Below are 72,089 nucleotides of genomic sequence, written 5' to 3'. Positions count from 1 at the left end.
GCGAGCCGTATCGACCCACTGCTGCGTCCTACTCTAGCAACCACAAATCAAAGTTGCTTCAAACCGCTCTTTTTTTTTTAGGGAATCATCTTCATCCTGGGCACACACTGAGATGGGAAATTACAGTCTCTATTTAGTTAGAATTGGGCCTCTCGGTAATCCAGGAAACTAAGTGGAGCTCTAATCCATCACCTACCACCTAATCTAAGAGGATGCTGTTTTACAAACCTATCAAATGATCGGGCCAGGATCTCAGTGAGAGAGCTATATTTCTATAGTATTTTTGTTGGTAGCCTTAGTTAGCCAAGAGCTGTCTAACAGAAAGGCGTGGCATGTGAACTAATCAATACTGCTGTTTTTAAAGTTTCAATCATTAATCACTAGCTTCTTGAGTAACTGACAGAAAAACAACCAGGAGGTGCTGTCCAACACTAATGGAGTAGAATTAAATTACTAGTCATCCTATGACCCCAGCGCACTCCTGTAAATTTTGAATGAAATAGACTGCAGGTATTTCTGTGTTTCATTTGGTTGCCAATTAGAGTTTCTATTTTCCCTAACAGTTGGGTGGGGAGCAGACTATGTTTGTTTGTTTGTTTGTTTGTTTAGTCTATAAGGGAAAAAAGGTGAGAATGGAGGGACTAGGGACCAAAGCTAACTTTCAAGCCAGCTGTGTTTCTTCTTCAAGAGGAATCACTGAGGAGGTGATGGCTTGTTTAATCTCAGAAATGTAAACAGAGGGAAGTCTGTCACAATTAAGTTAGAAATTAAGCACTAATTAAGTCTGATGCAGCATAACGGAGAATTTAGATTTAGTAAATATTGGTCCCAAATGGCTCTCTTTTCTTTAGATGTCTAAAATTAATCTTAATGTAAATCAAAGTGCATGTGTTCTTTTCAAAGTAAAATTCACTTGTATCTGTATTCTAAGAGAAATGAGATTGGAAACCACAGGATTACATTTCCCAGGAATATGGATGAGAGAGCACAGCCTTGGAGTGGGGCTGTCTGTTTCTCCACTATTGCTTGGGGCCCTTCAGTTCACACAGACCAGCCATAGATCACAAAGGAATCCTGGGTGAGATTAAACACACACACACACACACACACACACACACACACACACACACTCTTATATAAACTGACCCAAAGTGTTATAGACTCCCAAGATTTTAAGATCTACTTTTTAAAGTTGGTTGCATAACTGGAAGAGTGTGTTAAAAATATTTGAAAAAAATATTCTAATTAATCTACCAGCAACTACAGCTCCCCTTTCCGTCTACCTCTGTGGATGGCTAACTGAAAATCCAGATTGCCTTTGAGGGCATGGAGAAATAAACAGTTCCTGACACTTCACAGAAGAGGAATTTATTTAATGCTGCTAAGGGAGTTTGTGATTGCCCAGTTTACTTTAAGACCATCTTTGTCATTAAAAAATACATTCTTGTTGAGTAAGTTAACCTTTAACTTTTGTTTTTATGTAAAGATGATATACCCATATTATCTTCTTAAGGTTTTGTTATTATTTTTAAACAGCTGGCATCCAAAAGGAAGAAAAAAAAGGTCAACCCTCACTTAAAATAGGTAAATGATTTTCCCAAGAGAAGAATTTTGTCATATGAATTGGTGAATAGACCAGGAAATATTTTGGTAATGGAATGTATGGCATCTTAAATTTTCTATCAGCATCACAGACCTGGAAAGGACAATCCCCCTCTACTGAGCAGGGCTATCCCTGAAAAACATTAGCATTTTTCTTAACAATTTAATAACTAAAGTAGAAATTTAAAAATTAAAATATCTGGGCTACCCATTTTTGTAGGTGAGAGGACTGACACTTCCTCTGTGAACCTACAAAGCTGATGACAGCTGAGATGAGATCCGGGAGGGATGCTGGAGGAAGAATCAGCAAGAACCAGCAATGGGTGGGGTTCGGAGGAGCAATCAGGGATGACTTCTAAGCTTTTGATCTGAGCAGTTGGGTGGGAGGTGATGTCACATCCTGAGATGGTGAACACTAGGAGAAGAACAGGTATGGAAGGTGGTGGGATACAGGGTTCTGCTGTGGAGGACGTCTCAGATGCCCGTGAGCCATCAAAGTAGAGATGTCAAAGAAGCAGTTGAATATGTGAATCTGGAAGCTCAAGGGAGGTTGGGACTGGAAATTGAAAGTGGACAGGATTAGGATGGGGAGGAGAAGCAGGCTCAGGGCTGATGTCTGTGTAGGGAGAACTTCTAGAAGGAAAATCAGAGTTGGAAAACCCATCCTTACAAGCTCCCTTATTGAGTGTCTTTATCATTTTGTTTAGAGTTATAATTTCCTGGAAGAGCAAACGTGCTCATGTTCAAACATATGGCTCAACTATGTGGACAAAAGTATATTCTTGAGCCAAATGGTGATGAATTTTGGATTAACTGCTCTAGGATTACTTTTAATCATTGCAAATCAGGAGCTGACTGTATTCACATCTTCAATCCAGTAGGAACTAGTTCAGTGAATTTGGCAAACATTTAGTAAATGGCTTTAGAATCAGATGTCCTGGACGTGGTGCTGGTTATACCACTGAATGAGCTGTGCTTTCCTAGGCAAATAAAGTCTGGTCTGAGCCTTTAGTTCCTGAGGTACAAAATGGTATGGTGGGGGGGAGTGGGGGAGAAATGAAGTAAGACAATTAAAGATAAAATGCCTGGAGCAATTCCTAGCACACAGTAAGAGTTCTATGAGAGGAAACTATTATTATTAGATAAGGCGTGTTCTTCCAAGGACCTTCCAATCTGGTGAGAGGACCCAAGTACACCCCAGAAATGCCAGCAAGAAGCTTCCAAAGTGAAAAGATTTGATACAAACAGGGATCTCCTTAGAATACTTTCATTTTCATTCCCTTTCTGACAACAGGAGTCAGAAAGTTGGTTCCAGCCTCCTCTGCTCTCCTGGATGTCTTGAAGCCAGATGGCAGTCCAGCACGAGACCTTGGAGAACTGTTTCTGGCCACTGAAGACACACTGAGTTCTCAGGACCTGGTGCCAAGGGCAGCTGGCAGGCCCTCTCTCAGTCTCTGGTCCCTTCCTTCCCCTGGGTGCTTCTGCCCTCCCCTTGCCTGCCTGAGTCTCCTCCCCATTGGAACCTTTCTGTACTCCTCCCAGAGTCATACATGGTTTCCTGACATGACACTCTGTCCCTAAGTGGCTGTTTCATTTCCCCTTCTGGCCTGGGGTTTCCAATAACAAAGGCCATGGCATCCAGAGGACGTGTCCTTACTGCTGTGTTGGGGTCCTTCCAGCTGAGCCTAATGTACCCCCCACCTGGCCTGGAGATGCTGAGCTCAAATGACGGTTGCTCGCAGATGTGGCCTGAAAGTCCCGTGGCTTGGTTTACTCTGGTCTAAGGCATCACTATACTTTCGCAGGAGTAGATTTCAACCCTTATGGTGGCAGGGGCTATTTGTCCTTGCTGAGTCTGCCTACTTGGTTCATTGGTCTAATTCATTATGGATCTGGAAATGCTTCCTTCTTCTGTTCATATCACAGCAGCTTCAGTAGCCAAGGGATCAAATCTAAGCAGGAGATGAGATATACTTCCTGCCTTAACCTTGCCCTATTGGCAGCCAAGACAGCTATACAGGCAAAAGGCAGAATTTAGTATGTTGTTTGGTATACAGCTCAGTCACAGCTCAGTATCCGGGCTGTTGTGTCCCAAAGCGGTGGGTGATCAGTTTCTCCAGGGAGTTATGGAATTGAAGAATAACGGCAATGGCAACAGAAATGTATAAATGTAAAATGTTGCATGCTGGTAATGAACATCTCATAAGTTTATTTAAGCCAATAAATATTGGGGCATTTGGGTTGCTTAGTGGGTTAAGTGTCTGCCTTCGGCTCAGGTCATGATCCTGGGGTCCCGAGATGGGGTCCTGCTCAGCAGGGAGTCTGCTTCTCCCTCTACCTCTGACCCTCCCCCTGCTTGTGCTCGCTTTTGCTCTCTCATTTGCTCTATCTCAAATAAATAAATAAAATCTTAAAAAAAACCCCAGTAATTATACTGTATAAATTTCTAAAATGATATTTTAAAATGATTATTTTTTTAATTGATTAACCCAGTGCTTCAGTCCATTAATAGTCCTCAGCTCTGCTGGCTTCTTTTTGCCTCTTACTCTGATCTTTGTAATTTCTACCCTGAGCTTAAAAACCAGCAGCTAGGCATCTCTGTGTGCCCGGGAAATGAGTTCAAGCCTTGCTTCCTACTGCCAGGCAGGAACAATCAAAGATTTCAGGTGGTCAGAGTTCAGGGAGGGGCAGAAGTGGGTCTACTGAAAAGGTAGATTTTAGCATGGGAACTTGGGATTCTTTTAAGGCCCTGTACCCGATTTTGTATTTGTAATTTTGCCATGTTTTTATTTTAGAGGGACAGAAATTATATGAGTTTGAGGTCTCATCAAACCTGAATCTATCTTTGGGAAAAGTAAACTCACTCTAGGGCCAGGCAAGGGACTTCTCTGGCTTCCTCAGGGCAGCCTGCCCCAAGGGGCCAGGGGAATGAGCTATGAAACCATGATGGGTATAGCGTCCATATCAACAGGACCCAGGGCGCTGACCTAGGTCAGTGTTGGGTGTAGAATACTGCTGGAGAAATTTGCATGACACGAGGCAATGAAAATTGACATCCATCTCTGAATACCAAAAGGGGGTGTTCTTGGGGGCACCTGGCTGCCTCCGTCAGTAGAACATGTGACTCTTGATCTTGGGGTCGAGCCCCATATTGGGTATAAAGATTACTTAAAAAAACAAAAACATTCCCCCCCCCAAAAAAAAACCCAAAAGGGGATGTTTTTGATGAGGGTGCTGAAAGAACAAATTCACATAAAACGTAGGCTGTGAGGTAGGGCTGAATATCCATCCAGTCTCCTAAGGGAGCCTCTCAAGTCCTCTTGTCTTCCTGACCTTGCCCCCATGTGACCCGGATCCTCTTCATCTGGGGGACTTCTGTTTGGGGTTCCCTGTTCTTTGCATGTCCCATTTGGGGTTCTTGTTATTGCTGTACATTTTGGGGTTTCTATTCAATCCTAGCTGTTTTCTGTGGGACTCTAGCCAAGTTCCTAGATCCATCCTACCTGGATGGAGGGAAGGGAATGTAAATAGTAATAGATTTCGAACAACATTATAAATGCTTTATGGACTGTGTGTTACAGGGAGTAACTGAGCTGTAAAATTGGAATTAAATCTATGTGTTTACAGAAATGTGCTAATTGTAAAACCTCTCTACTTTCTAAATAGAGCCTTTGTGATGCAGAGCTTTGGGTACACAGAAGGTGGTTCAGACCTGGGGACTCTGGGACCTCTCAGGCAGCCTCCTGTGAGTGTCTGAGACTACATCTTGTTCCTATTTTCCCCATGGCCTTTTGGAGTAACTCTTCTTGTTGGGGCATGTGACTTCTTCATCAAATCTGTGATGCATTCTTTGTTAAATATCCTCACATGTGCTCTTCCATGTGAGCAGGAAATGCCCCTCCTCTGAGATGAGAATGGTGCTGTCAACACCCCTCTTCAGAGGACATAAGCTTTATGAGTGATAGTGATGAGCTGCACAAGCTGCCACGGCCTCCGCCCCCTTCACTGATGTGCCCCCTGGGAATAGCTCTCTGAGTCCCTGTGACCAAGGCAGGAGAGAGCAGCTTCCTTCCTTCCTCCCTCCATCCTTCTTTCCTCCTTCCTTCTTTTCCTTCCTCTCTCCTTCCTTCCTTTCTTGCCCTTCTTCCTTCCTTTCTTCGTGTGGCTCTTCCTTCTGAATGTCTGCTCCCAGACTCTTGACTTGGCTCATTTAGTCACTAATTGGCTCCATAAACAGTATGTAAAGTAAAAAAGGATTTTGTCGGGTGGTCTTTCTGGGCTCAGAGGACACCCCCCCAAACACACACACACACACACACACACACACACAAAGGAGTAATAGAGAAAGTTAGCTTAGAATCATAGAAAAGCAGTCAGATAGTCCTAGCTTTGAATTCCGGCCTAGACACTTACTGGGTGAAGGACCTTGGGGAACTCACTTAACTCCTCTGAGCTTCTGCTCCTTCCTCAGATGCATGATGGGTATAAGAACTTTTCAAGGGCAATGGAAGAATTCAGAACCATATAATAGGTGCCCACTAAGTGGTACACATTATGATCTATATGATTTGGACAACCGTACACAATATTTCCTATAGTCTTTAAGAAGGAAATAACCCAGAAATCAGTTTTATCATTTGGGTTTCCGATGGATACAGGTTGGTAGGAAATAAGTAAATCAATATTTCAGAAATTGGCATAAAGCAATGAGAGATTCAATTCAGAGACCATTTTGGACTGGTCTTGGCTCACAACCCAGTTAAGACCAACCCACCAAAGTTCATTCACTGGGAGCCAAATTAATGAACTAGAATTGAAATAGGAAATACTTGGGCAGTCAGGTAGATAAGTGTCATTCTACTGCTGGTGCTAAGCATTCTGGAGCAGGGTTCCAAGATGTCAGTCAGTGGACTATGCACTATATGACCTGGGGGACTCTAAAAATTCTGCCCACCTCCGAGAGTGTTTCTCTGGCAGTTGGTACCTACTTTACTATCATAGCACCCTGTGTTTGGAAAGGCCGAAGCAGCAAACTTCCAGGCACCCTCTTAGCACATCTGAAGTTTTTTAATTGAGATATAATTGCCATATAACATTATATTTGTTTCTGGTATACAACATAATGATTCAATACTTGTAAATGTTGTAAAACGATCACCCCCTAAGTTTTGACACCCGCCACCCTGGAGTCCAGGCCCCAGACACTTGTGCTGAGCATCTTTCTCCAGCCTCTTCTCCCATCAGATGTTCATCTCTGCATTCCATTTGCTCTCAGCTGACCATAAATAACAGCGAGAAGCCACCAGCAAACCACTCCCTGTAGAGGGATTAGTGGTTGCAACAAGAATAAGGGCACTAAAAGGCACTTACTTTGTACCAGCAACTTTACAGAGCCCATTATCTCTCATCTGTATGAGAATTCTGCAAGGTGGTTTTTTTCTTTACAGTTACAGAGAAGAAGAAACTGAAGCTCAAAGAGGTTACTAATTTGGGCAAAGTTGCTCATCCAGTGCTCGGTGAAACGGAGATCTGAACTCAGATTTGTCAGTGAATGTTTTGGACTATTCACTTATGTATTGCCTAAAATTGAGGCTGTGTGAGGGGTGGTGTAGATACTTGGATAACAACCGGTGTAGTTACTGTGAGAGGAGGAGCGTGTGTTGGGAAGGTAGGCATAATGGCCATTGCAACTCTGTACCCAGCCTTTATGCCCTGCTCTTGAAAGGAAAAATTGTATCCCTTCTGGGTAGATTTCCCCCTTCTCTATGTTGAAGCCATAGGGTGACTAGTGCTCCACCAAGAAGCAGCCAACATGATGATAAGCCAAGGGATGTGAGCACTGGAGATTATTAACAGGGTCTACAGTTGTTTTGGAAAGGATATTGTCAACGTGGGTTACAGGCAAGCCATCTGGTCCTCAGAAAATGGAAGGGCACAGAGTGAAGACACGTGGCAGTAGGGAGGGCTCTCAGAGCTGTGCTGGGCAACGTGTGAGCCATCCTAGGGGATTTTGGTGTCTGATTCCCACCAGCTGAGTTGGGACTGCTGGTAGGGGCTTCTGGCTTGGTGGTGCCAACAAATTGTTTGGTTTTCCCAACTGGGCGAGAGTCGTCGGGACTCTAGGGCATTTGGGTACCATAGTTGGGGGACAAGTTGGAGGGGAGGTACCATTGTTGGAGGGCTTGGGTCAGATCTTGAACTGGCCATTCATGAGGATTGGGTATGTGGATGTACCCTTCTCACCCCTAGTTTCTTCATCTGTCAAACGTGACTAATCCTTATACCTATACCTCACTAGGATCTTATGAGGGTGAACTGGGTGAATGTGTGAACGTAGGTAATACTTAATAGCCTTGCACATAATAAATACCCAATAAATGTAAACTTTTAGGATGATTTTGGTTTCTTCATGCAGTATAGTTCTTAACTGGGGGCAACTCCTCCCAACCACCCCCAGGACGTTTGGAAATATCCGGAGACAATTTTGGGGCATCACAACTAGGACTGAGGGCTACTGACGGCTGGTTAGAGGCCTGGGACACTGCTAGACATCCCACAAGGCACAGGACAGGTCCCTATGAAGAAAGGATTACTAAGCTTAACATGTTGATAGTGCCGAGGTTCATAAGAACCAAACCAAGAGAATCTCCCACTATTTACCGGGAAGTTGGTGAGAGAGTTGATCCCACATGAGACTGGAAAGATCTGGATTCAGGAGGTTAGCAAACAGCGTCTTCCGTGTGGGTAAATGGAGCCGTGCTGTGCACCATTCTGACTCAGCCCTCCCGTTCGCTGGGGCATGCTTCATTGGCCGCCTGTATTAGCAAGCCACATGGGATTACCATGACCCCGTGCTTGTATCTTTCTTGGCAGAGAAGATCGCCAGCCTTCTGAAAGACTGGTGAGTAGCAGCTGGTGAGTGGGAGATAAGACAGGCCGTGGTTGTTGTAGAGGTTCGACAGCACTCCTGGCATTCACAGAGGTTCCTGCCCACTAGTGGTTTTACCTGTTATACTTGCAGAGGGTTTTATAAAATCCTATTTATGTTACTTTGTTCGAGACCACCCCTCCACTGGGAATTCTGCTCTGTTCTTCTTGCGTCCCATCTCCCTCCCAGCCTCTTGGCTGTTAAAACTGGACATCTTATTCACCTTGTAGGGTCTGCTCCGCTCTTCGCCACCCACAACATCAACAATATAGTTGGAAATTGTCTCTCCCTCAGTCATGGTCTGATCACAACCTCACCTGAACGGGCTTGCCTGATAGCTAGCTTTTCAGGGCAAAGACTGTCTTTTTCTTGCATCCATCTCCTCAGGTTTCTAATGCTCAGGCTCAGTAAGCACTTGAATGAGGGGACAGCCATACAGGGCCCCATAGGAATGCTCTGTCACCACAAGCCAAACGCGAGTCCAATAAGAGCCCAGGGAGACCTGTGCCCACTCCTCTGCTGGGCACTTCCGTGGGACCGCGTGACTCTCTGAGGAGGCCATTTTCCCTTGGATTTCTTGGGAAAATGTCCCCTGCATGTACAATAAAGGTCACTGCTCCAGGCAGGGGACTGTTCCACTGAATTTATGTTTCTACCCTCAAGGGTCTGGGGATAAACTGCACATAGGGTGGGACCCAGAAATAAGAGAAGATTGTGGTGTGAATGTCAGCAATTTAGAGCACTGGGCCCTCTGCCCCTGACGCAGCCAAAGGGCACTGCCCACTCTCTATAGGACTGTTGTTAACAGCCAAAGGGTGTCCGGCGGGTGTCAAAGGAAAGTTCACATTTCCATGGAAGGCCCAGAGGCCAAGGGAGAGGTCAGATGCGTCTGTGGGGCTTTTGTCTGGTGGTTCTTTGTTAAAATCCACATGTGGGCCTCTTTTGCTCTCGCGCAGATCTGCATGTGTTTCTGGGTGGACGGGAACGCTGTGCAGCTGGACCCTGCCTCCGGGTTCCGGCCCACGACAAGATCGGGGAGGGGCCGTGTAGACAGGGATGCATTCTGCTCTCAGTTTCCAACTTGGCAAAAGAAACTGCATATTCATCTCATCAAGTAAGAGGAGAGTTAAGGGCGTTGCCACCAGATTCTTCTCCCATCCCACATGTGCGAGTCAGGAAGGAAAACTCTGACTATGTTTTTCTGGAATGCCAACCCATGGCTTGGGTGTGGCACGTCCAGCCCAGGCCCTGGTACGTAGTAGGTATCCTTTCCCAAGCTTGTCTTATAGGAAATTCAAGCTTGTGTAAAGCTGGAATGTACAAAGTTTCAGGCATCCAAAGAGGCACTCATCACTCAGCCTCAACTTCTGTGAACTCATGGCCAGTATTGTTTCATATACAGCCCACTCACCCCATCTACATTATTTTGAAGCAAATTCCAGACATCATTGAGTTTCTTTCTATAAACAGCTCGGTAGGAATCTCTGAAAGAGAAGGACTCTTCAGGGAAAACAAAACAAAAAACCCCCACGTAGCTACAATTCCATTATCACATCTAAAAAAATAGCAGTAAGTCCTCCATTGCATCGAATATTTCGTCAGTGTTCAGATTTTAAGTTGTCTCCTGAACATCATCGTTTTTTAAGAAGTTTTTTTAGTTGATTATGTTCCTTATTTTATGTTTCTTTGTCTTCTGCTTTTCCTATAAACTGGTGGTTGGATCTTAGGCTTCATCAGCTTCAGCTGTGATTGTTACTGTTTGGAAGGACTGCTTTATAGATGTGATTTTCTCCCATCAGGAAGTACGCGGTATCTGGCTTCTTTCTTTTTGTGATAGTGGCAGCTACTGAAAATCAGTTCCGAGATCCCTTAATTTATTAGAAGTTGCAAAATGCCATTACTTCTTTGTTTATTATCTTTAATACTTTTATAAAGAGAATAGAAAGTTCTTACCTTCTGCTTCGTTAGCCAGTAAAATTGTCAATGTAGGAAAGACAAAATAAATGCTTTTCTCCCCCCTCATATTTTCCACTGATTAAAAAAGAAAGAAAGAAAAAGTGGGTTCACCAACCTCCTTCAAGTGTGACCACACCACTGGTTATCTCTTAGAATCAACATGAACTCATGAATTTAAACACATCTGATGTGTGTTAGTCTATTGCAGTTACTGTTACTGTTCATTTTCAGACTACCCCATTTTTGGCCTGTGGGACCCCCTTAAAGTTGACTTTTTTCTTTTCTTTCTTTCTTTTTTTTTTCTTTTTTAATTTGAACACAGTCGACACACAGCGTTGCATTAGTTTCAGGTATACGACATAGTGATTCAACTTCTCTACCTGTTATCGGTGTGCTCACCACGAGTGTAGCTGCCATCTGTCACCAGACAACACTATTCCTTTTTTTTTTCCTTGAAGATTTCATTTATTTATTTGATAGAGACACAATGAGAGAGAGGGAACACAAGCAGGGAGAGTGGGAGAGGGAGAAGTAAGCTTCCCGCTGAGCAGGGAGCCCAATGCGGGCCTCAATCCCAGGACCCTGGGATCATGACCTGAGCCAAAGGCAGATGCTTAACCAACTGATCCACCCAGACATCCCAAGACAACACTATTCCAGTAACTCAGACTCTATTCCCTATGCTGTGCCTTTTACTGCTATGACTTCTTCTTTCCCTAACTCGAAGCTTGTATGTTCCACTCCCCTTTACCCATTTCGTCGAACCCACACCCCCTACCCTCTGGCGACCGTCAGTTTTTCTCTGTATTTATGGATCAATTCTGCTTTTGTTTGTTTCTTCATTTGTCTTGTTTTTTTTTTTAGATTCCACATGTGCATGAAATCATATGGTATTTGTCTTTCCCAGTCTGACTTACTTCATTTCGCATAAGACCCTATAGAACTATCCATAAAGTGGACTTTTTAGTTCCTTCATGCAATCCTAGTAGTTTTCTATAACTTTCTATCTGGGGTGACAAGATGTTCCAGGCATATCTTGTGCGTTTCCTGCTTTAAATCTGAAATCAACTGTTTCTTCAAAGAGCCATATGCCTTTTAGTGGGAAATGGTGTTGCTGGAGCTCACTCTGGGCATCAGGGTGCTCTGTGCTGACTGGTCACTCATTGCTTCTAGGCCTCTCTAGTAGAATGAACCAGGAAATATAGTCATTTCTTAAAATAAAAATATCATGAGTTCATACTGATACTTCCAATTTTAAATCAGGATCACAGGGATTCTGCTTAACATCTTCACTCGCACATCTTTCTCCTAAAGTTGAGAATCTTCGTTTTCAAAGACAATCCTTGTTTTCAAAAATCACGTAATTATGCATTTGTCCTATCATAAAACATACAACACACATGCACAGGAGCACACACACACACACGCGCGCGCACACACACCCATCAGAAAAATAACCAACATTGCCACCAATGATAGGATTCCTGAAAAGAGTTTTAAGCGGGTTCTCTTCTTGCTCTTGTAGTTCTCACTGTTCCTAAAGCATGCCCCCCCCAGGGATCTGGAGGCAAACTGAAGTTTTGAAATCCCATGGAATAATTCCTCGGTGAGAGGTTATGCAAACCGTATTCACATTTAGGAATGTTTGTTTCATTTTCCTTTCCAGGATTACCATTTTAATAATGTAATTTAATAAAACATGTACATCGTTCCAAAGTCAAATCTATAAAACACAGTATATTTAAAGTAGTCAAACTTTTATTCCCTATTTCCTTTACCCAGTTTTCTCCTATATCTTAAAGGCAATCATTTATTTTTAAAAATTTGTGATTTATTCTTCTATTTTTTTAAGATTTTATTTATTTATTTGACAGAGATCACAAGTAGGCAGAGAGGCAGGCAGAAAGAGGAAGGGAGGCAGGCTCCCTGCTGAGCAGAGAGCCTGATGTGGGGCTCGATCCCAGGATCCTGGGATCATGACCTGAGCCGAATGCAGAGGCTTTAACACACTGAGCCACCCAGGCGCCCCTTATTCTTCTATTATTTTTTAAGTGTTATGCATACATACACACGCCCAGATACACAGATCCTCAGATACAGAAAGCTCTGCTTTTTTTGTTGACTGTAGCTCAAAGACCCCTCTATAGGGGCATATAGAGACGTTTCTCACTCCTTCCTTCTTTTAGTAATGGGTATTTGAGTTGTTTCATCTTCAGTGGCAAAACTAATAATAATCTTGTGCTCTTTCTTCTTTCTTTCACTTTCCTTCTGTATCTTCAACAGTATATCTTTGGAACAGATTCCTAAAAATGGGATTGTTGGATACAAAGTAGTTTAAACAACGTTGTTTAACAATCTCAAACTTAAAGAAAATTTGCAAATAGAATACAAAGAACATTTTTTCACTGTACTATTTGAGGGTAAGTGGCCCATTTCCCATTTGCCCACGTAACAATAATACAATGATCAAAATCAGGAAATTGACATTAGCCTAATACTACCATCTAATCCTTGGATCCATTCAATCTTTGGCAATTACACTTTTTTTAAAGCACAAGGATCTATTGTGGAATCACACATTGCATGCAGGTGTCCCAACTCTCTGTGTCTCATCTGGGGACACTTCTCTCTTTCCTTACCTTTCGTGACCTCACTATGTTTGATGATGACAAGTCAGTTATTCTGTTGTGTGTTTCCCAATTTGGGCTCATAGTATTGTGAGGTTTTTAAAAAAGATGGATTGAATTAATGATTGTGTTCTTAGGTAGCATCAGGACCTGGGGGAGATGGTAGAGAAAGATGAAGGGAGAGAAATATCTCTGGAATATCCCTTTGGAAAATGTGCTTATCTCACTGTACACAAAGGATGAAGGCCTCTTTTAGTGAAGGGTGCGCGTAGGGGAAAGGGAACTGATTCCCCAGGAAGCTCTGCCGGATAAGAAATCTGTGACTCTGAACTCGTCTGCTTCTGTGTTTTTGTATTGTCCCTCCTTAGCTTCCTCCTTAGTTCCAGTAAAATTATTTGTGGGTGGAAAAAAAATCCCAGCTTTGTTTCAGCTGAACTAAGGGGGAAAGGATTGGTCAAAAGAGCTGGTCAAGAAGGAGAGCTGGATAAGATGGATTTACCTTCTTCAGGAGTCAGACTCAGCAGCTGGCTCTTAAATACAGATAGAATGAAATCATGTATGAGAGATGCCTGAACACAGGATGTGTTTAGATGCCTGAAGCACTGGATGGAGAGCTGCGAGGTAGACAGGAGCTCCTCCTTCCTTCTGCCTGGGCTCTGTTCATCCCTGCTCTATAGGCCCTACCCTTTTGGAACTGTCAGCGCTCCTTCTCCATGGGCCTGGAGATATCTCCTGGATGGGGCCTGTGAAGTCTTATCAGAGCTGAGCAAGGGGAAGGGCCAGTGCTGAATGGCTTCCTATTAATGCGACTCTCTGCCACTCAACCTGTTAGTAACCCTACTCAGGAGGGCTTCCTTCAGATAGCAGGAATTGTTCCCAGAAAGAAGCTGGGTAAGGGCACAAATTAATATGGGAGAAGAAAGAAGGACCGAGTAACCATCTACTTGACAATCCTTTTGGGTCCATCAGGCAGAGTAATTTCATTTAAATTGAACTTAAGATGAGAAGGAAGAGAGGGGAAATTGGAAGGTTAAATAATTTGTGATTGGTTTTTTTTCATATCCAGGATGTGGGAACCGTCAGAAAGGGCCCAGGTTGGCGAATGCTCCCAGGAGCCCCTGCAGCTGGAATCCAGCCGGGCCCAGCCCTGAGACTCCACATCCTGAGCCCTCCTGAGAGGAGGGCCAGGAAGGGAGCAACTTGCTGTAATACCATGTGTAAAGCCATGGTTTTTTTGTTTGTTTGTTTTTGTTGTTGTTTTTTTAGGTAACAAACAAAAAACCAAAAAAGGAAACAATAAAAGGGAAAACCTTAGTGCAGCCCAAGTGTTTGCCCTGCTTGCCAAAGTTAGAACAGACACAATTTCCCCTTCGGAGGGATGGTGGGAATTTGGGGGATGGTGTCTGTGTGAGCATTTAATCGGGTAGATTCCCCCAAATTGAATAGAGCCCCTCAAGACTGAGTCCTTTTGTTACTTGAAACTCCAACCCATTCATCAAGGGAAATCAAAGAACACCTTTAAACAGCTTTGGGATAAACTCAGAGACTTAAAAGCCAATATCTGCTTATAGAGACTCTGTGTATATTCCACACATTTCATACACTGGTCTTTTAAAATTCCCTGTTTTTGATGAAGCATAGTTTGCAGATCACCACTCCTCAGAAGGTCTCCATTTCCCTCTCCTCCCCCACTTTTTCACGACGAAGCATTGTTTTTAAACTCTCTAGTGATTGGTATTTGGCAATAGTAGGAGTTCTCAGTAAGAGGAGTTTTGGCATGTTTTTGTCTATGTGTATATCATTTTATGAATTGGGGAGAGACAACACAATTTGACAGTGGAGCTTCTAGAGAGAAAAGATTTTGTTAAAACACTTGGAATTTAAAAGCTCTTTTTACCTTGTAATGAGTCCTTTGAAATATAATCTCTTTGAGGCCCTATGGGGTTTCGGAGGAAACATGCAGCTTTGAGGGGAAATGCTCTCTCTCTCCCCCCTTGGTCCCACAAGTGCACATTTCTCAACCCGGCACTCTGGCTGGATCGCTCTGCTTCCTGATGCAGTAATCAGATATTTTGCTGAAGGAAATTTTAAAGCCTAAACATGCTGTAGTGAAGAAGGTGGGATTTCTTTCTTTGCATGTAACTCAAGGGCACATTTTTCTCAAAAACCAGGTATTACCTTTTGGCTTCTCACGAGATGTCCAACCCATTACTGTGAAAGAGCCCACAGTCTCTACCCTTGGGAGAGGTTACCATCCAGAGTGAAGGAGAGGCAGTCAGCCAAATAATTTACACATGTGGTAATTACAGTAAACTTTTATTACTGTTGTCAGTACATTCAACACATTTATTTCATTTACTGAGCCCAGTGCCTGGGGACACAAAGGCAAATACTAAAATTTATCAAATCTATGCCATATAAATACAGTCACACCATTACTCTCCCCTACATAGGGACTCACCAAGAAAGAACAAAACACTGCCAATTGTAATATAAATGCATCTTGATTCCAGAGATGCTAAGAAGTTGAAAATCTACATTTCAGAATGAATGAGATGCAAGAATCCCTTCCAGATTCACTCAGTAGACAGCTTGGGAAACAATCTCAAAGCAAGGAAAGAAGTACCATCAGGTTGGAACAATGTGCTAAGTTAGTCCAGAGCCAGGAACTGAGAGGCAAGGTAGGTAGGCTTCACAGAGGAGGTGACATTTGAACAAAGTCTTAATGAAAGAGTAAGGATTTGCAAGTATAGAAGACAGGACTTTTTAGACTGAGGAAACTGTGTGTAGATTGCAAATGTATGTCTCAATTTAAGGCTCACAGGAATATATTAGGTTTTATTATTACTTTTATGGAGGTGGAAACAGACACAGGTTTAGTAATTTGCCCATTTCTCAGCTGGTGGTCAAGAAATGCCAGTTATTGCTCTTATTTTTTTGTTTATTTGACAGAGCAAACGAGACAGAGAGAAAGCACAAGCAGGAGAGCAGGAGTCAGAGGGAGAGGTAGGCTCCCTGCTGAGCAAGGAGCCTGATGCAGGACTCAATCCCAGGACCCTGAGGTCATGACCTGAGCTGAAGGGAGACGTTTAACTGACTGAGCCACTCAGGTTCCGCACTAGCTGTTGCTCTTATTTCGTTCCGGTCATGTGGGGATAGCTGTGCTATCCAATATGGTACCAACAAGCCATATGGTCTATTGAGCCACATGTGGTCCCATGAATTGTGGCTGGTCCACATCGAGATGCACTATAAATATAAAAAACATGCCGGATTTTAAAGACATATACCAAAAAAGATGTAAAATATCTCAGTAATATTTTTATATTAATTACATGTTAAAAATGACAACATTTTGGGATATTTGGTTAGTGAATATTAGTGTCAACTGTTTTCACTTTTTTTTTTTAAGATTTTATTTATTTATTTGACAGAGAGAGATCACAAGTAGGCAGAAAGGCAGGCAGAGAGAGAAGGGGAAGCAGGCTCCCCACTGAGCAGAGAGCCTGATCGGGGCTCAATCCCAGGACCCTGAGATCATGACCTGAGCCGAAGGTGAAGGCTTAACCCACTGAGCCACCCAGGTGCCCCATATTTTCACTTTCTTGAAATCAGTTTCTCAGAAAAAATTTTGAAATTCTATGTGTAGATCATATTACAGTTCTGTCAGTCAACACTGTTCTAGAGCAGTCTGCTCGAAGCGGTGTGGTGAGCAAAGGAACACAGCTGTGTCATGTTCACGATCCCCCCACTGCCGGATTCTGCTCCGCATGCCTCACATACTGGTCAGGCAACCGGCCCCAGGCTCCACAGCTGTAATGGCCGACCTGGGCTTTGAATCCAAACAGCCATGCCCAGAGCCTGCTTTTGAGCTTCAGAAATGTGAGCTGTTGGTGACTCTGAGTGCAAGGGGGCGGGGTGGGATTGTTACCGTGTGAGTGTGACTCTCTTGGGGGAGCAGGTACATGCATGTTTCTAGAAGGACTCTGAGGATCAGGAGGAATTTTTGGCACTAGCCACAAGGTCTCCAGGAAACAGCTTCAGGTCTCCAGGAAACAGGCCTGACCCAGGATCCTGGAAGAGCTGGACACCTGGGGTCTTACCTGGAGGGCAACCAGGCTTTGGCCAGTACTTGTGAGCCTCTGCCTGAAGCCTGAGTCCTGAACAAGGATCCCAGCTCCACACCCAGGACCCTCACATCTCCATAGCCGTGGCCCTGCTTGGCCATCTCCCCACCTGGCAATGGCAGCATCCTACTTGTCCTGTCTGCCCACCCACCCCCACCCGGCCAGGGCCAAGGCAGTGTTGCACACATGCTCAGTGCCTTCTTGGAATGGAACAGAATCAGATCACGTTCAGCCAACAGAAGGAGACCGTTGACGACCTCCTCACAGTCAAACTCTCCTCTGCGGGTCCCCAGGGAGGCTGGCGGCTGCTGCTCTTGGCCTGTCTGTTAAAAGGCAGGACTACAAGAGGAAACGGGCAGCAGTTACTGTTTAAACTCTGAAGTGATTGTTAAAGAAGCAAATCATGCAAGGAAAAACAACAACAACAACAAAAACCTCAGCAGCATGATTCAGTGACGGGGCACATTCCAAGGGACACACACACACCGATTTTACTCACAGGCTCTTAATCCCTGAAACCCAATCCCTCTCCCTCACAGGTGTCACAGGCTCTGATGTCCTGGGGTCAGAGGCCCCATCAGGGGCCCGTTTCTGTGACACCGGGAGGCTTCTCTGCTTGATTTCTCCACCTGATTCATGGGCTTCTTATAATAGCCTCCTAGAGTGAAGCAAGTGTGGGGATATTTTCACTGGTCCTAAAGTCTTGTCTCATGGACTAACCACGTGTGACAACTTTTCCCACCTCCACGTGGTTTGATGTTTTCCCTTCAGACCAACTACTGATGGTCAGTGCTTTGGATTAGACCTTGTAGTCAGTTCTTGGGCCTCCCCTATGGCTGCCAGAAGCTGACAGCAATGACCCAGTACCAGGGGACACTTTAGGATGCAGTAGGGCCTGCCCCTGGCCCTGAAAAGGAGCCCTGAGTCAGGCCTGAGAGCCGGGGTGTGCTGCTGCATCTGTGGAATTGTCCACCGCCACTGTTCTTGCAATAGCCAAGTAATATTGACCCTTATTCCAAAAAAGAAAAATTTGACCCCCAGGGCCCCAAGCACCCTGTCCTTCCACCCCAGGAGCCTATCCCATCCGTCACCTGAAAGATTATTTTGCATTAGAATTTCAGTTCTTTTACTACAACGTCTGGCCAAGACCGCTACTACAATGTCTGGCTTCAGCACCTTGAAGCCAGACAACTCAATGGGGGTGAATCTCTCCATTTTCTTCCTAATTGTAAAGTTGGTCACTAAATTCTGGAGTATGTGCCATTGTGAGAAGGGAGTCTGTCTTCTGCTCAAGAGAAGCAGGGGATCTGCCCGTGCCGTCAGTGTGGAAGAGCTGTGTAGTAGAATGACTTGCTTCCCTGGTAGTGTTCTCTTTCCTCTCCTTCCTCCCCTTCTCCGGAGAAAATGTATCATAAGGTCTGGGAGGGTTCAGTGTCCTGCGGTGCTGCCGTGGCTCCTTCCTTCTGAGGGAAATAAGGCCCCCTGGAGACCCTCACCATGACCAATCTAAGAGATGTTGGGTAGCCCTGGATGCTGGACATGAGGAATGCCGAGGACCTTTTGTGTTGCAAACGTGGGCAAGGAAAATTTGCTGGACCTACAGTGGTATGGTCACTGGGGATGGAACGTTGACTGAAGTTTGGGGTCCGCAGGACTGGACAGGCTGATACAATCTAACACAGCCCTTTATGTGACTGGATCTTTGAGGAAAGGTTCCATAAAGGACTGAAGGTTGGCAGTAAGAGCTGCGATTCTGGGAACTTATGTGAGTTGAGCACGAGACAGAGAGTCATCTTTCCCACTCTCTTCAGTGGCCCTTGTAAAGCCCTAGCCCAGCTTCGCCTGAAGGCTCTGAGTGGGCATCTCACACAGGCAGGTGGCAGTGACCAGGAACCATCCCCCACTGGGCTGGAGAAGCCCGGCAGACCCAATCCTGTTGGGATTCTGTGAGCCTTTGTGATTTTGGACAAGTCATGGGGTGGGAGACAGCCCCAAGACAGAGATGCTAGACTTTCTGCTCATTCCACAGTCTGTTAAACCACGGGAATTTAAGCGTCTTGTTTTGTATGAAAAACTAACCATGACAGTATTTGCCCCCGGGTTTGTAAGCGGTCCTCTGGTCGTCGCATGGAGGGTATGTGGAAGTGTGGAAGCAGTGTGGAAGCAAAGAGGCTTTCAGCCCCAGCTCCAGATTGAAAGGTGGTGAACAGGCTGACCCCAAGCTTCTGTCTTGATGGTTCTGAGACGCACTGAGTCAAATGCAAAAGGCAGAAGCCACTTGATATATAGTTTGTGTTTATAATGAGAAGGGGATATGATCAGTCTGGGGAAGATGGTGCTAAAACAAAACAAAATGAGAGCCTAAGCTCTGAGACAGGTTTGCCCATAGTCATTCTGCATTTAATAAAGATTGCCATAGTATCTATTCTTTGCCATGCCCTGTGCTAGGTACTAGAAAACAAAGTGATAAAGCAGCCATTGTCCTTGCCTTCTGGTGCAGAGGTGGAGAAATATAGCAATCCGATAATCAACTTAAATAAGTAGCAATATTTAGCACTGGGGATGAATTATTGTCTATTTCCAGGCTGATTTATTATCAGCTAAGAGATGGGATAGATGAGATTCTATATACACAGCTGGAGACTGGAAAGAGTTAAGCCCCACATGGGGCCTTGCTGAAGCTCTCCCAGGGGAAAAGAGGGGCCCATTTATCAGTCCGTGGGCAATGGGTTGGTTCTTCCTCTACTGTCATTTAAGAGAATGTGTGTTCCCTCCAGCATCCTGGCTGGCCCGGAAGGTCACTGCAGCCTCAGGGTGCCACAAATGCAGGATTGTTCACTCTCTTTGGCTGGGGAACTGGGCTGGGGACCAAACTGGCCTGCAAACTCAGGTTTTCCCATTTCATTTCAAGAGTGGCCAACTTCAGGGCCTTAAAAACAGGTTTATGGTAACACTAGGAGTGATGGTGAAGGGAGCCAAAGTCAAAGCCATCAACAGTCCGTGATGCCTTCAGAATAATTTCCCAATTTTGAAACAACTAGAGTGATTGCCAGAGTAATTCAGATGGGAGGAGAGATGGAATGATTTTGGCTAGTGAGGTTGTATGTTGAAATAACATGAAATAGTAAAAAGAATTTTCTAAGGTCCCCTAAAACTACTCTATTTTTGAATAGTGTGGTTTTGGTTTCTTGTTATAATTCTTGAGCATACTGTGAATTAATTTTCTATTAATTAGGTAATCGATTCAACAAATATTCATTGTAGTTCATTCTTTTACTAGCTATAAGACCTTAGGTTACAATCTATCCATCCCTTCTTCCATCCAACCAACAAATACTTATTTAGTGCCTGTTGCAAGTCAGACTTCATGCTACCCTCAAAGCGGGGAACCTAACCTAATCTACCTCTTGGGAGAGGAGCTGGGTACAGTAGGGGAGACTTTCCTGTAGCAAAGGTAATGCTCACAGTTCACAAATCTCACGCCATTCACCTCTCCCCAAGCACACAGGAAAACTACACTTCCTAGACATCCTTAAGTGGTCCTTATTAGGTTAGGACCATGTGAGTGGATTCTACCTATTAAAGTAGAAAGAGTAGAAATGATGTATGCTACTCTTGGCACAGTTCCTTGTGCAACTGTCCAGGGTCTCACATTCTCTTCTGTGGTAAATCTAGATGGCATCAGTGTAAGATGCAAGGGATGTGGAACCCTGAGTCACCACTTGGAGGAGAGCCACAAAGGACTGTAGCATGGAATTTATCTGTTATAACCCAGCCTCACCCTTCTTTTTCCTTTTTTTTTTTTTTTAAGATTTTATTTTTATTTATGACCGAGATAGAGAGAGAGGGAACACAAGCATGGGAGAGCTGGAGAGGGAGAAGCAGGCAGGGAGCCGGATATGGGGCTTGATCTCAGGACGCTGGGATCATGACCTGAGCCAAAGGCAGATGCTGAACCAACTGAGCCACCCAGGAGCCTCCAGCCTCACTTTTCTTAACTTATGCCTACTCTCTAAATGTAAGGATATCTAAGTTCAACACTGAAAGAAAAGGAGAAAATATCTTGGCTATGTCAGGTAACATGACCACTTTTAATCATCTTTTTCTAGATAGAAAAAGAGAACATTTTAAAAAAGCCAACTTACCACACAAAATATCTTGATCTTCATAGCAAAGTCTTGAATGAACCCCAGGTTTCTAATTGAAAAACTGGGTATAGTAGTTGCATTCATTAAGATTATAGAAATTTCCTGAAAAATTCTAATTCACTCTTAAAAGAGTTTTAATACAACTGAACAAGGTAACATGTTAGCTTAAAGAATCACTTCCTCATCATAAAAATGGATCATCGAGGTCTTGGCCATTTGGAGTTTACAATTTAATGAGGTAGAATGGAGGAGAGCAGAGAGAGAATACCAAGTTCATTTAAGTCCTAGAGGCTGCACCTGGATTTCTTTCCCCTTCCAGAAAGTCTGTTCTTGTCACTTGCTTCCTCCTGACAGCTTGATATAAAGCAGTCACCCAGTTGTTCTCTACTGAATCCCCCATTCTAATTCTCTCTGTAGAGCTCCTTACCGTCTGACAGTTTTCTTGTTTATGAATTTTGTCTATTATCAGCTGTCTCAGCTCATTAGAATGGGGAAAAAATACTTTGTTCAACATTATCTCCAGCATGGTAAACAATGGTTAGCACATAGTAGGAGCTCCATAGACGTTTAATGAATAAGTTAATGACATATGGCCAGACAGGAATAAATAAGCAAATGTTTTGTTTTAAAACAGATTTGCAAATGGACTCAATGGCCAAGTTTGGAACATGTCCCCAGTGAGAACCGTGAGGTGGCCTAATTTATCATTTTGTAGCCAAGAAAAGCCAATGTCAAATGACATCAATTTCTTATCTCTTTTGAAATTAAATCTTCTTAGAAGATGCTCAGGAACAACTCCTGAGAATTCCTTATTGACAAAGTCTCAGAGATGTAAATAGTTTTGAATTTAATGTTATTCCTATACATTAAACCTCTTTTTTGCAACATGTCTTAGATAATTCAACGCCCAAGATGCAATATTCTTTGCCGTAGATGCTGAAAGAAGTAAGAACTTGCTTTCAAAAGAGGCATGCATTCTTGAATGTGGGTCTCCTCTATCTGACCTAACTGCTTGGGACCCTAAGGCATGGGCATTTCAGATTTGAGTTATCAGGAAATCATAAGAACACGTAGCAGATCTGTTCTATGACATAATATTGTCTTCTGACAATCAACTAAAATCTCAGTTTTGAAAGTCACGTCCAATGAGTGTAAAGACTAAAAGGATGTGGTTACAATCCTGAAGCTAGAAGCTATAGTCAGAAAATGGGTCAAGAAAAACAATTGCCCAACCAAACCTGCATGGAACTGGGCCTCCAAGGACTAGCTTCGCCGGTTCACCAAACAAGGTAGACTCCTCAGGAAGCCGTATAGGTGGGCTCATCTCAAACCAAGCTAACCAACCAAGCAGTAAAGAGGAGTCTGCATAGTAACAGCTTTAGTATCAGTTAGAACAACTAACTTTTACTGAGTGCTTACTGTGTGGCAGGCACTCCCCAAGTGCTTTACCTACAGCATTCCATTTAATTCCTCATGATGTATGCCAGTGAGGGAGGGGTTAGTAATGTCTATTTATAGGCTCAGAAATAGGTTAATTAACTTGTCCAAATACAGACAGATTTTCCTGACTCTCAAATTCAAGGTTTTACCAATAACCTCTCCAAATCTCCAACCTCAGCATTCATCGTAATTGTCATAAAAGATGGAACACTTCTATAGTGGCAGAAAACAAAAATGAAAACAAAAAGTAAGCAAGCAAACATGGGCTCTGAAAACATCTAGATATTTTCATTTCAGTCTTCTTGTAACAAAGAGGATCAAAATGTGCAACTCAGGAGACAGTTTGTGGTGTGTAGAAAGAGAAAAGTAGGTCAAAGTCTCCATGTCCTTCCTCATTCCCATGTGAGCCATTGGTATGACTCCAGATCCCCACTATTCTGCTCTCTGTCTCTGTTTCCTAGTCTGTAAGACAGGACTAATCTGTACCCTGTATTTCCCAGTACTGAGAAGCTTTCTGAGAGGCCTAACAAAGGGAAGGATTCTCATTTAGGTTGTCTAAACAGTTTAGATCTATTTTGGTCTCCAGAATATTTTTTTTCTTCACTATCCACTAAGTAGATGGAAAAGAAAAAGAAATGTCACAGTAGAATCACAATATGATCAAAATCTCATCTGCACCACAGGGAACTTAATTCATTCTCTGTAGCCTATCCTATGCCTTTTCCCTTTAGAGGAATAGAAAAGGGAAGGTCTTTTGCTCTCCTGAGTAGGCAGCAGGAGATAGCTTGGAAGAGGAGGTAGACACTGGCTTCTCACTTCAGAGCCATCTTGGGAGGAAGCTGACAGAGTGTGGCAGCCTGTGAAATACCAGCGGAGTGGGATTGTGCCATATCCATCTACTTATATTCCTTCAACATTTTCATGTTGAATATTATCTGCTGTGTAAATTAGAAAGCTTCAGGCAGATATTTCTTTGGCCTTTTCTCAGGTAGAAGTCTTGAACCAACTCCATATACACAATACTCATGGAAAGGACCTTGGTCTGGCTGTCCATCCTTAAGAGGCTGAGGTAAGGCCCGCTGGGGGGCTGGGGATGGGGAGAAGGATCTGTGAATGAGGGAGACTGCAATCCCCAGAAGTGCTGAGGGACCTCAGAGCCGAACCTGAGGGAGCTCTGTGGCTGAAGGGTAGAGCCCAGTGGATTCTCAAAACAACATTTTTCTTCCCTCCCTGAATGTTGACTGTGTGATCCATGCCCAAGCACTGTCCTGAGCCTGGGAGAAACAGGGATGAGAGGACAGTCTTTTTTAGCCCAGGTTAAACAACTGGACCTCTGAAGCAATCAGACTTGGGCTTGAATCTTGCCTGTGCCACTGATTAGCCGAGACTGTGGGGGTTCCTTGACTCTGAGCTCAGCTTCTTCAGCTAGAAACAGGGGACAACCTCACAGTTATGACTGTGAGAATTGTTAGATTATTGCAGTGAAGCATTTAGCCCAGTCCCTGACGCATAGTAAGGGCATCCATGCAAGGCTGTGAGCCCCATGAGACAGGGATTGTGTCTGGGATTCGTGCTGAATCCTCAGCACTTACCAAGGTTTTACAGAAGGTACTGAAAGAATTATCTGTTGAAGGTTTAAAGGTTAATGAGGGAGTCAGATTGGAGGCCAGGAAGCAAACTAAGGTTCTAGAACAGGATTAAAAAGTCAAGAACTAGGAAAAACAGAAACACGATGTAGGAAGTGAACATTCATAGTAACCGGTTCCTGGGGGAGGCCTCTGCAGGAGGTAGTGGGTACATGGGTGGACATGGAATAAAGGCTTGTGGGAGATCCTGGGGTCCCCTCTCAGACCAGCCCCAGAGACTGTTAACAGTCTTCCTTGTTCCCACAAACACACTCTCTTTTCTAGCAACCATAGACGTGCTTTGAAGTAATTAACTCCCCTTCAGGAGTTCCCACTTGCCTTTTCTACCAGACCCTTTCTTTGGGTTAAGGGGGTACAAAAAGAAAACCAACTGTCAACCTAACGAACATACCTTGGTCTCCATGCAGGGGGAAGCATGGGGAGACCTGGCAGTTCTGAGATTTGGGTGGGGGAGGGTTTGGGAGGCCAGTAGCTCTACTATGTCTGAGGAATACTGGAGTTTTCCTCCAGGTGTCCTGGGTTTGGTCATGAAGACTATGTGAGGCTTTGTGGGGGTTGGTCAGCATTCTCTGGGCAGGAAGGGAATGGGACACTATGCGGGATGGAGAAAAACAATCTCTGACTTTGGATGAAGAGGTAAGATTTCAGATCCTTTCAAAGCCCTGACACGCGAAAGAAATCAAACATGTAGGGAAACTGCACTGGATGGCGTGAGAAGAGAGAGACTCGCAGGTAGAATTGAAGTCCACACTGAGGTTTGCAGGAGATAATCCAGGGGGATTCGTGGAAATGGATGAAGGAGGCTGCTGCATTGACGGACTCAAAGGTGGGGGTGCAGAGCAGGGAGGAACAAGCTCTAGGAGTAATCCCTCCAAAAAGCCATCAAGTTGGAAAGAAATATGTCAATCTGTCAAGGACCCACAGGGCACTCTTCTCTGTTAGTTCCGAGGGCAAGCCCTGCGGCAGCAACAAGCCCACATCCTGCCTTCCGTACTATGACCGTCCAATGGCACACAGTGTCTGGGCTTTTGGAGACCTTCCCACAGGTGTCATTTTGATCACTCGTGCCCAGCAGTAAAATAACACCCGATTAATGAGCTGCCAACTGCAAACTGTTTCCACCAACTTCCTCCCTCCCTGTCCCAATTCCCACCTATCCCGGAGTGGCTCAGTGCCTTGATTTTCCACACACTTCAGAGAGGGTCAAGTGAAAGCCACATCCAGGGCTTCTGGGGAGATAGGAAGGGCTGGGAAAGTGTTGCCTTGCAGCAAGACAAAGCTGGATGAACAACTGAGTCTTTGCCTCGTTGACAAAGGAGAATGAGGGACTAGTGCCAGACTGGCTTGAACTGACTGAAGAAAAGTAACTTGTAATTCACTGCCCTCTGCATACTATGAAAATGCTGGCAAGCCAGTGAGACAGGCATGTAGTTTGCAGGCAGAAAGAGCATGAACCATGAGACAATTTTGTATTCCAGGGTCAAGGCTGGGGTTACCCAAGGGCATCAGGAGAGCCTCTGGGAGGCAGGGACTGCAGGGGGATGGGCTTGGCTACCCCTGCTGGCCTCAGGGTCAGTAGCTCCCAGCACCACCTGCTGGGCTGTAAAGGCGGCACCACCCACTGCTATGTTCATAGCATAGTGATCCAGGATGGCCATTGAAAGGTTCTGGGGGGAGTCAGGGAGAGCTGGAAGGTTGCTCTGGAGGGAGGGAAGGCAAAAAGAACAAGTCAGGGGTAGTAGGAGGGGGAATCCAGTGTAGTCTCCATCTATTGTTGGTCAATAAGGCATTACTGGACTTAGCATGACAATAGGATTTTGCTCCCCTGCTTAACTAACTGATGAGCTTTAAGGTATAGATGGTGAATAACTTAGCAGTGACGAAGTATATACTGAATACTTGCCCCTACAGCCACTACAAGAACCTCAAAGAGGAGGTTGGTGGCCAAAATTGAATTTCTCATCAGTTTTGGTGGTTGGGTCTAAGGCAGAGATCATGGTTTAGAACAAACAAATGTGAAGTTCCTTACATCAAAGTGGTCTGGGGAAAATCCGTACTGATTATACAGCACAAACTTGCTGTGAATTGGGTGGGCAGTTGAGTACACCTGTGGAAAGGTTAAAAGCTCCCCAGGGGCCAGCGCCACCAGGACAAGTTTTGTGGAAGAGGGAGAAAGAACTGGAGTTAGGTGCTGATGGAGAGGCAGGCTGTGGACAGGCAGAGGAAAGTGGGAAGGCATTCCAGGAGGGAGGGGAGCAAAACCGAAGACCAGGAGATAAACATGGTGAGTTTATGGTGCTTTAGAGGGATTAGGCTGTTTGGGTTTAGCAGGTGTTCTCAAGAGCATGAGAGAGAAAAAAGTGCAGGCAGTTGGAGTTTAGAGAGCTCATTGCAGGACCTCACAGTGACTAGAATGGTCTCAGCTGTCAGGGCCTTCTCCTAAGACTCATCCTTAGCTCCTTTTGGGGTTTTGGGGATCTTTCATCAGAATTCCAAGCACTTCAGTTGATTTTTAATTCCCTCTTGCTGAACCCCATGGAAGGGGGCCAAGAAAGCAGGTGCTACACAGAGGTACTAAAACTGGTGCTGAGAGGAAACTTTGAGAGAGAAATAGGAGTGCCTTGTGAGTTTCAAAAGTCTTTTAGTCATGGAGCCAATAAGGCAGGAGGAGATGCTGAGGGGACACCCTAAGAAAGCAGAAAAGTTTGGGCACAGGACTGGTTGTGAGGCAGGAATCTGGACTTTAAGAAAGGGGGGCAGGGATTGAGGAGAAGAGAAATGACAAGAGTCTCAGGCAACTACTAGAAAGTTGCTGTACTGAGATGCTGGGTATCTGCAGTACCTCCTCGTTTTCTGGAAGAGCCATCAGGGAGTCCCTTCAAAAAGAGATCATACAGGATCTGTAAAAAGGGCAGGACAGAAAAAGGCAAGAATGATTGTGGTCACTACTTCAAGTCAATTTTAAGCAGGAGATCCTAGTCAGTATAACTGAGCAAGAAAAAGACATTAGGAACTGTACATACAGATTGGAGAAGAAGTAAAACTGTTCTTACTTGCAGGTGACATGCTTTTGTATGTAGAAAGGCTTAAAGAATCTACAAAAGTCTACTAGAACTAATAAGCAAGTTTAATAGAATTGTAGGATACACTATTGACAAATGACCAAATGATGAAAATTTAAAAATTCCATTCACAATAGCAGAAAGAGAAAAAAATATTTAGCAACAGCTTTAATAAAAGCATAAGACCTGTACACTGAGAACCTCAAAATATTGCAGAAAGTAAAGAAGACTGAGGCAAATGTAGAGATATACTATGTTCATGAATTGAAAGATTCAATATTGTTCAGATATTGTCCCCAAAATTGTTCCCGACATGATGTATAGTTTCAACACAATCCCATATCAAAATCTTAGCAGCTTTTTTTCCCTGTAGATTTTGACAAGCTGATCCTAAAATTTATATGAAAATGCAGAGGATCTAGAGAAATCAAAATAATGTTGAAAAAGAAGAACAAAGTTGGAGGTTTATTTTAAAGTTATAGTAATCAAGACAGTGTAGTATTGACCTAAAGATAGGCATATAGATCAATGGGGCAGAACAGACTTCAGAAGTAAACCCTTACATTTATGGTCAGGTGATTTTGATCTAAAGAAGTCAAGGCAATTCAATAGTCTTTTCAATAAGTGATGCTGAAACAATTAGATATCCATAACAAGAACTTAAATCTTTGCCCACACCATATGCAAAAATAACTCAAAATAAATCATAAAGCTGAATGTAAAACTATAAAACTTATAGCAGAAAGCCTTTGTGAACATGGATTAGGGGATAGATGATCCTTAAAGGAAAAATATGGATGAATTAGACTTCATCAAAATTAAAAACTTCAGCTTTTCAGGAGATACTATAGAAAAAAAAAAAAAAAAGAAAGAAAGAAAAGACAAGCCAGACAATACGAGAAAACATTTGCAGAACATGTATCTGATAAAGGACTTTTGTGCAAAATACAGAAATAATGCTTACAATAAGAAGATAAATTGACTTTTTTTAATGTGCAAAAGATTTGAACAGGCACTTCACCAAAGCAGATTTACAAATGGTCAATAAACATATGAAAACATGCTTGATGAAATAAGTCAATCAGAGAAAGACAATTATCATAAGATCTCCCTGATATGAGGAAGTTGAGAGGCAAAGTGGGATGTGTGGGGGGTTGGGAAGGAAAAAATGAAACAAGATGGGATCGGAGGGAGACAAACCATAAGACACTCTTAATCTCACAAAAAAACAGGGTGTGGGGGGTGACTAGGGAGAGGGTAATTGGGTTATGGACATCGGGGAGGGTATGTGCTATGCTGTGAAGTGTATAAACCTGGCGATTAACAGACCTGTACCCCCGGGGCTAATAATACATTATATGTTAATAAAAAAGTAAAAATTAAAAAGAAAACATGCTCAACATCAGTCACAAAGAAATGCAAATTGAAAGTGCAATGAGGCTCCTACCTACACTAGAATGGCTAAGGTATCAGATAGACAGTATCAGTTAAATTGACAAGGATGTGGAGAAACTAGAACTCTCATACATAGCTTTTGGAAGCATAAAATAGTACAGCTAATTTGATAACAGTTTCTAAAATGTTTCTATGTTTCTAAACATTTCTAAAATGTTTCTAAATGTTTCTAAAATGTTAAATTTTCTAAATTGTTTCTAAGCTGTTTCTAAAATGTTAAATATATGTTTCCCAGTTGACCCAGCCATTCCACTCCTAAGTATCTACCCAAGAGAAATGAGGACATATATCCACACAAACACATGCAAAAATATCATAGCTACATCATAACAGCCCCTGAAGGGTAGCAGAATATGCCACCCCAAAATATGATTCTTTAGCATAAGGATTATTTTAAGAAACATCAGACACAAAAGAAGCTCTGAAAGCAGAAAATTTACCTTTTTGTAAGGGAAATTTACATCTATGAAAGAAATCTCCATTTGTAAGGATGTCTCCCCTTCTTTACCAGGAAGGGAAGGATGATCATAAATCACAAGAGAACCTTATCGAAAGAGAAGGCACTGACCTAAAAATGCATAATAAACCTTACCCTGTTCCACCATGCTTTTTCTAATAACCTCCCCTAACTGGCCTCCACCCTCACACTCCCTCCCCACACACGATTTTCCTCTTATTTTAGCCAAAAAAATGGCATTCCAGCTGGAGGTTTAGCCCACCTCAAGGAATTACCCATTATTCCCTTGGTGTCTCCCATGTATACTTGAGGTATACATGTTAATAAATTTGTTTGTTTTTTTCATTTTTTTAAAAGATTTTATTTATTTATTTGACAGAGAGCATGAGTACGTAGAGCAGCAGGCAGAGGGAGAGGGAGAAGCAGACTCCCCCCTGAGCAGAGAGCCCTGAGGTGGACTCGATCCCAGGACCCTGGGGTCATGACCTGAGTCGAAGGCAGATGCTCGTCGACTGAGCCAATCAGGTGCCCTGTTTGGCTTTTTTCTTGTTAATCTGTTTTTTATTACAGGGGTCTTGGCCAAGTAGTCAGAAAAGCAGAGGGAAAATGGTTTTTCCTTTCTTACAATCCAAACTGGAAATAATCAAATGTCCACCAACTGGTATGTAAATAAACAAAACCTGGTTTATCCATATGAGGGGATAAATAAAAAGGAATGAACTATTGATACATGCAAAACCTGGATGAACTACAAAGATATGCATAGTAGAAAAAGTGACTCAGAAGCCTACATTTTTGTATGATTTTGTTTATGTGGAATTTTTAGAAAGGGCAAATGTGAGTAGAGTTAGAGATGACAGTTAACTGGTGGGATGGAAGCATTCTAAAACTGGATTATTATGGTAATTGTGATCACACAACTGTTTAAATTTAAATAATCAAGCTGTACGCATGTGATAGGTGACTTTTATAGTATGTAAATTATACTTCATTAAAGCTGTTAAAACAGGGGCGCCTGGGTGGCTCAGTCGGTTAAGCCACTGACTCTTGATTCTGGCTCAGGTTGTGATTTCAGGGTCGTGAGATCGAGCCCCACATTGGGCTCCACACTCAGCAGGGAGTCTGCTTGAGTTTCTCTCTCCCTATATGCACGCACGCACGCGCACACACACACACACACACACAGGCACACGCACTCTCTCTCTCTCTCTCTCACACACACACACACACACAATAAATAAATCTTTTTTAAAAAATCCCACACTTAGGCAAGTTCTTCTGCACCTTGTTTTTATACCCATTAAATTGAGTGGTGGGGGGGGGGAGTTGTTAAACCAAAGGACAGGGAGGCTCCTAGAGAGGTCTTTGGGAAGGGTGTGTGTGTGTGTGTGTGTGTGTGTGTGTGTGTGTGTTACAGGAAGAGGTAGTTATGTACTGAAGTGCAGTGGAAGACACAGGCTCTGGAACCTGACTGCTGGGTCTGAATCTGGCATCTACCACTCACTACCTGGACGGACTTGAGCCAAATTTCTTAACCTGTGAGCTTCCGTGAAGAGGGGCTAATAGTAAATACTAAGGTAGTTGTGAGCATTGAAGGCAATGGATGTAAAGTGCTTAGGCCAGAGTCTGATGACATAGTATGTACTCACTGAGAGAAATTTCTTTCTTTCTTTCTTTCTGAGAGAAATTTCTAAACCAATTAGTTCTACAGAAAATTCAGGGCTTTGTTGGAACTGTGAAATTATGGGCTCTCCGGGCACATTATAGCAGAATTACAAGCCTCTCACTAACCTGATTTAGCAGCCTTATTAATGGAGAAGCCTGGGACCTGGGCCCAAAAGCCTTGGTTTCCAGTACTGTTTCAACCACAATCACACCATATAACTATAAGGGGGTTTCTTAAACTCTCTAAGTTCCTAAGACATGCTCACTTACCAAAGAGGGTTGCTAGGTTGCTCCGAAGTCAGAGCTTACTGCCAGCATTGAAGGTGTTCTGTGTAAAGTAATGATAGCACAGAGCACAGAGCGGGGGTGGGGGCTGGAGATTGGTGCGAGAGGAACACAGTCTGGCCAAGGTCGCTGTGCCTGTGCACTGGGATATGTGAACATCAGCCTAGCAGGAGGCCATGGAAATTTTCACAAACCAAAATTGGCATTTGGAGCTGAATTGAAAAGCTGTGAACACAGGATGTTGCTGAAAATGGTGCTGGGCAGGGCCGCTACCTGAGGTTTTGGCAGGCTTCACCCCCTGCCAGTTGATTGCAGAAGGATGTTGGACCATCAGGAAATAGGGCTTTGAAATGATCCCACAGGAAGTGTGAATAACAACAGAAGCAACAAACAAAGTCAGCTAGGCCAGGTCTGGGGGGGTGGTGGTATTGGGTTGGGAGACAAGTGAGGTCTCACTTTCTTCAATACCTGAGGAAATTTTAAGGAGGAGCCCATCTGGGATTCAAAGGTGGCTTTGTGACAGATTCCTCCACTCCCTCTCCCTCCTCCATTCACACCTCCTGGAGAAGCAGAGGGAAATGTAGCCGCTTGAGGGGACAACTCATTTCTGGCTCAGGATCCTGGAGGTCCTCCATGTAACAGTTTGTAAAGGACACCTGCTTTGTTTTTGGATGCCCAGCACTCACTCCTGTTCTTTTCTGGTAAGATCATGTGGGTTCTTTTTTGGGGAATCTCCTCTGCCCATTATGTACAATCTTGGCGGAACTGCCAATACAGGTATGCTGCCCTCCTCTGGCCATTTAAAGCCTCCCTCGTGGATTCTAAGTTGAGCTGAGTTAGGGTAAGAATGGAACCAAGTCTGTTGGAGAGGATCTGACTCTGGGCTCTCATTCAACTTTTATTTATACCTGCCTCTGCCCCGGTTTGTTAACTTTTCTCCTATTTTGTGAGCCCCTGAGATCATCCCAATAAATTCTGTTTTGTTTAGCTGTGGTCTATTTCCATTTCCGAGAATAGACATAGAGCATTGTGGTGGCTCTTGCTTGGGGCATTCTTCACGGAGGACATGCCCAGGAGAAGAAAGAGCCCAGTCCTGGTCATCTGCCACCAGCCATCCCAATCCAGCTCTAACCATGTGGCCACAGGCAATCTACTAAATCCAACTGAACCTTAGCTTCTTCCGTAGAATGGAAATACTATTACTTTGTAGAACTATTAGGATTAAATGTATTTATTCACTCGTTCATTTAGTATTTACTTATAGCCACCATTTTCCTTACGCTCTGTGAGTATCCAGAATAGAGAAGTGAACAAGACAGACATAATACAGTCCTTGTCTTCAGGGAACACACACTTCTAATGGGAAGAGAGACAGTGAACTTGGGTTTACAAGTCTGATGATATTATATATGGTACAAGGTACCACTGGAGTGGTTGATAAGGGGATTCAAAGAATCCAGTAGAGGCCACATATGGAAGGGCCTAAGTAAATGTGACTTCCTTTCCCCTTTCTCTCCTGTTTTCTTCTTCATCACCATAACTTCACCACTGAGTGATCTTCACCATGTTCTCACAGTGGAATTAGGACACTCCAGAGAAGTCATGATTGGATTCTGCCTATAGACACTTCTGTGTCTGTAGCAGAAGTTGGAAGCCACTCAACCCGAAAGATGGGCTTACCCAGGCATAAATAGAGGCTGATGTTAGAAAAATGGGGGAGGTGGGAGCCTGGGTGGCTCAGTGGGTTAAGCCTCTGCCTTCAGCTCAGGTCATGATCTCAGGGTCCTGGGATCGAGTCCCGCATCGGGCTCTCTGCTCAACAGTGAGCCCGCTGCCCTCCCTCTCTCTCTCTGCCTGCCCCTCTGTCTACTTGTGATCTCTCTCTGTCAAAAAAATAAATTAAAGAATCTTAAAAAAAAAAAAAAGAAGAAGAATGGGGGAGGGAATCGGAAGGCATTTACTTACACCATTAGAATTGACTGTTTCTGAGGCCAACAAGATCTGGTAGGAGTCAAGGTGGAAGAGACCTATGCCTAATGGTGACACAGACAAGACAAGAGCAGGCAACTGCCTTGATGTACTAGGTACCTACTTTACAGAATCACAAAGTTTCAAATTCATACATTTGTTAGAAATGATTCATAAAATATTAGCATGAGGAAAGACCCTAAGGAATATCTAGAAAACCCCTTCTTTGGCAAATGAGGAAGCCGGTGCTCACAGATATTTAATCTGTTATCTCTGTCCTGAGTGTGTAACCTTGTGACACCTTTGCTAAGCAGGGAAACACTGGCTCCGTGTTCATGCGGACAAGTCTGGCAGATGTGCCTTCTGACAAATAGTCAAGGTTAACCTCCCAAAGGGCAGGGACCAAGGGAACGAGGTCCTGGGCTGTGGGTTGGGAAAGCACAAAGACAATTAGGACACAAGTCCATGAAGGTTCTTCTGACATAGCTGGGGAGTTGAGATACCCACAGTGTCAAATAATCACACAAAGCAACAATAAATGGGAACTGCCTGCTGGCTATAGTCACACAGATGTTCTGGAACCATTCTCCTCTTGACATCTGTGAAACCCTTCTCAACATTTCTCCCCACTTTTCTCCCACGTCTCCTACTGAGAGTGCCTTCTCCTCGGACACCCGTATCTATTAATAGTGATACTATCCTCCAATCACAAAGGCTTGAAATACTGGAGTTAGCTTTTCCTCCTTCTTTCTCCTCCTCCCAACGTTTGGTTAGTCACCAGGTTCTGTTGATCTGATCCTTAAATTCTACCTCATCCTGTCCAAAGACATCAAAATAACATTTCTAATAACTATGCCCCAGCTCATAGTCCTTTAGAGTGCTGCAGAAGAATTTGTAGAATGAAACCCAGCCTCCTTCGCTTATAATGTTTGTGGTGCCTCATGATCGAGTCCCACCTCCCATTTCCTCTCTCAAATCTCCTACAGGGATGTACCAGCCATGGCTTTTTGCTTTTGGGGTATTTTTTGTATTGTGATTCTTTGATGTCTGGGTCTTGCTGACCCTAGAGGGACTGTCCCTCCCAGGGCTAGCCAATTCCTAGAGATAGGAAGCAACTAGCCCCAGAGGGCACCTTTCAAAGTCCAACGAGGGGCACCTGGCTGGCTCAGTTGGTGGAGCTTGAGACTCTTGATGTTTGAATCCCACACTGGGTGTAGCGTTTACTTCAAAACAAAGAAAAACAAAGCAGGGTACTTGGCTGGCTCAGTCACTAGAGCATGCAATGCTTGATTTTGGGGTCCTGAGTTCAAGCTCCACATTAGGCATAGAACTTACTTTAAAAAAAAAAAAAAAGGCAAACCAACCAATCCAGAGCCCACACCCCAACTACCTCCTCTCTCTGTCACCCTTAAGGTGACTATTCCCCCACCTGAAACACCCCGGGGCCAGCCCCTAGGCCCCTGAGCCTACTAAAATGATTCCAACTAGCCCGCTCTAAACTTGCTCACCCTGTCTTGCCCATTCCTTCCCAAGGAAACCACAGTAAAGGCTTTAGCCCATGTTTTGGCCCTCTCCTCCTGCTTGCTGACCGACCTTGGCCTCGAGGTGTCCCCACGTGGCCCCCTGTGGTGTGGTGTGCCCTAGCTCCTGGGATTGTGAGTTTATCTTTTCAAAGGCAGTCTTCTCCTAATCTTAGGTTGTCCTTGCCATACCTAAATAATAATAATAATAATAATAATAATAAACTTATACTTTAACACAAGGAGTCTCAAACTCCAGGGGAGCTCTCTGCTTCCCAAACAGGCTCCTCCTGCTTTCCTACCTACCTGTGTTTGCCTGTACTACTTGTCGCTCTCAGAATGAGAACTACTGAGACACTCGCCAGCTCACCTGGCGGTGAAGGGCAGCTATTCCTGCCCCCTGTCATTCCTCTGCCATTCCTGCAGCTTACAGCTCCCTCCATACTTGAGTGTGTTCTCCCCAGCGGTGGCCTGATCACTGGGGAGATAAAGCTGAAGGTGTGACTTGTTCTATAACACACAGCAAGTGGAAGACAGTGGCAGGCCTCAGAGCTCAGCAGGCTTTCTCTGTGCCCTTTTCCATCACTGCATTGGCTCAGGTCCTTTGAGTATGTGCTGCAGGAACTAGCCGCGGCCTCCTTGTGCACAAAAGGGACTTGCTGGAAGGATGCTGGTGCAGCTTGTATAATAGAAGGAGCTGAAGGACCAGACTCCAGATGAAGTGTGGACACGAGTGGTCCTGGGGATGGAAGTCTGAATCTTCTCTCAAGATCCCAGTCCTCATTAGGACTTAGCTCAATCTCTTACAGTTTCAAATATTTGGAAGTAAAAATTTGAGGGACCCTACATGGTCAGGTATAAACCCTGGATTAAATGTGGGGTGTATTTGGGAGGGGGTGGGATAACAACACTGATATGATCACTGGGGAACACTCCTACATATTGGAGAGTTCCCCAAAGGAAAAGGGAGCTGTTGAGATTTGAGCATATACCCCAGCCTGAGTCTCCTACAGCCATCTTTCTAGTATTTTAAATGCGAAGTCTCTCAGATCAGAGTGGGTAATGGAAGGCTTGGATGAAAACAGCTCCAAATCCAGTTCACAGTCCTCACTGAATGCCTGCTCATTGTAAAGCACTATGTGAGACCCTGCAAGGCAGGGGAAGGATGAGGTTGGCTGTGAAAAAACCAGTAAGATGTGGCTCAAGGATAAGATAGGCATATAAATCAGGACAGTGCCAGGCAGGATAAAGGCGTGACAATGCAAGGCTCTAAAAGAGGGAGAAAGTCCTGGAAGATTTTGCAGTGTGGAGAGATTCCCTAAAATTTATATCCAGAGGAAAGCCAGAAAACTCAAGTTCAGATTTTCCTTCCTATTGCAACTTTATCACCTGCTGGAGAAACTGTACATGACTCCACGTGGAGAGAAACTGTTCTTATTTCCCTACTTCAGTCCAGCCGCCAATCCAAACATCTGCCCCCCCCTGAGACGGGCACTTGGGGAAGGGTCAGGTTCGGGGGGCTCGTGTGCCCCTGCCAAGCCTCGCTCCGATGGCCTGGATAAACATGGTGTCTGGGGAGGAGAAGGGATTGCCAGAGGAGTCCTGCCTGGAGTCCTAGGAGGATTTCAGATGTTTGTTCCATCAGGGAGACACCTCAGAAAACCTGTGGGCACAGACAGGGAGAAAGCCCTCTAGCATTCTTACTGCTAAGGTTCAGGACAGAGTCCTCTGCTGGTAACATCTCTGTACAAGGAGAGTTTGCCACAACACTTCATAACTCAAGACCCACGGGCCCAAGGCCACACTGTTGCAACATATTTGGATCCCTCGCACGTTGTGGTGGTGAGAGAGTGAGAAGAATGTAAACATCTTGGTCCCATCGGGTTCATCCAAACAACCTGGCTTTATTGAGAGCACCAAGTGCCCCTCATGACTCCCCGGGGTTAGGGGAAATAAGTTGAGGACCTGCTGCAGGGCGGGGAGCGCCCTGGCTTCCTCGCTCACTCCCAGACCGTTGGCTTGTCTTCCGTGGCTGCAGGAGGAGGCCTGGCATGGGGACGCTCAGGAATGGAAGGCCTGAGAAGCAGGTGAGTGGGTAGCCGGAGGCGGAGGAGGGGTGCCTGTGTGGGGGCAGGGGGCATTGTTTAGCACACCTTTCATGCTGACATTGATGTGGGGAAGAGGAGGCGAAACAGAATGGGTTAAGGTGAGCTGGGGAGCGTCTCGGTGTGTCTGCAGGCACTGTTGCATTTTCTTCTTAGGGACTGACTTAGGGACAGAGAAGCCTCCAGCACTGGTCCTTGGGAGACGTACAGAAATATATACGACATCTCCTCGCCCTTAATCCACACATAAGCTTCACCTCTCGAACGTGGCTTTCTTTCAGCCAGGTGTTGGGTCTCCCCTGCCTCCCCAGGGGTGGGGGAGGTCAGAGGGCTTAGAACACCCCTTTGTTCAGAGGCTGACAATAAACATACAGAGGCCCTCCTTGGGGTGAGGGGGAAGTCTCATATAAATGGTAGCCCAGCTACCATGTCTCCTCAGCTTCACGAAGTTCCTCAAAAACCAATTTGCTTCACTATAGGCATACTGGGTACATATGTGTATTTTGAAGTTATGTGTGCTCATTTTCCAAAAAACACTGATCGAGGCCTCGCTATATGTAGGCACTGAAGATACAGTGGTGCATAAAATCGGCAGTTCTTGTCATGAAGTTTATAATCTAGTAGATAATACAAGAGATTGATGATCTATGCTGTAAGTGCCACACAGAAATGACCGGAGGCTACAGGGTGCTTTGGAAGAAGTCATTCCTTACCATAGGTGGGTTTTTGTTTTGTTGTTGTTGTTTTTAGCACTTTTGAAAACTTAATATATAGTATATTATTGGTCTCGGAGGTAGAGGTCAGTGACTCATCAGTTGCATATAACACCCAGTGCTCATAGCCATCACCCAGTTACCCCATCCCCTCACCGCCCTCCCCTGTTCGTTTCCTATGATTCAGTCTCTTAAGGTTTGTCTTCTGCTCTGGTTTCGTCTTATTTTAATTTTTCCTCTCTTCCCCGATGACCCTCTGTTTTGTTTCTTAAATTCCACACGTGAGTGAGTACCATACCATTGTGACAGTCTCCTTGTCCAAAGCACTATTCTAGAGGAAGAAATGATAAGTAAATTGGGAGGCTTGTTCGAGGAGGCAATATTGGAACAGGATACAAACGATGAGGAGGGTCAGAGGATCAAGGAGGAAGGGTTGGAGGCACTGAACTCAAAAAGAGAGGTCAAGGCTTCCTAAAGGTAGTGATGTCTGACCTAAGCCCTGAAGGATGAACAGGAGATACTCAGGTGATCAAGGCCAGGGTTTAGTGAAGTAGTCCAGACAAAGGAAGGAGGATATGAAAAAGCCCAGGAGAGAAAGAGTACAACGTATGAGAAATTTGTGCCTGGAAAAGGTGAGGGTATGGTAGGTGATCACTAGCCAACCACCACCCCCTCCACCTCATTCCCCTTTGCCTGGCAGAATTTTTTTTATTATATAAGGGCCATTATTTTTGTGTATGTTCTTTTCTGTTTTAATAGCCTTACTGATACACTAGTCCAAACAGTCTGGACAGCTGTTAGAACATGCCAAACAAACTCCTGCCATCTGGTGGATAGAACATCATTACGTACAGAAAATAGGTTTTACTGGTGTCAGGCTTACAGCATTCCAGATTATGGCAATTTTCCACTCAGTGGTTTAAAAGTCCTAACAGGAGCTTTAAAAAAAAATGGTTGAGGAAGAAATACTTAAGAATATTCTTAGGCCAGAGCCCCACCTGGTGTGGCAAATGTAAGAGGAAGGAGGGAAGGGAAACCACTACGTACTGTGTCCACATTACACTTAGAGAGCATGCTCTCACTCCATCAAATGATGAGGTAGGTATATAAACCCCATTTTATAGCTAAGCAAACCAAGGCTCAAAGTACAGGGAAGAGCCAGCCTTGGCGGACTCCTTTGTTATGCTATCTCTAGACATGGTTTATTTTTAACTGGTAACAGGTGAGTAAAGGGGCTTTGGTTCCCAGTTGTTACATCTATGCTTCTAACCTTAATGAAAATAGTTAAGGCCCTATTTGGTGTTTAAAAGACGTTGGAAGACTGTCCATTTTACTCAATAATATATTCATCAGTTGGTTCACAAAGCAGAAGAGAGGCTCAAATGCCACGTTAATGCAGACATGTTCTTAAAGCTAAAAAACTAGAATGCATGTCTAACATTTTCACATTACTTCTAGTTGAGAGACAGTCTTAAAAATGCAATTTAGATGCAGAAATTTTGGAATTCACAGAACACATTCAAGGACTGACATTTTTCGACCTGAAGTGGTCTTGGGAAAATCTAAGATGAACAGGGTCCTACAAGTATGAAAATGAATCACTTTAGCAAAGTATAATCAAGTGCATATATAATGCTTTTCCATAGTACTTGATGCATACTTACAAGTCCTTAAAACAAATTGATTTGATTGCTATGGCGCCTGGTACATTGTAGGAGTAAAAACACAACTGTAATAATTATGAAATTTTTGCTCACTTTCCTCTTTTACAAGGATGTGAAATGTTATTACAGACAATGTCCACCAGCTGTTCTGTCTCCACTGAGGTCAAAGCAATGGGAATGGAACATCAACAAAGTGGAGTGGAGGGAAATTAGAATTGATACAGCTAGGACGGGGTGGGAAGTTGGGAAATCAGTACAATCTTGTAGATGTTTAAAAATAGAAGTGCTGGGGCACCTGGGTGGCTCAGTGGGTTAAGTCTCTGCCTCCGGCTCAGGTCATGATCTCAGGGTCCTGGGATCAAGCCCCACATCGGGCTCTCTGCTCAGCAGGGAGCCTGCTTCTCCCTCTCCCACTACCTGCCTCTCTGCATACTTGTGATCTGTCAAATAAATAAGGTCTTAAAAAAAAATTTAAAAATAAAGATTAAAAAAAAGTAAAAGTAAAAGGGCTGGGTGCCCACGTGGCTCAGTCAGTTAAGCATCTCACTCTTGATTTTGGCTCAGGTCATGATCTCGGGGTCCTGGGATTCCAGCCCTGTATGGGGCTCAGTGGGGTCTTTCTTTCTCCCCTTTCTCCTCCCCCTGCTAATGCTCTCTCTCCGTCTCCCTCAAATAAATAAAATCTTTTTTTTTTTAAGCTTTTATGATTTATTTGACAGAGACACAGAGAGAGGGAACACAAGCAGGGGGAGTGGGAGAGGGAGAAGCAGGCTTCCCACTGAGCAGGGAGCCTGATGTGGGGCCCGATCCCAGGACCCAGGGATCATGACCTGAGCCAAAGGCAGACCCTTAACGGCTGAGCCACCCAGGTGCCCCTAAATAAGTAAATAAGTAAAATCTTTTAAAAAGAACAAAAGGGGCTGTCCTTAGGCTGGGACTGGTGGGGTTTGGAAATACCTCCTGGTGTCAGGTTCCTAGTCGATTCAAAGTTTTGACGGTGTACTTGATTCCCTAATGTGTTAAGAAATGTGGGAGAGGACATAAAGCAGTCTACCTTCCAAAAATTTGTCATCTGGGTATAGGAAGTCAAGGAAATGATCATTTGGATTGCTCTGGAGAGGTTTTGTAGAGGGAGGAATGTGACTTCAGACAGCCTACTAAGAACGCATTTGGGATACACAGAGAGGAGGGAGAGGCATTGCAGATTATGGCAACTAAAAGTTCAAAGACCTCTTTAGGGCCCTTTGGAACCTAAAACCTGACATCAAAATATTGCTTTCATTCAAATTACATATTTGTTGGGGGTGAGCACAGTCTACTGAAAAGAGATTATGTAAAAAGGAATGAGGCATTTCATTTTTATGTAACTCCCTATCAAATAAATTATACCAAACTTAGGAAAATAGGCACTTGTATTAAGAGAGGTTTTTGGCTTCCTATCTTGCCAGAAAAGCAAATATATATAACTTGAATATATTCAATTAACAAATATTTACTGAACACTTGCTCAATAAATGCCAGGCCTGGTTGTCACACTGCATAGGGACAAATGAGAAAGATACTTCCTGAAAACACACAACTTAGAGATGTAAGATGTTGGTGTTTACACATAAAAGTGATGAGTTTTGATTTCATACTGCTTCAACATCACCTTATAAAAGCTATGTACACACATTTCATATGGCCATTTATCTGTGGAGTTTCAAAATAAGAAATTAAAATGAGAGGACACTCACAGAACACCATTCATTTCACAATTTTACCTTGGGGCAAAAGTGTAAAGGAGCATTGCTAATGCTTCTCCAAAGATACTCGTGTGTAGACACACACACACACACAGGGGTTGGTTTTGTTTTTAATCAGAATAGTTAGGATGTAGGAAGACCAGCAACATTCCAGAAGAAATAAAATTCTACTGGGTCAAAAAGTAATAAAGCATCCAGAAAAACTTGGAGGTGGCTAGATTTCCCACCCCCCTGCTCCTTTTGCTTATGGACAGAGCTAAAATAACAAAGTGAGGCTACACAGCCATACATCTGCTTCTGATTTACTGTCTTAATCTTGTCCGAGTTGGAGTCATTTCTAATCTTCAGAGATGTTACAAAAGGAATTTATACAAACGATGAATACATAATTCAATAAACACCTATAAAAACACATCATCAGTAGAATGTAGGTAAGGAATATATGCAAAAATTCTGATTAGAAAGAAATTACCAGGTGCTGGGGCGCCTGGGTGGCTCAGACAGTTGAGCGACCAACTCCTATTTTGACTTAGGTCATGATCTAAGGGTAGTGAGATGGAGCCCCTCCTCCCCCCAATCTAGCTCTACGCTCAGCATGGAGTCTGCTTGGGTTTCTTTGTCTCTGCCCACCACCCCACAATCCCCACTCATGCATGGTCTCTAAATCTTAAATCAAGTAGCTCTTCCATTTTCTAATGTTTGCCACTTACTCCCCAGCCAATAGGTTATTACTGGTTTCAGGATCTCAAAAGCCCATCATCCCTTGGTTCATCTTGGTTTCCTACTAGAGGGAGTGACACTTGCCTTCTCTGAATCTAGAATTAGAGATGAATCTAGAAGTTATTCTCTATTTTCCTTCATAAGATAGTATTAAATTTCCTAGTGCCTAACCATTGTTTTCCTTGAATTGCTTTGGTAAGGTTCAAGATGAAAGCCACTTAAGAGCTGGGATGGTGTGTTAAATTTAAAAGGGCATCTTGAACATGGTGCATGCTTTAATCAGAATTCTAAACCATTTACAAGTGTTTTCTAGTCATCTTCCTTGCCTTATAAAAGCTATGTACACACACCAATAAGATTTTCACTTAACCTTTTGAATTCTTTACCAAACTTTTTTTTTTTATTAAGTTTTGTCAGACATTATTTTAACTTTTTAAAAGCCACTCAAAACCATGGTCAAGGGCAATTTATTCTTTTAATTCATTTTCTTCTATTGAGAAAAAAAAATTTAGCAGGTTTTATTAAGCTTGAACTATTTTGCCATCACTTTTCTGACTTCATTTTTACAGTTTTCTTTTCCAACCTGCAATTGCTTTCCTAAGATCAGAGCTTTCTCATTTCAGTTATCTAAAATGTCATTATCTAGTAAATACTTGGCTTAGCACTGAACTTTGTGGTTACTTTGTTGAAAATCTTGCTGTAATTTGACACAGCATTAACTACTTCTGATTACTTATCTACTATGTGGGGGATAATATCCACCTTTCAAGAAAGGAAGACAGCTCAAACAAAATTTGACAAAATTTTAGGAAATGGCAACCTCAGTTCTAAGAACAGAGGAAAAAATCTGAACGGGGAGTTGACATTTCTGCTTAGTGGTAGGTAGCTTTCTTTAAAGGCCACAGACAGCACGCACAACACAGGGCAAAAACAATACATCTGCAGACCCTGGCAGACAGCATTATCCGCCAAATTTGGCCAGTTTCTCAAGATAAATAACTTTTCAGTGACGTGCAGGGCTGAAATTACATAAACAGCAGAAATAACTAAGACCTAAGCCTACATGTCTTGTGGGTTTCAAGACTTTACGCAATCAATATTCTGACATCTGTAACACTATTTTATTCCTAAAATGCTGATGCCAGAAACATGAGATTAACATCACTTGATGACTTTTGTTCAGATTTTGAAACAAACTAAGTTTAATTCTTTGGAATAATCATTCTTGAATCACGTTTTTATTTAGGTCATTAAGATAACCATAATCATTTCCATATAAGGAAAAGTTTCATTAAAAACACTACAGAGCTGCAGCCTGTTTCGAAAACCAATACTTGTAGCTTGTTATATTAATAGTCCTAAATGTCTAAGGCTTATTAAATGAAAACACCCTTAACAGTTTTATCTCCAGAGTCTGAGCAGTAAGAATTTTTAAAAGCGGACAATAAAAATGGCTGAATATTCTGGGAACTTCCATCATAATCGGAAATGGTATTAACTAGTTACCTTCTTAATCGTTCCCTAAAAATGACTATTTTGACTAATTAAAATCTTTTAGGCTGATATATGCCATTTTTAAATGCTGTTCAGAAGGCTGAAAAGCTTGAAGAACATGCGTATGGAAACTCCTTTCTATCTATATAGTTGCCAACATTCTCTAGTGGGATTGAAATTGCCTGAGAACTAATTGACAACAATGGATGGCTTTTAAAACACTGGCTCCCTTTACCTCCCACTTCCTTTTGCATATCAGCCAAGTTCTCTTCTAATAGAATATTGATATTAAAAAAAATTGAAAGAACCACCCTGAATATTAAATTTTCTTAGAAAACATCTCCTGCCCTGCATTTTTAGCAGTTCAATTTTTCTTCCTGTTAATTTTCTTAGAATATATGTTAACTTGATTGTGAAATCACACAAAGAAAAAAAACTTTTTTTTGGTTAAGACTTCGTTATGATTACTGAGATGACTTACTGCTTTACAATTTGTTACAAATTTCCTACAAATGAGGTGAATGAACTTTTCTTTTTTTTTTTTAAAAAAATTTTTTTTTTTTTTTTAAGATTTTATTTATTCATCTGACAGATCACAAGCAGGCAGAGAGGCAGGCAGAGAGGAGGAAGCAGGCTCCCTGCTGAGCAGAGAGCCTGATGTGGGGCTCGATCCCAGGACCCTGGGATCATGACCTGAGCCGAAGGCAGAGGCTTTAACCCACTGAGCCACCCAGGCGCCCCGAATGAACACCTTTTCTATAACAAAAATCTACTTCCATCTTTCACGTATTAGTTGAGCCAGGTCAATTTTTGTTAATCTTCTGCCTACTATTTGCTGGAGAGAGCATTCATCAATCTCAGAAGGAAAATATTTCCTTTCCTATTTTTTTGTTTTAAAGGGTATTCCTCCTTTTTTTTTTTTTTTAAGGGGATTTTTCAAATGTGTAGTCAGATATAAAAAATATAAAAGAATAACTTTATTAAACATACAAATTCAAGAACATTCAAATTTTGTTTTTAAAGATACAGTATGAGATGACTGAGCACATCAGCAGTAATGGTTTATGTATATACTATACTTACCAAATAGGGTAGGTAGACATTACTGACTTGAATGCACAAAATAACAAAATGTATGTTCTAGATCCCTAGAACATTTCTATACTCTGTATCTCTATAAAATGGGAAACTTCTCAGCAGATCCATACCCCCAGACTTATTTCCCACAGAAAGAATTTGATATATTGTCAATGATATCTATCATTTTGGAATGTAGTAATACATAAGCCTCCATCTCTGGCCCTCTTCTATTATGCCCACTTAATTCTCTTCCCAATACACTCAAGATTCTAGTAACCAACGTTCTCTGAGCAGGACCAATTTAGTTGTAATAGGATGCAGAGATCCTGACGACACTACGCAGAGGAAAAAATCTCCAATAATATTCTCAAGGCTGTATTTACTTTTCCTTTTAACAGTTACCTAGTTACACCTAAGATGGTGAGAAAAAGAAAAGCGTTTTGGACTAGCAGTATTCACTTTGGCTCTGCAGCTTCCCTTTAAACAACCACTGTATGCAGTGAGTTCCCAACTGTAAACATGTGCAATATTTAACAGAGCACCCAGAAACTTTGTGGAAAGCACCATGTTATTTCCAAGGAGAATGTGTTAGGTGAGAAAGAGAAGGTGGAAAAATCAAGAGAAACCACTAAGAAAAAACATGTCCATTCGCACACAAAAAAATGCTTTAACAAAGTACTTTGAAAAATGGATAAATTAAATTCAGTTTTAACTGATATTACCCCCAACACTTTTTCATTGTTTTAGTGTTCGTAAGTGTAACATATGCCTTTAGAAGAGGGAATGATCTCCTTTACCTATAGAATGGTTAGAGAGCACCAGCACCAGGTTGAGTTTTCTAAAAGTACACAAAGCTCACAGTTTAAAGAAACCAACAGTCTTTTGACTCCTTTAGTCCTGATCACATCCATTAATTTTAAGACTTACAGCTCAAACTAATATGTACTAGGATAAAACAGCTTCTTTTTCTGTATATGGCAGTGACAAGTAATTAGGGAAGCTAAAGATCTGATTCTACTTGGGTAGATCTAAGTCAAAGATCATGTAGTTAGCCTGAAGAACTACCCCATGCATTTTAGGTAATCTTAATCCATATTTTAGAGTCTGCCAAAGAGCAAATACTAAGATTTTAAAATATTCATCCTGCCCTGGTCTCTAATCAAGAAGTTATAGCTGTTACAAAGAACTCTTTTTCACCCTGTCTCATAATACACAACAGCAAACATTACAAGAAGAATGAGAATCACAAACTCATATCTTTAAAAAAAGGGTGCAACAAAGCCTCTTCTGCTGTTATTCTTGAAGCTGGATTTAGATCGAGAAGTTTATCAAGCAGGTCGTAAGCTTCATCAGGTACCTCATTCCAGCCTTGTAAATTGGTATCTGTATTCAGACTACCCCCAAAGCCATTACTGTCCCCTTTATACAACAAATTTCCTGAGTGTTGTGCTTGAGGTCTTTGTGTAAGTTGAGAATCTTTATGGTCAGTTGTCTCTGAAAAAGCTGGGTCACGAGAAACAGGCCCTTGTATATCACTTGTTAATTTGGGAGTGTTAGAATCGATACCTCTGAGCTTCTCACAGAGTTTTCTCAAGTCTTGTGCTGGGACTTCCTTGCTACACAATATTAATTTACCTAAAAGAGAAAAAAAATATATGTATTTTATATTAGTTGAACATATCAGAAGTCTCTCTCATAAGAATCATGCAAGCTCCACAGTGCACTTTGTGGATATATTCACACTGTGTGTCAGAGCACCACATGCTAATATTTAAGCTGTGTTTTGTACAGCATAGTTGAAGTCAAATCATAAAGTGGGACATAGCAAGTAGAAGGCATGACTTACTAAGCTACGGAAGGACTCACCTGACTGCCCATTTCTTGAGCTTTATCACGTCCTCCTCTCATTTGTCATCAGCTGTGGCTCCCATTCCCTCTCCTCCTTCCAAGCTTCTAAACGCCTCTGGCTACATGGTTCATATCTTTGCCTGGGATTCCCTGCACTCCCTCATGTGCCTAGGATGCTCCAACTTTTTTTATCATCATTCAGCTTAAGAATTACCTCTGTGAGGCCTGATACTCTGAGAGTTGAACATTCTAAACTTGTTATACTTGTGAAAATTTCTACTTTTACTTTCATTGGCCTGTATTATAACTGTAGGTCTGTTTCACCTACTAGACTATAAGCTCTTTGAAGATAGGGATTATTTAATTTACCTTTGAATCCCCAAAGCCTAGACAGTGTCTGGTACATAGGAGGATCTCAATATCTGCTGGACTAGACAAAAAAGCATTACTCAGCCTCTCATGTCATTGTTCAGATATCACATCCTTACAGATGCTGTCCTTGACCAATCTCTGAAATAGCTGAGCCCTCTTCTCTTCCTTTCCCCTTTTATTTTTCTCAATACTGCTCATTTGACAGATTCGTCTCTCCCACTAGAATTTAAGCTCTAGATTCAATGACAGTACTTGGGCCACATAAAGTCCTGATACATGTTTTTGAATGAGTTAATAAGCAAACCAGATCTCAGTTTTTAAAAATGTGAATGTTTTTCAAACAATTTCCTGACAGATTTATCAGACATGGGCAAAAACAAGCACACAAATAGGCAGTAGGATATTATCTTGGTCTTATATTTCCTTATTAAACAGAAATGTGAGGGCGCCTGGGTGGCTCAGTGGGCTAAGATCTGACTTCAGCTCAGGTCATGATCTTAGGGTCCCGGGATTAAGCCCTGTGTGGGGTTCCCTGTTCAACTGCGAGTCTGTTTGAAATTCTCTCCCTCTGCCCCTCCCCCCACTCTCTCTCAAATAAATCTTTAAAAAATATATTTTGTTACAGACTATGTGTCAGGCATTTATTTTAGCTCAAGGTTTTTCTTCTGAATTTCTTTCATAGAACTCAACAAGTCCTTGATGACAATCCTCAATGGGGCCACCTCTAGGAGCTGAAGACAGTGAGGTAGGTTATGCATAATAGAAGCAAAAGTACTCCCACTGCTAATCCCAAGCAAGTCATTTCTTTGGGTGCTAAAGGCGAATTGTGACTACTGAAGTTTTGAGTCCTTCTGTATTCAGCCCAAAGCTATGGTAAGATATGACTGAAAAAGCTGTGGCAGTCCTACCAATAAAACTGAGACAAGTACTACATGGTATTATTATTTTTCTAACATGAGAACAAGCATTACAATGCTAAATCTTTAAAAGCCCTTGCCTGCTATCCTGACACTTACCCTGGAATGTTTTTGTGTCGCACGTTGTGCTTCCGTTATTGATCCTCATTATAATCTTGACTACAGAGCGGGGAGATTTAAGCTCTTCAACAAAATGTTTTGGTGTTCACTCTGTGATAAACTTCATGTTTATAAAGTTCTCATGAAGTTATTCAACAGTAGATGAAAATTTTTCTCAATAAGTTGAGAATAAACATGTAAGAATGTGTAAGAATATAATTTCCACGGTCTCAATTTTGCCTTCCATTTATGGTCACTTTCCCTTTATATGTGTGTAGTATTTCACACTATTACCTCAGATAAAATTTTCTTATAGTAGGTGCAAGAAAGCTACAGGTTGTAGATTGACTTTGCTGCAGAAACACTTTTTCATAAGCCTCTACCATGAAGCTTTCTTCACAACCACCACCAAGTTTCTCTGAGGGGATCAGACCATAGCAATGGTGTCTAAGTAAGAGGCAATCATCTTAGAAGTTGTTCTTGGTCAAAATCGCTTGTTTTTTCAGACAAGCCTGGACCTTCCTATGTATCATATTTTCTGAATCTTATTTTCCAGGAAGGAGTGGGGTGAGATAGGCATATATATTTTTTTAAGTTTCTCAGATAATTCTGATCTGGACCCTTGATGGAAGACCTGCTGATCCTGGGGCGGGGCACAAAGCAGCCCAGCTACTTTTGAAGTGGGCTGCCTAAAATTTTATATATATAGAAGATATAGAACACACGGGTGTTCTATATCTTGTGGTAGCATGTTGACTCAATCACAACCACCCACTTTGGAAAACATTAACTGTCATTGTACATGGAGAATAAATATAAGGTGAACATTTGAGTTCAAGTCACAGAACAAGGCTGAGATAATTCTCAGGTGCCCTATGAAGTACACTGCATATCCCTGTCTTTGGAAGTGTAAGAACTTGGATAGCTAAGGAGATGACTTCCCATGTCCAGTATAGGCTTACAATAATAACTCCATCAGCAAAGGTGTTCTGCTCATTTTTCTTCGTTGTTACCCTAACCCTAAGGAACCTAACAACTAACACATTTTATCTTCTCTACTATGGTTCTTATTAAATTTCCTTGTTAGTATAGACTAAGATCACTTAAGTCAGGCCCAAGAACACCCAATGCTTAATAAATATATAATAAATTAAAAATATTACTAAAAATATGTATATAATAAATCAAACCATAACCACAGGGAGTTATTCCATACTGTTTTAAGATTATAAAGTTGAATTTTAAATATTTAAGTAGCACTTTGTGCTTGTAAGATTAAATGATTATATAGAAGAAAAGTGATGAATTTTTTTACACAACGTAATTAATTTTAAAGCAACAGAGAAATTTTGTACCTAACATCAAAATTTTACAAACACAGAATATGTTTATTTGTAAAGAGAATTTCATAATAATTTGATTTATAGGAGATAATAAAGGCATCTGTTTTGTTCTAGAATATAAAACTGCTTACCAAAAGTTTTAGCAGCTTGGATAGTTTCCCTGGATCCACGAATTGTCATAATTTGAGCCAAAGCAGTTAAATCATCACTTGCTTTATAAAATGGGTATCGCCCACTAAGCAAAGAAAGGAATATGACACCTGCAGACCACATGTCAATTGCTGTAACAGAAAACAAACTTTAAAAAAAAAATCCCAAATCTGTAATTTTATCACCAGTAGTCAGTTTATATAAATGTTACATCCTTAGTTCTCAACTTTTGCTGTGCAAATTATCTTGAGCCTTACAAAAACTCTGATTCCCCAGCCCACTCAGAGACTCTGATTTAATTGTTCTGGAGTAGGGCTCAGGCATCAGTATTTTGTAAGTGCTTCAGATGCTAGAGTGTGCTACCAGGACTGAGAAACCCTGGTCCAATTTCCTTAATACAAAATATAATGTATTCTTTCTTGAGCAACATGTTAATAAGTTTAAAGGATATTTCATCATTAGAAAACATTAAGTAGATACGTATTTTATAAGATCGAAAGAAACCCAAAATAACTATATGGGAAAAATCTGGATGCTCCTCAAGAGCATCCTTTAATCTCTAGAATTCTGGCAGTTAATATTAAGACCAGTCCAGGCTCATGTTAGGAAACTGTTTCTTTTAGGGACATCTTCTCTCCTAATTGTTGACCTTCTAGTATCACCAAGTTATTTGTTCTCTATTCCCTTGGCTGCCTTAGCTGTTTGATCACCTGCCTTTCTTTGTTTCTTCTCCACCTCTGCCTCCTCCTCCAGCTTTCTCTCCATGCCTTGAGGCTGAGGTTCCCTAGAGTTCCAATCTCTTCTTCCCCTATATTGTCTCCCTGATTGGCTCCATCTGCCTCATGGCTTTAACCATCTTTTCTGTACTGATGACACTCAACTCTATTTCCAGCCTAGAATTCCATGAGCTTGACTTTTATTCTGTTGGACATTTCTGTGTCTCACAAATACCTGAAGCCAATTATGCCCCAATCCACCTTATCTTTCCTTGTAAACCATTACTTATTTATTCTCTACCTTTGTTATTGATACCCATTCAAGTCCCCTAAGCTACAAATCTGATAAACATCCTGGGTGCTTTTTCCTTCACCACCCCAGAGCCAAATCTCACATCCAATTATATACCAAGTTCTACCTTTCCAATCCCTAACCTTTCTTTTCATTCCTATTAATGATGCCCTCATTCAGGCTTTCAGCATCTCTTACTTGAACCACAGTTAAGCCACCACTCTCCAAAACCTATCCACTCTGTACACCTGCCAGAATGATCCAGTTAGAATATAATTAATACCATGTCTTTCCCTTGAATACTTTCCCAACACTTACAGTCCAAGCTGTTTAACATGTGTGATTTGACTTGTCCCCTTATTATTAGGTTTATTTCTCACCATTCTTTCACTTCTATCTTACATTCTAACAACACTAAACTTACGGTTTCCTATATGACTAGACCTGTTTCTTGAGATCCTCTGCTCATGTATCATTGCCAACCACCCACTCCAATTTACATCTCTTCTCAGAGGTTCCCTCTTCTATAAATTTCCTTCCATATTCCCTTCAGATAGGAATAGTTAGGTATCCCTCAAATACCTTGTATAATTTATAACTGTCCTCTACAAGTTATTATTGAGAGTAAGCAGCTACTTCATTCCTTCTTTTTGTATCAGTAGCAAGTGTAGAATACACACAATAGTTGAATGTATTTCTTTAAAGTCCATGAGCTAAGCCAGTGACAGCATTCATTTACTCAAGATTTTTCCTGGGTTTTGGCTCAATGGTAACTTTTGTAGATTATAAACCTTTTTCTTATTCAAAACTTTAAGGCTACTATACTACTTTTGCAATAACAAAAAAATAATTTTAGTAATTAATAATTTTAATTAAATAACACACAATCAAGTGTATCACAGAAGACTTTTGGGGTATTGGGCAAACAGATAAAATGCAGCCAAGTCTCAAGTTAGCAAATACTAAACACAATTTTTCTTCCAAAACAAAATTCCTGGCAAAAATCATCTTGTAGAACCTAGATGTCCATCAAAAGATGAATGGATTAAGAAAATGTGGTGTATACACACACACACAATGAAATACTGTGCAGCCATTAAAGAAATGAAATCTTGCCATTTGTGACGACGTGGATGGAACTAGAGGGTATTATGCTTAGCAAAATAAGTCAGTCGGAGAAAGACAATTATCCTATGATCTCCCTGATAGGAGGAAGTGGAGATGCAACGTGAGGGGTTTGGGAGGTAGGGAAAGAATAAATGAAACAAGATGGGATCAGGAGGGAGAAAAACCATAAGAGATTCTTAATCTCACAAAACAAACTGAGGGTTGCTGGGGGTAGGGGGGTAGGGAGAAGGTGGTGGGGTTATGGACATTGGGGAGGGTATGTGCTATGGTGAGTGCTGTGAAGTGTGTAAACCTGGCGATTCACAGACCTGTACCCCTGGGGCTAATAATACATTTATATGTTTATAAAAAAATTTTTTTAATTATTTAAAAAAATCATCGTGTAAATAGACAAGATGTAATCTATAGGAAAAAATGTTACCAAAAAAAAAAAAAAAGAAAAGAAAAAGAAAAAAACCACAACACTAGGAGTAGAAATTTTCATTAACAGCATGATCTCAAAAGTGGGAGTACCACACTGTTAGAACCACTTATATAATTTATTAAAAGCAGAAAAATAATATTAGTAAAACAAAGGTCATAAAATAAAATATACCTGGGATAACCAATTCTTAATGGGGTTCTTCATTTCTAGTGCAACATACCTGTAGTTTGGTTGGGGCACTTTGTCAAAACCTCTGGTGCTCTGAATCCTGGTGTTCCTGCCCTAGGGGCAACCTGTTGCCGCCTTATGATGATGAAATAAGATTTTTCTAGTTATATTACAACTTAATTATTTAAGATCAAAAAGTAACATTTATTTATGTTACAGTAAATTCTGCCTTGATATCTATGTAAATAAAAGTTACTTATAAAGCAAATAATAATTCATTGTGATGAAAATCCTAGGTTTTATTTCTACCTCTCCCCCCTACCCCACAAATTATCAGGCCTTACTCCAGAAAAATTTTAAGGTAACTTCCAGGTATAAAAATAGGTAGTAGATGATAAGGACCATAACAGAAAAACATAATACAACAGAACTGAATATAACAAAATTCAGAGGTATAAAAATTCATTTGTTTGGAGTGATATCAGAAATCTAAGTTTCTGATATACTTACTCTCTTATATACTTAGGTTAGGAGAGGTTCATGACAGCTCATGAAAATTTTGAAAGGAAGGGAGGAATTTATGGGGTTAAGAGTAGGAAGTGGGAGTGAGAGAGACACTCTATTTAGTTCTGGTTATTTCTACATGGGAATAAGGAAAGAAAACAAAAGATTGAATCAGCAAGCGAAATGTGTGATTCTAAGGTTCCAAAAAACTACCCCTGCCCCCACCAAAATTATTTGCCTGTAAGAGCAAATGTGTTTTTCAAACAGCATATAAATGTCAAATGAACAATATATGACAACAGTTATCATTTGCTCTTCAAGGTACCTCTTCCGATCAGTGTCTGTGTTGTTCCTTTCCTCACACTAAATCAACTGCCCACCAAAATCAATGCGATTTTGATAGCATGCTGATTTTATAGCACCATCAAAACACATTACCTTGAAAGGCAAATACTGCAAACTTTATCTGTTGCATAACAGTCACAGGTCACGTTAGCTGGGCAAGAACTGGCAGTTTTCCTGATCACACCACTATTCGTAACTTTTGTAGAAACAGCCTTCTTTTTTGTTGCTAACTTTCTAGATAGTACATCCGCAGTCTTTGACTGCTTCATAAGCTGTAAAAGAAAAGTTGTATTTCCTATTTTCATGATACTTAACATGATACCTTCAAATGCTAGTATAATAAAACATAACAGTAGAAACATAACTTTCAGAACTGCCAAATGGGCTGTTGGATTTTAAGTAAACAGTTATCTATTAAAGTATTTAAGATCTTTTTAGGTTTTCCTGTTGAATAAACACATTAAAATTTACTAAATAGTCCTCAATTGGTAATTACTTGACTTCTACTTTATTACAACTTTTCCTGATGTTACAAAAGTATAACACAGTTAGGTTCTAGTGTCTAACTCCATTTCAGAACTATAAACTGCACAATTACATTGGCTAAAATCAGAGTTTTAATTTGTTGCTCATGCTATCTATCTGTTACAGGATATCTTAAGTCAATTTAAAACCATTTAACACTGATTACAATTTAGTAAACTTTACAAACATTTTTATGCTATTAACTGTGTGTCAGAAAAGTGTTATTTATTAGGAGCTCACGTTCTAGCCAATGAGAGAAAAGGCCTAATGTTCTAAATGTTCCTTTAGAAAAGAGTAACAACAGCCAGCTAACCAAAAATGATAAAAAATTCCACCAGAAAAGTTCAGGAAAAAAAATGGAGAAAATAAAAGTGTTGACAAGATGCTCAAAGCAGTAATACTGTCTGCCACAGCAAAACTATTTTTAAAAACTTAGTGATAATAAATACTAATCTACTAATCCCTAAATTCTCTTTAGTGTACGACTAACTGATGATTGCACTATTAAGCTACATTACTTACTTTCACTGCAGGGCTCTCATGTGAAATGGAGCTGTGTATATTGAAATTTCTTTCTCCAAAAACAGAGCGCTGGACAGAAAGGCCTACAGATCCCTCCTACAATACCAACAAAAACAAGGAAAATAAGGATTATATCTGTAACACTTTCTGCCAGCTGTACTCTGCCAGTTTTGAAAGAGTTAAGTGACATGAAACAAAAACAGCTGCATCCAAGTCATTCTCAGGCACCAAAACACTTCTGTGAAAGGAGAAAATAGTCTAGACAGAATTTTTAACACCCATACAATGTTATCATAATCCACAAATATAAGAACTAAAAAATTTAAAAACCACCTGCATGGATGTTACATTTTTGCTGTGCAGCTAAAATGGAGATAGACACTTCAGAATTTTTCCCCTATAACTAATGTTTTCTTTTAAAAGGATAATTAATCTGAACTTTATAGCATGCAGGGAGAATTTGTTATTTTCCATATTTGTTACATAACGTAATGACAGAGACATTATAAATCTACCAAGTAATTTCAGTTTTGAAATGGTAAAACAATCCATTATAAATCTTAGTGGAATCTAATCAATTTAACATGTAACAAATGTAAAAATAACTTTTTTGATTTCAAGTATTGTCTTGGTATTATATCTCCCTCTGTTGGATGAAGAAGTACATTTCTAAAACCTTATTCGTATTTGAGAAATAAAAGAGGCAGAACCTTTCCATCTTTTCCTTGTTTAATCTGACTTTGTGCATTTGTATAGGGCCTTTTAACAGAAGTTTTCATGGTGGGCTGCTGATTCAACTCCTTAGGTGCTGCTGGGCCACTCAATGAAATCTTGCTTCCTGTGATTATATGGCATTTATTTTGTGAACAACTTTCCTGCTGAGCTTCAGACTGCACAAATTTAAGAAGCTCTATTTTCGTATCATGGGTTCCTTGAGCCAAACCAAAGTCTACCAACGCGTACCTAAGGCAAAAGTAAGCATTTTTACTTTTTTGTAACAATCAAAGCTTAATAACATTATAATACATTCAACTCATATTCATACAAAAAGTTAATTCTTTATAGGATCAATTAAGAATTTATAACATTCTTGAAAAAAAAAAACAAGAAAAATGAGTTTATCAACCAGGTAATGATTTAGCAGTTAACTAGGCTTGAAAATTAAGGAATGATATATCCCATACACACAAAAATACCTTTCTCCCCTTTTTCCAATGGCCTATGCTAACAAGGCAGATAAGGACAACAGGACAAAAGCCCAATCCTTTGTTTCCTTACAATGGCAGAGATGACATCACAGTAATGTTTAAATAAACTTAAAAAAATGAATTAAAATCTTGGATTTAAAATTTGATTTAATTAAAGAAAGTTAAAAAACTCAGAAGTATAAAATTCAAGAAAAGAAGTTATATTTCTATACTTCCTACCATAGTCAGTATGACCCACTGTATACTGAACAGTATTAAAGTTAGGTCTTCAGCTTATAATGCCTCTATCAGTGTAAAAAACAAACATATGCGCGCACGCACACACACACACAAACACACAAAAACTTTAGTATTGAAACAGGAAATTAGCTATGATTGGGCAATCTTTCTAAGTTTCTTTTTGTTAAGTGCTATTTCTACTGAACCATGCTGTATCTAATATACACTGCTTTACCAATACAATTTTATCTTTTCTTTCACTCTATTTCCATTCCCCAACCACAATGAAAAATTGAAACAAACAAAAAATCTGTGCATGCAGTATATTCTGTATCTCCAAGATGAACCGCATAGCACAAACTCATTCAAGCGTAATTATTTTCTGGTAACTTTTCATACTTACTTTTTCAGGCGCCTATTATATAAAAAATTGCTGGGTTTAACATCACGGTGAACAATACCAAACTGATGAATCCGTTTCAAAGCTCTAAACAGATTAAACATATATTCCCGTACTTCTTGAAAGGAAAGAGAATTCAAAATGTCCTAAGATAAAGTTATGAATAAGGTCATAAAATTGTTTTCAATTCAATACTCAGCCAATAAAAATTCAGTTAGTATTAAAACCTACCAAAAAGGACTCATGCTCCAGATATGGCATAGCAATAACCACATGATCATTTTTCCTAAAGCAGTATTTAACTCCCATGACATTGTCTTGCCCCCTAGTGGAAAAATGCATAATGAACTTTAGAGGAAAGGTCAAATGAATTGAAACTTTATGCTGTTTCCTTAAAAATGAAGTTTTAGCAATGCATAAATAATGCTAGAAAACTACGTAAAACCAACAACTTGTAGATCGTATACATGTTTAACTGACTTCTACAAGCTAAAAAAAAAAAACAAACAAAAACACTAGTTATGAAGTTATTATAATTCAGACATGAGATAATTACAGTTTTAATTGGGGAAGTAATAGAATGAGGACAACATGAATAACAAGAATGCATTAACAAGCCTTAGTAGCCAATAAAATAATAAGTTAATTAAAATATAGCTAGTATTTATTGAGCATTCACTATATGTCAAGCATTGATCTAAGTAAGCACTTCACATTTATTAACTAATTCACTTAATCCTCACAACAGCTCTATCAGGACAATGCTATTACTTCCTCCACCTTTTGTACAGTTAAGGAAATTGAGGGATAGGGAGGTTCAGGAACTTCCAAAGGACACTAAACTAGGAAGCCATGGAGACAGGACTTGAATCCAGACAGTCTGCTCTAGATCTATGCTCTTAACTGCTATGCTATATTGTATCATAAAAGATGAGGAAAATAGGGTAAAGTTGACTTTCATGGTTCTGAGCCCCAAGAGTGAAACAACATGGATACCAACGGAATATATGGAGAAATCAGGAAAAGAAGCATTGAAAAACAAGACATCATTTTGATAAAAATTTCTAGATACGAAATCACATCTTTTTTGAGAATTGAGAGGTCAGTGACGGTACTTGTGGAGAAGTGATACCTAAAGCTCTGAAAATGATTTGAGAGAAGAGAAAACTTGAGTCTTGGAAAAGTCTCAAGTTGGAGGGTAAACCAAGGAAGGGGCAGAAAGCCCACAAAGGAATGTCATCCAGATGAGGAGTTTTAAATGAAGTAGTTATCAGTATGAAGGTCATGAGAATAAGGACTGAGGAAAGTCTTTTAGTTTGGCAGAAGAGGAAATAACTGATAATTTTTCAGAGAGCAATTTAAGTGGAAGGGAAGAGGCCAAACAGGACTTAAGAAGGGAAAACAGGATACAATGGATGCAGAACATAAAATTTGCCTGAAATATCTGGCAAAGAAAAGAAGAAAAACCAGTGTGGGAGCTAGAAAGGAAGCAAGATCAGATAAAGACTTTTTTTTAGCATGCACATGGTTTTTTTTTTTTTTTTTGAAGTACATGGAAAGGAAAAATGGTAGAGAAAATATTTAAAATATGGAAAAAGGAACAATTTTATTCAAGTGACTAGAACGGATGTAATTATGCCTTAGAGAGGTCATCTCATCCTCCTATTTTCTCTAATAAAGGGAGGGGTGAAACAAATTGACCTGTCCATTCATCCAAAAAATATTTAGTGCGCACATCATTTGGCAGACACTATGTCAGATATTAGGAATGGGAAGGTGAATTAAAATGAACATTTCTGCCCTCATGGAGTTTATTATCTAATGAACAGTAACATAATAAAATAACATAAGACAGATTACAAGGTTTTTAAAAGAGATCAAAAGATGCTATGACAATAACATATAAGTGAATCTGATTTAATTCAGAAGACATCTTTGTTTTTCTGTTTAAGTAGGCTGCAGGCCTAGAGTGGAGCTCAATGCAAGGCCTGAACTCACGACCCTGAGATCAAGACCTGAGGAGAAATCAAGAGTCAGACGCTTAACTGAGCCACTTGGGTGCCTTGAAGTGGTGCCACTCTTGCTCAGCTCAGAAAGAAGAGAGGTCAGCATGCAAAGACTGGGAGAGGTCTTACTGGGGGACAGTATGGACAGTGACACTAAGAGAAGAAAGCTTGAGACAAATTTGAGGAAGTGAAGAAACTAGAGCACAGAGAGGGAGGTGGGAAGAGTGGCATGTGATAAGGCTGAATTTTTGTTTTTGTTTTTGGGTTTTTTTAAGGAAAACTACTGAAGAATTTTAAGTGATGGAACTAACAGTATACAATTTATATACATAATATAAATTTTCATGTTTAAAGATCACTCTGCTGTTTTCTAACAATGGGATTCAGAGGGAAGAGAAGAAGCAGGCTATTTTAGCAATCTAGGCTTGGTCTGAGATAGTGGTTCAGAGGACAAGAAAATATGGATGGGTTTTTAGATATATTTTGGAGGTAAAATGGCCAAGACCAGATGATGGATTCGGAGATGAGCTGATGAAAACAGACTGTTGCAACAGGGGTTTTGGGGTAGCCAAAGGAATATTAAAATTTAGTTTACAGAATATTAGGTTTGAGATATTTATTAGGTACTCAAGTGGATATGTCAGATCAGGTGGGTATATACAAAACTGCAGGTAAGAGGTCTGAGGCAAGATATATACTTAAGATAATCATTCCCATACACTTAAAGCCACATGGAAATACAAACTACCTAGAGAAGGGTCCAGAGCAAGAAAGCCCAAGAGCAGGCACTCCAACATTTAGATGTCAGGTAGAGAGGAAGAACTGACAAAAGGATATTGAAAATGAAAAGCCGAATAAAGCAGAAAGAAAAACAAGGAACATGTGGCAGTACAGAAGTCAAAAGACAATGATTCAAATAAAATATGTTAAACATTGCCTACATTCATGTCAATAGAAAAAGAAAACTGGCAAAAAGGAAGTCATGGTTGACTCTATCTACAGTAGCTTCAGTTTAGCACAGAGGACAGCAGACACTGTGAGTAGTGAAGGTAGGGTGTGAAAGTGAAAACAGTGTATGTAGTCATTTTGGGGAAGTCTGGCTGAGGGGGGGAAGCAAAGACCTGACGGGAGCAGCCGGAAGAGGGATGGCAGTACAGGGGCATAGGAGATACTAGATCATGTACCTTTGTTGATAGGAATGACCTAGAAGAGAGAGATCAATGAGAAAGACATGCCAGATGTTTCTGTTCAAAATAAAAGTATGAAATGAGGCTTTAAATATAAAAATTTATATTATATATATAAATCATATACTGAGGAGATATGAAATATGAATTCCCTACATTTAAAAAAATATCTAGACCATGGTTTATGATTTGGCAGGAAGATTAGAAAAAGTGGTAAGAGAATAGGAAATCAAGCCGAGCCTCAAGGGTAATCCACTCTAAAAATACAGATTTAATTAACCATCCCAATGTAAAAGGAAAAATGCTACCAAACTGGAAACACCTCACTCAAAGATGTTCAATTCATGGATAATCTCATCATCTCTGCTAGATATCCCTTTAAAAATCTTAAAAATTATATACAGCCAGTTCAATTAAAATCTTTAAGTTACATACCCAGCCACCGTGAGGCACTGAAGTTCAGCTGCAATTCTTATAGGATGACTTGTTGGAATTAAGTGTTTTAGAGCAATTTTCTCTTCAGGTCCTATTTGTAACTGTGCTGTAGCCAAATAAACAGAGCTAAAAGTGCCTGTAAAACAATTTATTAAATTTTTCAATATTTGGTTTTGATGTTAAAATATATTTTAAAAACTGTTTGGAACCCAGAAAATTATCCTAATCTATTCATTAATATATTTAATGATATTAAACATTAAGAGTAACAACATTTATAAATACAACTAACTTTCAATTTTTAATAAATTCTTAACTGTGCTCAGTTCTTTACAGGGTATATTAATTTACCAAAGATCTACAGTAAATCTGTTTGCCTGGGTTAAAAAAAATATTCTCATGGTCACAATCCAAGGTAACGAGTATTTTTCTATAATACTGTCACTTGAAATTACTTTCTTACAACAGGTCTGTTAGAAGCAGAAATGTTAATAGTCTTCGGGGAAAAAACCCTACAACACCTAGGCTTTTAAATTCAGCATTAAACTAAGCAGAAAACATAAAAGAGTTGGCGGCCAGTTAAATTTGAGAAATACTGAGTTAAAACAAACTGATATATTTCTTTACTACAAAAATTTCCAGAGCTTTAATGTGTTTTAAATACATCATGAATAACCAAAAGGGAGCTTATATATACATTTTCCAAACTTATTTAGCCTTGGAACACCCTTCTTCCCTTCCCCCTCCAAGAATAGCTATCAGTTTGTTAAGAGGACACCAGCGGATTCCAGAACAGAGTTTTTTGTTTTTATTTTTAAAGATTCTACTTATTTGAGAAATAGAAAGCATAAGCAGGGGGAGCAGCTGGCAGAGAGAGGGAGAAGAAGGTTCTCCACTGAGCCCGATGCAGGGCTCCATGTTGGGACTCTGGGATCATGACCTGAGCCAAAGGCAGGGACTCTGGGATCATGACCTGAGCCGAAGGCAGATGCATAACCAACTGAGCCACCCAGGCGCCCCTGGAACAGTTTTTTGAACACTAAGTCAGAACACACTGGGATTCAGTACCAGATCAGGCTCCCTTCCCTTCTCATTGGGGAGTCTGCTTCTCCCTCTTCCTCTGCCCCTCCCCCCTGCTCATGCTCTTTCTCTCTCAAATAAAGTATTTTTTTAAAATTTCTAAAAAAAAAAAAAAAAAAAGTAAGGAAAAGGTGTAAAGATCTACTTCTTACATCACAAATCATCCCCTCTTCTAATTCTTCTGCCCCCAATGACCCAGCCCTTTTTTGTCTGACACTTTGCATTGTGAAAAACAAACAAAGAAGTAAATGGAAGGTTGTTTTTAACTATTTAAGTATTCCTCAATATAGCCACCAAAACCTTCTATTATCTTTTACTTTCTCATTCACTTCACATCTGATAAATTCACCCTTCATTCAGTCAAGACTCCAAGTCTCTCAACGACATTTATGTTAATACTGACCTTTTTTTTCTCTTTATTTGGTGGGGGGAGGGGAGGAAAAGAGAGAATCTCAAGCAGATTCCCCACTGAACATGGAGCCCGACGCAGGGCTCAATCCCTCAACCCTGAGATCATCATGACCTGAGCCAAAACAAGAGTTGGACACTTAACAAACTAAGCCACCAAGGCACCCCAATACTGATTATTGTATAAATATCATACTACTTTATATTCATCTATTTTGCCACCTTAGGTTTCATACATGTTTCAATGTAGAGTTCAACCTAACTATAATGCAGAAAGGAAAAGGAGCTGACTTCCCTTGATCGAATTCCTCCATATGAATTTATAATTTCTCATTTTTAATAATTATTGATATATTAGTATATCGATACTTTTAATGGTATAACAGCATAAAGATTAAAATAGGACTGTTCAGGGGCGCCTGGGTGGCTCAGTGGTTAAAGCCTCTGCCTTCGGCTCAGGTCATGATCTCAGGGTCCTGGGATCGAGCCTCATATCAGGCTCTCTGCTCAGCAGGGAGCCTGCCTCCTCCTCTCCTCTCTCTCTGCCTGCCTCTCTGCCTACTTGTGATCTGTCAAATAAATAAAAAATCTTTAAAAAAAAAAAAAAAAGGACTGTTCATTTTATTGTAAATACTTATTCTTTCACTCTTTCCAGGGAAAAAAAACCTGATGTCATAATTAGTAATATGACCATGGTCTTAAAAGTTTAAAAAGCATATACTTTTCAGGGGTGCCTGGGTGGCTCAGTGGGTTAAGCCACTGCCTTCAGCTCAGGTCATGATCTCAGGGTCCTGGGATTGAGGCCTGCGTCGGGCTCTCTGCTAGGGGGGAGCCTGCTTCCCCCGCTTCTCTATTTGTGATTTCTCTATCAAATAAATAAAATCTCTGGGGAAAAGAAGCATATACTTTTCAATAGGAAATACTAATGAAAAATCAAGATTATGCAAAGGAAAATGTAAGGAAAAGAAACTTATAAATAAAGTAGATCTCTATATTACCTTCTCCAATTTTGTCCTTAATCTTAAACAGATTACCAAGCTGTGGTACAGCTTCATAAAGCTTCTCAATATCTTTTTTAACACCTATCAAGGAAGAAGAATTTGTAGTTATAATTAATGAGAGTATATTTTATACTTTTAAGTCAAAATAAACTCAATGAAATAAATTCTAAAACAAAATTAAATTACAAATGAAAAAGCTATGATAAATCTCAAAATCATGATAAAAATATTTAAAACCCTGTTAGATTGCTATCACACCCACACACCTCTTGAACAAATAGATAAAACTGGTAAGTCCCAGAATCACACACACCAAATTTGTATTAGTCTGGAATTACATACTAGCGGATACATTGTCACTGCATAGAGTACAACACAATAAAGAAGCTAAATTAAAAAAATAAACAATCTGTCCTGCGATCACTAGATGGCATGACAAGGACACAATACAATCTTCTTGAAAACTATTTCTCTCCCCCAAAGACACAAAATGTTACACACTTGGGCAAGTTTTATATATTGAATATTCAACAGTGTACCTTCAGAGAGAAATATCTACTAAAGCTCTCAGGAATGTTAGAAATATTTTTAAAGAATTATCCCACTATCAATAGTATCCTCTATCCTTGAGAGCAAATACAATACATGGCTACTTTTAAATAAAAGCTCTTTACAAAAACATACATGGTTAAAATAAGGACAGGCAGATAATACCAGTTGTGATAAACTATTAGATATAAAAGAAAACTACATACTTAAGAGTCATTGGATTTTATTATGATATCTAAGCCAACCATCAGCTACTTTCTCAGTTATAATAATCTGAATAGTGTACATAATGGTTTAGGGCATTTTCAAACCATTTTCACATATATTATCTTTTCAGATCTTCAAAATAGCACTGAGATACTGGCAGAACAGGAATTATGCTGATTTTCAGATAAGAAGACCCTACTCAGGGTACTGAAATCATCTGGCCATATAACAAACACTATAAAAATGCTCAGCGATGTGTAGTTAAAAAAATTGGTGCAACCCTCTTCACTAGGAACTCAGTCTACTGGAAAGAACAGATTTTAAAAGCTCACTCTGAATATAAGACAGTAATTGTAATAATACAGGAATGCAATATATTACTAGTTGGAAGGGAAGGGAACGAACGCATCTGAAGGTACCAGGAAGCTCCAGGTGACAGTTAAGCTATGTTTTGAAGCACTCACAATGTAGAAAAAGTGGATGAGGCATTTTAGGACCATGTATGTAAGGAACTATGTATGTAAAGATATGGATTATTTTGAGGGGAGAGGTGGATAAGGCAAGTAATGACATTCAGTGTGGCTAAAGAAGGGAAAGACAGAGAATGCAAGTGAAGCCATGGAAAATTTTTAAGCAGGAAGATGGTAAGTAGAGGACAAATTTGAGGGGGAGGAAGAACAACACTAAGAGCTTTCAGAAACTAGGGGTACCTGGATGGCTCAGTTAAGTGGCTGCATTTGGCTTAGGTAATGATCCAAGGTTCCTAGGATCAAGTCCCACCTGGGGCTCCCTGCTCAGTGGGGATTCTGCTTCTCCCTTTCCCAGCACCGCTCTCTTGTGTGAATACGTGTATGACATGCACAAACTCTCTCTCTCTCTCAAATGAATTTTTAAAAAATACAGCTGGAACTATTTAACAGGCCAAGATTTAGTCTAGTATTCTTTCCACTATATCAATCCAAATGAGGATTATTTCCCATCTACTTCATAGGTGAAGTGGAGAAGCTTCATGGGTTTCAATATAAGAGGCAAGAATGTACCCATAATTACATGTATCTGTTTTGGAGATGGGAGGCCTAAATTAAAATCCTGGCTCCAATATTTAACAGGTAGTATGACCTTCCTTGAGATACAGCTTACCACTTTGAGCCTTAGTCTCCCTATCTACAGAAAAGGGGTAATAACTGTACCCATGCCAATGAGATACTGTGAGGATGAGATGAAATAATATACATAAGAGAAACTTTTAACACAATGCCTGGCACATAGTAAATATTAAATAAAAGACAGTGGTAATCTTATTGTTGTAATTATTGTTATTAACATTATTTCTTTAGAACTTAAAAAAAAAGATTTTATTTATTTGACAGATCACAAGTAGGCAGAGATCTTTAGCACTTTTGCTTTTATTATTCCCTCTACTTGAAATCTTCTCCCCATATAATTTCATGTGACTGGCTCAATGGTCAGTCCTCTCTGACATCCTATTTAAAATAACATTTAAATGTTATTTAAATATTTAAATGGTACCCGGCTTATTGTCTTTAGAGTACTTATCCAGTATAAAATCATCCTGTTTGCTAGAATATAACAAGAATATAAGCTCCATCAGTAGCTCCCTATTTGTGTAATTTACCATAGTACATTTAGCTCCTAGTTAGAAGTGCCTGGCATGTTTGTTCAATGAATGAATTATTACTATCATTATGGGCATTCAGAGATAGCTGTAGGGGAAAAAAAAAACAGTACCGAAAGTTGAGAAGTTACAAAAGAGTGAAGCCAAAGACAGTAGCAGGTACTTCACTATCAGCTACCACACTACTTCACTCTAAAAACCAAAACCAAGGCCTGGGGAGAAAACACAGCTTTCTAGCAGTCATAGTTGCCACAGTCAATTACAATCTTTCCTTATGAGTGTCAATTCCAACCAGCTTCAAATTCCAGTGTTAGAGGAAAGGTACCATGAAAGATACTAAAATGATATGTTCAATTTTATATATTTCCTTGATTTCGAAACACAATTTTTAAAACTCTGAAAAAATCGGGATGCAACCTACAGTTGTCAGCCAGCATCAACAGAACAGGTATCAATACCTTAAAGAAAATCCAAGAAATCATAAAGGAGCATTCACATTTAACTCTTAAGCACTAATGGTCATGGGGAGACGTGGTAAAGGTGGTGAAGTAGAAATCAAATGTAGGCCAACTCCACATAAGTGGGCTCTTATGAGTCCATTAACAATGGCTTTAAAAAAAAAAAAAACTCTTCAAAGAAATTCTGCAACACTAATGTACAGAGGACAATATTGTGAGGGGGGAAAATAGGATGTCAGTGAGTCTGAGTACTAAAATTGATTCAGAAGAGAAAGATATGAAATGTTTCCCTTTTTAATTATGTACCAGAGATATACAGTTATTTGTCTCATTAGATCTAAAAGAACTCTTTCAAAAAGTATAAAATAAAAAATCCTAGGTGATAAGCATTGTGTCAGTATAACCGGCAGCATTTCTGAGCAGTATATTAAAAGGTGTATCTGACAATCAATGATATTTATATATTATGAAATATGTTAAGAAGCCTGTTTGTAGGGGTGCCTGGGTGGCTCAGTCAGTTGGGCATCTGCCTTTGGCTCAGGTCATGATCCCAGGCTCCTAGGTTTGAGCCCCACATTGGACTCCCTGCTCATTTTGGGGTTTGCTTCTCCCTCTCCTCCTCTCTCTGCCCCCCTCCCCCGCTCTCTCTCTCAAATAAATAAAATCTTTTAAAAAGAGGCCTGTTTGTAGTCTTTTTATTACTAAGTATATAAAAGTGTTTGTGTGCAGGTTGTGTTATTTGTGTATATATGATTGGTAACACCAAGACCTTTGAAGTAGTATGATACAGAGTTGTGCTGTCTACTAGTTTCATGTGACTATTTAAATTTAAGCTAAAATTTTAAAAATTAAAAATTTCCTCACTCTAGCTACAGATGACAACAGTCATTTCCATTATCACAAAAGATACTACTGGAGTGCTGATATAGAAGAAAGCCTAAATTCAACTCTTATTACTAAACCACATTAATGTCCAGTTTCTGAACCTGCAAATCAAAAGAGGTCAGATTAGACAAACTTTACTTCCAAGTCTCTGAGTTCCATATTTTGGAACTTCCTTCTGTTGCAGCTTGAGCTGGCACTCAGTAGTAGAGATGCTGGTTAACTATTAGAAATCAACAGAGAGGGGAGCCTGAGTGGCTCAGTTGTTAAGCATCTGCCTTCGGCTCAGGTCATGATCCTAGAGTCATGGGCATGATCCCAGGGTACTGAGATCGAGCACAACATTGGGCTCCCTGCTTGGTGGGAAGCCTGAGTCTCCCTCTCCCACCCTCCCTGCTTGTGTTCCCCCTCTCGCTCCCCCTCTCTCTCTCTGTGTCAAATACATAAATTTAAAAAATCTTAAAAAAAAAATCAGAGAAAAATATAAGGAACTACTGTAATGTACAAGCCACTCACTTGCATACCACTTTCATACCACTCACTACTAATTAGCTGTGTACTCACCTATCGTTACAAAATTCAAAATATGCTTAGTTTCCTGTCACTATACAACAGTAAAACTTTCTGACAACCAAACTGAATGCAAAATTCTCAATTCTAAAGTGGAGATGAGGGTAAACAGCAGAAAAGAGCATTAGTGTTAAACAGTGGAAAATACTACTAAAGGCAGAGATGAATGAATATATACTTTGAGGATTATAGTAAGACTGAAAAGTCTACAAGCCAAAAAATTAAATGCCTATATTTTAAACATAAAGGTCTAGCTTCTGTTTTGAATTTTTTTTTTTTAAGATTTTATTTATTTGACACAGAGAGATCACAAGTAGGCAGAGCAATAGGCAGAGAGGGGGGAAGCAGGCTCCCTCCTGAGCAGAGAGCCCGATGCAGGGCTTGATCCCAGGATTCTGAGATCATGACCTGAGCTGAAGGCAGAGGCCCAACCCACTGAGCCACCCAGGCACCCTGTTTTGAAATTTTTAGTAAAATTTTTTTTCCCGCTACGTAATATAACCAAGTGGCTTTAATACAGCCACTATACTCACTGTATATCTATTTGTAACACAGAGTGATCAAGCTAAGTCACCATGTCACTATTTTGCTCAAACTCACTAATAGTTTCATAACTTGCTTCATATAAAAGCCAAGGAATATCTCCTCTCCTCATACCTCTCTGCCATCACTCCCACTATCCTCCAGCTTCCAGTCACAAGGACCTCCTTGTTCCTCCTAAATGCTAGGCACACTCCCATCTCAGGACCTTCTCTCTTGCTCTCTCCTCTGCCAGGAATGCTTTCCCCCAGATATCTACATAGCTCACTTTTTTACCACCTTTAAGTCTTAGTTCAAATGTTATCACACTCAAGTCTTCTCTGACCAATTACACTTATTAAAATCACAATCTCCAACTCCAACACTCCCTATCTCCACTTCCCTTCTTATTTTCTTTACAGTGTTAACCACTTTTGAATATTTCTTTTATTGTCTATCTTTCGCCTAGACTGAGGGCATTGATTTTTGTTATGCATTGATTTATCCCAACACCTTAGAAAGTAACTGCACATAATAAACATTTAATATTACTCATATAAATGAAATGTTTTAAATTACTTACCAAGGAGTAAAACTGACACTCTAGGAATATATGCGATGCCTATTCTGGAGCTTCAGGTAATCCCTGACTTACATCTCTTAAACTAGGAAGATCATTTTAGGAACTAGGAAGATCAATTTAGTCCAAACTGAGGCAGTCTTGAGAGTGAAAAGGGCCACTAATAATAATGACAGTGTGACAACAGGCATAAACTGGATCTGTGCCAGGCAAATCATATGGCAACTACAACCCATTTTAGTAGTATGAGCTAAGAGCATCCACATAACACATCACATGCATGCCTTATGGTACAGTTCAACAATACAGAGGAAAATAAACATTTGATACAATATTATGCCCAGTACTTTGTTCATTGCAGCATTTTTCTTAATAGGTAAAAATGGAAAACAATCCAAAACTTCAACTAAAAGGGTAATTAAATTATAGCATACTACACAATGAAACATTAGGCAGTCAATTTAAATCAAGCTATAGATTTAATAACATAAGAAATGTTCAAGTTACATATTCCTAAGTAAAAAAAATAAAGATTAGAAATAAGTTGGTTACATTCCTAATTTATTTTTTTCTTAAATACACCTCCATATGCACAGAAAGACTAAAGGATTGTAATAAAATGTCTACAGTGGCACTATCTGTACAGTGGGATATGATTTCCTTATTTTGGCCTTCTCTACTTTCTAAATTTTCTTCAATAAGCTATAAAATTTTTTATAAAAAAAAAAAAGCTATAAAAAGCTGACAAATATCCCAAAACAAGGGATCATGTTATTCATTCATTACACTATGTATTTTACTTTATATCCTTGCCCCCCCCTGGGGGCACATGGGTGGCTCTGGGGCAACTGGGCACCTGTCTTCGGCTCAGGTCAGGATCTAGGGTCCTGGGATAGAACCCCGAGTCTGGCTCCCTGCTCAGTGGGGAGTCTGCTTCTCACTGTCCCTCCCCTGCTTGTGCCCTCTCTTTCAGATGAATAAATAAAATCTTTAAAAGAAAATAAACCATTCATTCAAGTATTTTCAAACACTTACTATGTCCTAGACATTATTAGGTTCTAGGAATACAAAGATACATAAAAAGTTCCCACTTTTTCAGAAGTTATTCCATCAAGGGAAAGTAAGTCATATTAGATCATGAGACAGTTATGGGCCTGGATCTCATCAGCTTTACTCCTGACTGAAGTTGTTTTTGATATAACCTTAGCTTTTACTGAGTCATTAGAAAAAAGGTATGACTAAAATTTGAGCATGTCTTATGAATTATCAAAGGTACTGCTTATAAGGTTCAATGTTCTGATACATAAAAGCCACAAAACTATAGGAATTTAGAACAAAATTCATCTTTCTTTATTTCCCAGATTTTCAGAATATTAGAACAGTAGCTTTCACTTGAACATAATACTAGAACCAAGTTGGATTCATCTGTTCACACACTCTGTCTAACGTACAACATATACCAGGAGCTGCTTAAGATACTGCCTTCGAGGAGCTTACAGTATAACTAAAAAGAAAAAACACAGAATGCTAAAAAAATACAAAAATTATAATACAATGACTCCGTGACAATAGAGGAAAGCTGAATTGTGAAGAACAGGAAAAATGGAAAAGAGACAGCATCCATGAAAGTGGATGAAGTGGCATTTTAAGATTATTCTAGTAGCAGTGTACCAGATGAACTGGAGAATGGAAAAGAAGTGAAAGCAGGCAATTTAGATAAGAAACTTCACTGCAATTCAGGAGCAAAGTATAAGGGAACAAATCACTGTGGTGGATGTGGGAATGGAAAGAAGCAATGCCATATATATTAAAAGAAGATAAAGCTGGGTAACCGGATATGGGGAGCAAACATAAATCACACAGGTAACTGGAGTAATAGTGGCTTTCATCACCAAAAATAGGGACATCAGAAAAGGTACTCATTTTGACACCAAAGAGGAGTTTAGTTTCAGTCAAAAAGCAAAAGCAAGTGATGTCAATTCTTCTAGGGTACTGTTAAGGTCTATTTTGTAGTGGGTAAGTATATATCATGAATAGAAAGTCAAAGCTAGTATCTTTGGGACAAGCATTAAATATGCTTAAAACAAAGATGGAAAAGAAGATTTCACTACCTTTTAGGAAAAAGAAAAATGGTCACCTGGAACTCCCCTATTTAACAAGTATTTATTAAATGCCTATTATGTCCCAGGCACTACTAAAGCAGGAATGAAGGTGCACATTTTAGTGTACAAAATCAAGTATTGTTTGTTCCCCTCTTCCTCACTTCGGGGTTTGGATTAGGGTCAAACAACACTTCATAATGTACACAGAGAAACAATGCTTTACTATTGCTAAACCATTTATTTTTGTTAGTGAATTCTCCTTTTCAATCCTTTAACTGAAAAATCCCTCCAATGTTGACTTCTAAGTCCAAGTTTAATGCAATATGATGAGTAGAGATAAGAACACATGCCTAGGAGAAAAAAATTCTAGTTTGGGGATCAACAAACTGTGTTCTTGGATGATCACCAATATTCAGACCTTAGCAACTTCATCTGTAAAATGACATAGATGGTCTATAATCCTAAACAGCAATCCAGTCCTAAATCTAGATCTTAGGATGTTTTACTGATTTATAAAATGCTCCCATATAAATATACAACTCACTTTACCATTCAGTAAGTTCTCTTTAAAAAAAAAAAAAAAAATCGAAATCACAGAACTGTTGCCTGCACATCCTTGGAATTAAACACATACCTGGTAGTTTAAAATTCTGCTCATGTTTTTTTAACGAGCCATCAGCCTGAACCTGGTCACGCTGGAGAGAAAAAGCCACTGGTTCATCCATCTCAATCCCCAAAGACGCCTCCATCACAAAACAACTGGGATGCAAAATGCCAGCTAAGGGGTCATGTCCACAGAGGGAACAAAGCAGCTGTGAAAATTAGAATACTGGAGAAGGTGAGAAGTTTAAATCACACACTGAACCAAGCACTAAAAAATGCCACTGTCCCAAAGGGGCAAACATTTAAAAGTGCACCATATGTATAAATACCCAAAGGTGGGAAACCTGTGGGCCATTTCTCAGGATTCCTTTTGCATCACTTTCACCTTCCAGAAACACAAGCAGAGGTAACGAGGGGAAAACGTCCGAGTCAGGGGAGCCGCCTACCTCGGCGGCCGGCGGTGGAGGAAAGGGTGCTGATGGGAATTGGGGCGGCTGCCAGTCCCGGCACGAGCCAGACGAAGAATGAGGGAGCAGGGACGGGCTGGGCTAGGCCTTGTGGGGAGAGCGGTTTGACCTGAGGGAGGAAATCGTCTGACTACTCAAAGGGAGCGCCAGGCGGCTCGTCCAAAGCCCCACGCAAGCTGATGGAGAACTGGTCCGATACAGGACAAGAGCGCCGGGCAAAGAAAAAGAAAAGGGAATGAATGGGATCCTTGTAGGAGCACCGGCCGCGAGCTCAGCGCGGAAGGACCTTCCTCCTTCAGACCCGAGAGCGAACGGGCTGCTTAGTGCGCAGGCGCAGGACTTTCCCGCCGTGGGTCAGCGGGATCCGAAAGGGGTGGGGGCTTTACTGCGCTGCTACAAGACCGAAGTCACAACCCAGAATTCGTTTCTAATCCTTCACAATCCCGCGCCATGGAACAAACCGTCGGAAACTCACAGTTTAAGGGAATACGACTTCTGTGGCTCCCCAGCTGCCTGGGTCGCCTCCTCCAAGAGCTCCCCACCTAGCGAGTCTGCCAAACGCGCCTGCGCAACACTTCCCGCTTGGCAGCTTCTGATTGCTCATGCGCACTCGAAAATCCTCGGAGTCGCGGAATCTGCTCCTGGGCGCTTGCGCAAGAGGGCTGGGTATTTTCCCCTAGGCGGTGGTTGGCTAAAAGAGCGGTTACAGAAATAAAGCCCGGGAATAATTCTTTGCTTAAAAAAAATAGTGAACCGTAAGGTTAAGGATCCAGCACTATCTTCAGGAAAGATAATTCAGAGACAGAAGGGCCTCAGGTTCTAGAGGTTCTAGCGTATCCTGACGTACCGTGGCATCACAAGACACTGGACACTCTATGGATAAAAGATGGTCACTTTCCTGACCCCCTGCTTTCCCCTCTTTTTGCTGAGTGCCCCACTAAATTAAAACAAACAAAAAATGCAACTGCTGGTTGTTTATGATTTTGTTGCAGAAATGAGCCCAACGACATTCAAACATTCATTCATATTGAGCCCATGGCTGTGAGGCAGGTTTCTAGAGGCTGGGGTTACACCTGTGAACAACACAGAAAAACATCAACCCTGTATGAAGCAAAATTCCAGTAAGGAGAGGACAATAAAGAAACGAACAGATGAACACATTTCTTCCAGATATTGATTAGTGCTTTGAAGGAAATAAAGTGGAAGGATGTGTTAGTGACTAGAAAAGAAGCACCATGATGGGAGCCAACAGGGAAAGAGACTGCCAGGTAAGGGATAGAGCTAGTGCAGGGATAGGAATGAACTTAGTATGTTGGGAGAGGTGGTAAGGAAGGGGGGTGTAAATTCACAGAAAATCAACATCTGATAAAGCCACTCTATGACCATGATAAATCAAGACAAAAATTAAAATTATTTTTGTAATTATATCTGTAACTATATCTGAATGTAGGCAAAATATAAACATTGTCTGAGCCACAAAAATGAGCAAACATTTTCCTATCCTGGCTAATATGAATGAATGCTCCTGCTTTACCAATTATACTTACAGCCTCAGCCCAGTAGATAATACTCAATCCTTCTAGATAATACTTATTAAAATATCCAATTATAAAATTAGTCTTGCCTCCTACAGCTTCCAATCCAGAGCAAACTCCTTCTTCCTTGAACCCTTCCCTAAATCACCTAAGAAGTCCAAATTTATAACATCCTCTTACTAAGATGTCCAAGGTTCTCCATGGTATGTATTCTCACCTACTTAAAACAATAAACCCAGCTTGTTCAATTACAGTTTTATTCCCAGTGGTCTTTGGT

The 72,089-nt window shown here is 40.9% G+C and overlaps 1 protein-coding gene across 2 annotated transcripts; it reads right to left on the bottom strand.

Moving 5' to 3' along the window:
• Nucleotides 1–44,284: 44,284 nt before the first annotated feature.
• CDC7 (cell division cycle 7) lies at nt 44,285–70,851 on the bottom strand. 2 transcript variants are annotated; one of them, XM_032867114.1, is made up of 12 exons: nt 70,753–70,851; nt 69,842–70,036; nt 61,702–61,785; nt 59,216–59,351; nt 55,819–55,912; nt 55,591–55,733; nt 54,471–54,723; nt 53,761–53,856; nt 52,807–52,985; nt 51,917–51,999; nt 49,118–49,267; nt 44,285–46,042 (listed from the first exon to the last, which is right to left on the bottom strand). In XM_032867114.1, exons 2-12 carry the CDS (start codon nt 69,954–69,956, stop codon nt 45,651–45,653), a joined length of 1,725 nt encoding a protein of 574 aa, XP_032723005.1. In that variant the 5' UTR covers nt 69,957–70,036; nt 70,753–70,851; the 3' UTR covers nt 44,285–45,650. The 2 variants fall into 2 exon arrangements, with proteins under 2 accessions (XP_032723005.1, XP_032723006.1); XM_032867115.1 differs by having other exon boundaries at nt 69,842–70,019.
• Between the last annotated feature and the right edge of the window lie 1,238 nt (nt 70,852–72,089).

The sequence above is a fragment of the Lontra canadensis genome, unplaced genomic scaffold (assembly GCF_010015895.1).
Source record: "Lontra canadensis isolate GAN:19392208 unplaced genomic scaffold, GSC_riverotter_1.0 scaffold33, whole genome shotgun sequence".
Taxonomy (NCBI): Eukaryota; Metazoa; Chordata; class Mammalia; order Carnivora; family Mustelidae; genus Lontra; species Lontra canadensis.
Note: the sequence above shows the minus strand (reverse complement) of the source record. Positions and strands in the feature narration are given on the sequence as shown.

Coding starts and splice junctions, on each gene's coding strand:
- CDC7 (XM_032867114.1), bottom strand. CDS start 69,956: ATGGAGGCGTCTTTGGGGATTGAGATGGATGAACCAGTGGCTTTTTCT. Junction 54,724..55,590: donor TATAATAGGCGCCTGAAAAA/GTAAGTATGAAA, acceptor CTTTTGCCTTAG/GTACGCGTTGGTAGACTTTG. Junction 53,857..54,470: donor AACAAGGAAAAGATGGAAAG/GTTCTGCCTCTT, acceptor TTGGTATTGTAG/GAGGGATCTGTAGGCCTTTC.